Here is a 55,627-nt window from a genome sequence, read left to right as displayed (position 1 = left end):
TTTGCTGAGGCTAAGGGGCAAATAGTTTGTGCTGATTCTGGGTAACGGGCTGCAAATATAATGTGTCAGAGAGATTTTTTTTTTTTTCAAGTGTTCCATATCTTTTTTGGTATAAGCTGCCCCTATGCTTTAGTCTGTAAATATTTGTGCAGTTAATGTATGCTGGCAAATGTCTCAGGAGACATGCAGGCTTCATAATGCCAAGCGAAATCGTAATTAGCAACACAAAAGCAAAAGAATTTGTCTCTTTCATCTCAGTGCTTAAAAACTGTCAGCACTTAATACAGCTGGAAGCTTCAGAAGAGATAATTTGCAAAAGCTGATTTTCCTAAGTTTTTTAAGAGTTGGTCCTACACTCTGGTATAAAAAAACATTCACTTGAGAATTAATTTTTCCTCTTCTTACTTAACATTAACCTGGTTAACATTAATTATGAAAGATGTAGGAGAGAAAAGTTCCTTTTAAACTGTCAGTAATGTTGTTAAAGGCAGTATTTTTCACTGTGTACCTACGAGAAGTGAGAGGATAGGGAAAACATGAGTGGCCCCTCTTGCCTAGAAATGACTGCCTAAGTGATTTGAGAGGAAGAGGAAAGAGGTGTGCCTGCAGATACCAGCTGGAGAAGCCTATGCATCTGGACCCACTCACTGCAAACTCCCTCACACTTCCCAAGCTTCCTCCAAAAGTTACCCTGGGCTTGAAGTTCCTGTTCAGCCTCAGGAAGTACCTGGGCTTCAAGTATTCTCTAGTTCTGAGCACATTTGGTATTGGGATAGGATGGCTAGCTGGGTGTTATGGACTGAATATTTGTGCCCCTCCCCTAAATTCATATATTGAAATGTTAACCCCCTGAAATGTGACAGTGTTAGGAAGGGGGGCTTTTTTAAAAAGTTTATTCATTTTTTATTGAAGCATAATGGCTTTACAAAATGTTGTTTTCTGTCAAACCGAAACATGAATCAGCCATAGGTGTACATATATCCCCTCCCTTGTGAACCTCCCTCCCATTTCCCTCCCCATCCCATCCCTCTAGGTTGATACAGAGCCCGTGTTTGAGTTTCCTGAGCCATACAGCAAATTCCTGCTGGCTATCTATTTTACAGAAGGCAATGGCACCCCACTCCAGTACTCTTGCCTGGAAAATCCCATGGACAGAGGAGCCTGAAAGGCTGCAGTCCATGGGGTCACTGAGGGTTGGACACGACTGAGCGACCTCACTTTCACTTTTCACTTTCATGCACTGGAGAAGGAAATGGCAACCCACTCCAGTGTTCTTGCCTGGAGAATCCCAGGGACGGGGGAGCCTGGTGGGCTGCCATCTATGGGGTCGCACAGAGTCGGACAGGGCATATGGTAATGTAAGTTTCCAAGTTCCTCTTCCATCCATCTCACCCTCTCCTCCCCTCTCCCCATGTCCATAAGTCTGTTCTCTATGTCTGTTTCTCCATTGCTGCCCTGTAAATAAATTCTTCAGTACCATTTTTCTAGATTCCATATATATGCGTTAGAATACGATATTTATCTTTCTCTTTCTGACTTAACTTCACTCTGTATAATAGGTTCTAGGTTCATCCACCTCATTAGAACTGACTCAAATGCATTCCTTTTTATGGCTGAGTAATATTCCACTGTGTGTATGTACCACAACTTCTTTATTTGTACATCTGTCAATGGACATCTAGGTTGCTTCCATGCTCTAGCTATTGCAAATAGTGCTGCAGTGAACAATGGGATACATGTATCTTTTTCAATTTTTGTTTCCTCAGGGCATATGCCTAGAAGTGGGATTACGGGTCAAATGGTGCTTTTATTCCTAGTTTTTAAAGGAATCTCCATACCATCTTCCATAGTGGCTGTATCAATTTACATTCCCACCACCAGCGCAAAAGCGTTCCCTTTTCTCCACACCCTCTCCAGGATTTATTGTTTGTAGACTTTTTGATGATAGCCATTCTGACCGGTACAAAGTGATATCTCATTGTACTTTTGATTTGCATTTCTCTAATAATGAGCAATGTTGAGCATCTTTTCATGTGTTTGTTAACCATCTGCATGCCTCTTTGGAGAAATGCCTGTTCAGGTCTTATTCCCACTTTTTGATTGGGTTGTTTGTTTTTCTGGTACTGAGTTGTATAAGCTGCTTGTATATTTTGGAAATTAATCCTTTGTCAGCTGTTTCATTTGCTATTATTTTCTCCCATTCTGAGGGTTGCCTTTTCACCTTGCTTATAGTTTCCTTTGGTGTGCAAAAGTTTTTAAGCTTAATCAGGTCCCACTTGTTTACTTTTATTTTTATTTCCACTACTCTAGGAGGTGGGTCATAGAGGATCTTGCTTTGATTTGTCATTGAGTGTTCTGCCTATGTTTTCCTCTAAGAGTTTTATAGTTTCTGATTTTACATTTAGGTCTTTAATCCATTTTGAGTTTATCTCCATGTTCAAGGTCAGGAGGGGTGGCTGTGAGGAGATACCCCTCATCCAAGGTAAGGAGCAGCAGCTGTGCTTTGCTGGAGCAGCAGCGAAGAGATACCCCACGTCCAAGGTAAGAGAAACCCAAGTAAGACTATAGGTGTTGCGAGAGGGCATCAGAGGGTAGACACACTGAAACCATAATCACAGAAAACTAGTCAATCTGACCACATGGACCACAGCCTTGTCTAACTCAATGAAACTAAGCCATGCCGTGTACAGCCAACTAAGATGGGCAAGTCATGGTGGAGAGGTCTGACAGAATGTGATCCACTGGAGAAGGAAATGGCAAACCACTTCAGTATTCTTGCCTTGAGAACCCCATGAACAGTATGAAATGGCAAAATGATAGGATACTGAAAGAGGAACTCCCCAGGTTGGTAGGTACCCAATATGCTACTGGAGATCAGTGGAGAAATAACTCCAGAAGGAATGAAGGGATGGAGCCAAAGCAAAAAGAATACCCAGCTGTGCATGTGACTGGTGACAGAAGCAAGGTCCAATGCTGTAAAGAGAAATATTGCATAGGAACCTGGAATGTTAGGTCCACGAACCAAGGCAAATTGGAAGTGGTCAAACAGGAGATGGCAAGAGTGAACATTGACATTCTAGAAATCAGCCAACTAAAATGGACTGGAATGGGTGAATTTAACTCAGATGACCATTATATCTACTACTGCAGACAGGAATCCCTAAGAAGAAATGGAGTGGCCATCATAGTCAACAAAAAAAAAGAGTCTGAAAGCAGTACTTGGATGCAATTTCAAAAAAGACAGAATGATCTCTGTTCATTTCCAAGGCAAACCATTCAATATCACAGTAATCCAAGCCTATGCACCAACCAGTAATGCTGAAGAAGCTGAAGTTGAATGATTGTATGAAGATCTACAAGACCTTTTAGAACTAACACCCCAAAAAGATGTCCTTTTCAATATAGGGGACTGGAATGCAAAAGTAGGAAGTCAAGAAACACCTAGGGTAACAGGCAAATTTGGGCTTGGAATACGGAATGAAGCAGGGAAAAGACTAATAGAGTTTTGCCAAGAGAACGCACTGGTCATAGCAAACACCCTCTTCCAACAACACAAGAGAAGACTCTACACATGGACATCACCAGATGGTCAACATCAAAATCAGATTGATTATATTCTTTGCAGCCAAAGATGGAGAAGCTCTATACAGTCAGCAAAAACAAGACCAGGAGCTGACTGTGGCTCAGATCATGAACTCCTTATTGCCAAATTCAGACTTAAATTGAAGAAAGTGGGGAAAACCACTAGACCATTCAGGTATGACCTAAATCAAACCCCTTTTGATTATACAGTGGAAGTGAGATATAGATTTAAGGGACTAGATCTGATAGATAGAGTGCCTGATGAACTATGGACAGAGGTTTGTGACATTGTACAGGAGACAGGGATCAAGACCATCCCCATGGAAAAGAAATGCAAAAAAGCAAAATGGCTGTCTAGGGAGGCCTTACAAATAGCTGTGAAAACAAGAGAAGCGAAAAGCAAAGGAGAAAAGGAAAGATATAAGCATCTGAATGCAGAGTTCAAGGAAGCCTTCCTCAGTGATTACTGCAAAGAAATAGAGGAAAACAACAGAATGGGAAAGACTAGAGATCTCTTCAAGAAAATTAGAGATACCAAGGGAACATTTCATGCAAAGATGGGCTTGATAAAGGACAGAAATGGTATGGACCTTACAGAAGCAGAAGATATTAAGAAGAGGTGGCAAGACTAGACAGAAGAACTGTACAAAAAAGATCTTCACGGCCAAGATAACCATGATGGTGTGATCACTCACCTAGATCACTCACATTCCACATCCTGGAATGTGAAGTCAAGTGGGCCTTAGAAAGCATCACTATGAACAAAGCCAGTGGAAGCGATGGAATTCCAGTGGAGCTATTTCAAATCCTGGAAGATGATGCTGTGAAAGTGCTGCACTCAATATGCCAGCAAATTTGGAAAACTCACCAGTGGCCACAGGACTGGGAAAGGTCAGTTTTCATTCCAACCCCAAAGAAAGGCAATGCCAAAGAATGCTCAAACTACTGCACAATTACACTCATCTCACATGCTAGCAAAGTAATGCTCAAAATTCTCCAAGCCAGGCTTGAACAGTATGTGAACTGTGAACGTCCAGATGTTCAAGCTGTATTTAGAAAAAGCAGAGGAACCATAGATCAAATTGCCAACATCTACTGGATCACTGAAAAAGCAAGAGAGTTCCAGAAAAACATCTACTTCTGCTTTATTGACTACACTAAAGTCTTTGACTCTGTGGATCACAAGAAAATGTGGAAAAATTTAAAGAAATTGGAATGCCAGACCACCTTACCTGCCTCCTGAGAAATCTGTATGCAGGTCAAGAAGCAACAGTTAGAACTAGACATGGAACAACAGACTGGTTCCAAATTGGGAAAGGAGTATGTCAAGGCTGTATTTTGTCACCTTACTTATTTAACTTATACGCAGAGTACATCATGCGAAATGCTGGGCTGGATGAAGCACAAGCTGGAATCAAGATTGCTGGGAGAAATATCAACAACCTCAAGTATGCAGATGACATCACCCTTATGGCAGAAAGTGGAGAAGAACTAAAAAGCCTCTTGATGAAAGTGAAAGAGGAGAATGAAAAAGCTGTCTTAAAACTCAACATTCAGAAAACTAAGATCATAGCATTTGGTCCCATCCCTTCATGGCAAATAGATGGGGAAACAGTGGAAATAGTGACAGACTTTATGTTTCTCGGCTCCAAAATCACTGCAGATGATGACTGCAGCCATGAAATTAAAAGATGCTTGCTCCTTGGAAGAAAAGTTATGACCAACCTAGATAGCATATTCAAAAGCAGAGACATTACTTTGTGAACAAAGGTCTGTCTACTCAAAGCTATGGTTTTTCCAATAGTCATGGATGGATGTGACAGTTGGGCTATAAAGAAAGCTGAGAGCCAAAGAATTGATGCTTTTGAAATCTGGTGTTGGAGAAGACTCTTGAAAGTCCCTTGAACAGTCCATCCTAAAGGAAATCAGTCCTGAATATTCATTGGAAGGACTGATCCTGAAGCTGAAACTCCAATACTTTGGCCACCTGATGTGAAAAACTGACTCATTTGAAAAGACCTTGATGCTGGGAAAGATTGAAGGCAGGAGAGGAAGGGGACAATAGAGGATGCAACGGCTGGATGGCATCACTGACTCAATGGACATGAGTTTGAGTAAACTCCAGGAGTTGGTGATGGACAGGAAAGCCTGGTGTGCTGCAGTCCATGGGGTCACAAAGAGTCGGACACAACTGAGTGACTGAACTGAATTCTTCGTATTTCTGCATTGTCTGTTGTAACCTCTCATTTTTCATTTCTAATTTTGTTGATTTGATCCTTCTCTAGGAAGGGGGCTTTGAGGGAGGTGATTAGGTCATGAGGGTGAAGCCCTCATGAATAGGATTAGTGCCCTTATAAGAGAGACTCCCAGAGAATTCTCTTGCCCATTCTGCCATGTGACGATACAGTGAGAAGATAGCCATCTTTGAACTAGAAAGCAGGTTTACACCAGACATCAAATCTACTGGTGCCTTGATCTTGGACTTTATAGACCCCAGATTTGTGAGAAATAAATGCTGTTTAAGCCTCTCATTCTATAGAAATTTGTCAGCAGTCCCAAGTGACTAAGTCACCAGATATGATTATAGCCCATGAATGGCTGAACCTTTCATGGTTTTTCCTAGATGTTTAATTGAGGTTTTACTGCCACTCATGCTGATCTGCAAGGGAATCTTTTAATATCAGTATAAAGCACACTGTCCTCAGACCACCTACATCAGAATCTCCAGGCACTTTTGTTAAATGTGCACATTCTTGGTCTCCAACCCAGAAATACTGAATTACAATGGAAGTGAAGTGGGGTGCAAGAAACTGCTTCAAACACAGATCCTCCAGGGTTCTCAGGCACCTAATACTTGAGAATCGCTACAGTAAAGAAAGCTGAGCACTGAAGAATTGATGCTTTTGAACTGTGGTGTTGGAGAAGACCCTTGAGAGTCTCTTGGACTGCAAGGAGATCCAACCAGTCCATCCTAAAGGAAATCAGTCCTGAATATTCATTGGAAGGACTGATACTGAAGCTGAAACTCCAATACTTATGCCACCTGATGCGAAGAAACAACTCATTGGAAAAGACCCTGATGCTGCAAAGATTGAAGGCGGGAGGAGAAGGGGAAGACAGAGGATGAGAAGGTTGGATGGCATCACTGACTCAATGAACATGAGTTTGAGTGAACTCTGGGAGTTGGTGATGGACAGGGAAGCCTAGAGTGCTGCAGTCCGTGTTGTTGCAAAGAGTCGGACACGACTGAGCAACTGAACTGAACTGAAGTGAAAGTAAACATTTTCTACCTGCTGACCTTTGTTTCCTGTGTCTGCTGCCTCCTCTCAGCCTTGTTGGGAGGATAAAGTGGAAGAGAGTTATATATATCCTCCGGGAACCCCTCTGAATCCCTAGGCAGAGGGACACCTCTTCACCTATACTCCAGAGTAATGAATGCACAGCTCAGCTAATAAACAAAAATAAGTCACTATTTTACTGGAGTGATTTCTTGGCCTCCTCTGGGGTAAGTATCATTTCTTGGCCATCTTTTTATCTGCACCCCTAATAAAACATCTGGGATTTAGCTGCTGCTGCTGCTAAGTTGCTTCAGTTGTGTCTGACTCTGTGCGACCCATAGATGGGAGTGGGGTGCCATTGCCTTCTCCGCTGGGATTTAGCAGTGCTCTTTAAATGTTTGCTGTATAAATCAATGTTTGGTGTAATGCCTGTACTTGGGAGACCTCAGACAAACCTAGAGAGCACATTAAAAATCAGAGATATCACTTTGCCAATAATGGTTCATAAAATCAAAGCTATGGTTTTTCCAGTAGTCATGTATGGATATGAGAGTTGGACCATAAAGAAGGCTGAGCACCGAAGAATTGATGCTTTTGAACCGTGGTGCTGGAGAAGACTCTTGAGAGTCTGTTGGACAGCAAGGAGATCTAACCAGTCAATCCTAAAGGAAATCAACCCTGAATATTCATTGGAAAAACTAATGCTGAAGCTGAAGCTCCAATACACTGGCCACCTGATACGAAGAGCAGACTCATTGGAAAAGATTCTGACGCTGGGAAAGACTGAGGGCAGGAGGAGAAGGGGGCGACAGAGAATGAGATGGTTGGATGGTATCACCAATTCAATGGACAAGTGTTTGAGCAAACTCCAGGAGATATTGAAGGACAGGAAAGCCTGGAGTGCTGCAGTCCATGGGGTCACGCAGAGTCAGACACGACTGAGCAACTGAGTGACTGCTGCTGCACCGACATAAGCAAATCAAAATCTAAGCCTATAAACATCTCAAGTTCAGGAAAGAGAAAGCTAAGGGCAACCAATCACAGCCAACCTGGGTTTAAGCTACAGCCAATCAATAATTTCCTTACTTTGCTTCCACTTTTTCCCTGTAAAAGATTTTCCCCAACTCCCTTTAGGGAGCACTTCTAACCACTTCCCCTTTGGCTTAAATAAATTCCTAAAATTTTAGTTTGCCTCAGTTTATCTTTTAATGGGACTCAGAGCCAAGTTTCTTTCTTTATTTCAAAGGTCTATTTATTATTTATTTACCACCTTTTTTTTTTGCTGTGGTAGGTCTTTGTTGCAGCACACAAGTTTTCTCTGGAATGCAACTCTCGTTGCGGGGGCACGGACTTCTCACTGTGGTGGCTTCTCTTGTTTCAGAGCATGGACTCTAGGCATGTGGGGTTCAGTAGTTGGAGCATGTGGGCTTGGTAGTTGTGGCACACAGGCTTAGTTGCTCTGTGGCACATGGGGTACTCCTGGACCAGGGATGGATCTGGTGTCCCTTGCATTGCAAGGCAAATTCTCAACCACTGGACTACCAGGGAAGCATCCAGAGCCAAGTTTCTAAATACTGATGGTTAAAAGCACCTCTGCTAATGCTGGCTCATAAGAAAGAATTTGATGCTGTGAGCACTGATATGCCTCAAACAACTGAAGCTGGAACTAGCAACTTATTTTATTTTGTTTTTATTCTTTGGCTGTGCTGCACAGCTTGTGGGATCTCAGTTCCCCTGCCAGGGACTGAACTTAAGGCCACAGCAGTGAAAGCATGGAGTTGCAAACCACTAGGCCAGCTGGCAACTCCCTGGAACTAGCAGTTTAGGCCAAACCTATCAGACTGTTTCTACCTCCCTTTCTACCAAATTCCTTCTGAACCTCATGCCATCTACCTGGATCTGGCCATCAAAGCTCAAGAAATGCCTGGCTTGTATTCCTGCTTTTATAAGCCCAAGTGCCTTCCAAATGTAAATCCTTTGACACAGGTTGGCTTTAAATGCTTAAAACAAATTTATTAGAAAATTGTACTGTCATTAATATTTATATAAACCAAACTTCACGCTAAAGTCAACTCATCATATCTGGCTTTTGGCTTTTCAGGTGTTGATCATGTACTTTTAGACGGTTAGACAAGCATGAACTTGCAAGCTAATGGTGTTTCCATGTCCACACCAATACTGTGGCGCTGGCTGGGACCTTCCAAATGTGTGCTTGGTGTGTCTGTGCTAATGATTTATGAATCACAATTATTTACTATCTGACCCAAAACAAAGTACTGAAATATATCAAGGGTGATCTATGGCCTGAGGGCACACTGGCAGGGAGAGGCAATTATTCTCTCAACTGGGAGGACAGGTGGGAAGAGAAAGGATCTGTGGTTTCAGTGCACAACAATCTGTGCCTGTGACAAAACCATGCAAAGAATGGCTCCCTTAATCCCATTCAGTCTATGAAAGACATTTTAAAGCCTGCAATTCACATTCTCAAACATTTTGAGAACGTGTAAACAATCTTATTGTATCATTCAGCAGAAGGCTCACTTAAAATGGAGATGGGCATAGAAAGTATACCATGGAGATTAATGGCATCATATAATTTTACAAGAAGATTTTGCTGAAGATTAAAACATGCTTGAAACATGTCTTCTGTGAAAGCTCCAAAACATGTTATGTTCTTTCATGAATTCTTTTTAGGCATATGGTGCTAGAGAAGACTCTTGGGAGTCCCTTGGACTACAAGGAGACCAAACCAGTCAATCCTAAAAGAAATCATCTGTGAGCCATGACATTAAAATACACTTGCTCCTTGGAAGGAAAGCTATGACAAACCTAGACAGCATATTAAAAAGTAAAGACATCACTTTCCTGACAAATGTCTGTATACTCAAAGCTATGGTTTTTCCAATAGTCATGTATGGATGTAAGAGCTGGACTATGAAGAATGCTGAGCGCCACAGAATTGATGCTTTCAAATTGTGGTGCTGGAGAAGACTCTTGAGAGTCCCTTAGACAGCAAGGAGATCAAATCAGTCAATCCTAAAGGAAAGTGAAAGTGAAAGTGGCTCAGTCATGTCTGACTCTTTGTGACCCCATGGGGTTCTCCAGGCCACAATACTGGAGAGAGTAGCCGTTCCCTGAAATCAACCCTTAATATTCATTGGAAAGACTGATGCTGAAGCTGAAGTTCCAATACTTTGGCCACCTGATGCAAAGAGCCAACTCATTGGAAAAGTCCCTGATGCTGGGAAAGACTGAAGGCAAAAGGAGAAGTGGGCAGCAGAGGATGAGGCGGTTAGATAGCATCACTGACTCATTGGATGTGAATATGAGCAACCTCTGGGAGACAGTGGAGGACAGAGTAGCCTGGTGTGCTGCAGTCCATGGGGTCACAAAGAGCCAGACACGACTTAGTGACTGAACAACAGAAAAGTATTATGAAGCTCCAGCTTCAGTGCACAGGGGAAGCAAAACGTGTAAACAAGTGGTCCTTGCCGTCAAACCTGAGTTTCTCAAACTGCCACATGCATGTGGATCCCCTGGGGCTCTGGTTAAAATGCAGGTTCTTGCTGAACATGTCTGAAGCAGGGCCTGGGATTCTGCATTTCTGACAAGCCCCCAGGGCATGTGGATGTTGCGGGGCACAGACCTTGTATTTACAAGGCAAAAACATTTATAAGGCAAAACAGTGTAAAAGAACCTTTTGACTTTGCATATTTTTGCAAAGAGCTCTGAAGTTCTTTGCAGAACTCTGAAGGATAACTTTCCTTCGGACATGCGTGCTACTTGGGGCTACTGGTAGCCCCTTTGTGTCCCTGCCTAAAGACACAGATGCATTGCTGCTGCTTTAATTTGGTGACCACCACAGCTTCTCACCTGTCCAGACATCTGATGGAAAAGAACCTGCCAGATGGAAAGCCAGACAGAAGGGTGTGTTCCTAGGAAGTCAAGAGGCAATCCGTGGTGCCCAGAGTATCTAGTCCAAAGATTTCGGGTGATGCACTGCAAGGCTGGACAAGAGAAAGGATTTGTCAACCAGTGTCCATGTCCTTTCAGTGAACATTATCTTCTTTCTCGGTTTCCTTGAGGTCTTAAACCGTGCTGAATACACTGCATCCTAGTAGAGAGACCTATTTTGGGCAATTTACAAATATAATCAGCTTATGATGGTTTATGGAAGTTTGCTCAGAGGAAAAAGCTCAGGGCAGAGCCTAAAGCTGGTACTTAAAATAGGCCAGTGGCATCTTGAGAAAAAGCAAACAGAAACCCAGACTTGAGCCCATGATGCCAAGGGAAGCATCTTCCTCATAGACGTCAGCACTCTGCTTGGTATTTTTGCAAGGAGGAAGCTTGGACTCTAAGTAACAATAACCAGGAATGTGTATTCACCAGGATTGAGTTCTCCTTTAGAGTAATTTTTCATCAGAATTTCAGATTATAAAAAGATCAAAAAGTTTAAGAACGGAGATGGGTATGAACACATAAACAACTTGGGATAGGATTTCTGATCTTGGTAAATGAGAGCATCTGCCCCATGATGTACTCCAAGACAAAGGCTATTTTCTAACAGTGATTTATATCTTGGGACTAAGGAGCATGAGGTAATATTCATAATTTATAAACTTAATACCTATGACTGCTCAGAGAACTAAAAAACAAAAAATTAATGCTGACATTAATGCTGATCACGTCTGCCTATTTAATGAAGATTACAAGGCAAATAACTAGAGTGCCATGATTTTTACTTCAAATTACAATGCACTTGGGCATATTCTAAGATAGGGAACTTTAATAGGATGGCCTATTTCCCAAAGAACAGCCAGTGAATTCTGAGAACAGTGGGGTAGATGCTTGTTGATTTTTTTGATTCATGATCACCACTTATGTTTTGAACATTTGGTATATTTTAGATGGCAGGAAACCAGGGGCAAGTCTAAGAAACTGGCCTTAAATTAGTTCTTTCGTTGAAAGAAGATACTTTTACACGATCTGATTTTGTTGCCAAATTAATAAATGCCGGTCCATCACAAATAGCTTTACAGGTTCATTAACCGTTTATGTGAAAATTTTCAGCTTCCTAAGTGATGATTTACTTGTTGTTTTATTAGTGTCCTAGCTTCAAAAGAAATCATGAATTACGTTCTGTGTTGAGGTCAAGTCATAGAGTCAGTTCTTATCCTGTTTTCTCATTTTCCAACTGCCATAAAAAACAAAACAAAACTTCAAAAGGAAAGCAAATGAGCAGATTAGGAATTAACCACATTTTAATCAATAAATATAAACACTTGTTAACAAGTTACTAGGCAAAATAAAACAGTAATTTATCAAGAATTCAAAAGAGAACACCACCTTGAAAACACAGGGCAAACATTTTCACCATAAACCTTTCTCCATTTAGAGAATTAGAGGTCACAAAAATTTACTCTGAATAAAGCTTGGAATAACCTAAAAAGTTCCAGGTAGATTATAAAGCTAAAACAGATGATTTTGCACATAGTAGGTAACGCACAGATTGTCTGACAACTCAATGAATAAATTACTGAATGGATGAATCGCTGAACACAGGGAATAGAATTCCTTCTGTTCACATTGTGAACCAGGCCCATAACCATTTCTCGTTCCTTCTCTGCCTCACTATGCCTGGCTATGCTCTGTATTGCAGGGAATCACATTTCCAAGGACCCTTGCCAGATGGCTTCCAGGTAGAGCTGGAAGGGTAAGGTGTTGAAGGAAGATTACAGGGCAGGAGGAGAGGTGGAAAAAATGAGGAATTCTTCCAGGTCTGACTCATCTGGTGTTGTTTCATGGTGGGCAGTGGCTTTGTCCCTGCCATTGCTTCATTTCCTGCAACTCCTGGGCGGTCTAGCTCCCACCAGGCAGCCCCACCATGGTTCCAGCTCCTGTGCAGGATCCCAGTTTCTGGACTTAAGGAACCGCACCTCCTCATAAGCCTATGTGACAACGCACGTGCATGTTAGGTCACCTCTGTCGTGTCTGACTCTGTGACTCTATGGCCTATAGCCCACCAGGCTCCTCTGTTCATGGGATTCTCCAGGCAAGAGTACTGGAGTGGGTTGCCATGCCCTCCTCCAGGGGATCTTCCTGACTCAGGGATTGAACCCGAGTCTCTTACCTTTCCTGCGTTGGCAGGCGCATTCTTCATCACTAGTGCCACCTGGGTTACAGCTTCCTTTCATTTATCTTCTCTTTCATCATCTACGTATGTCAATTTCCTCTATTAAATTCTCTCTACTGAAATACCTAGAATGGTTTCCGTTTTCTTGACTGGATCCCGACTGCTACATATTAGAATCATTTTATTTTTTCCTGCCTCTTAACATATCTGGGAATTTTTGCACAAGAATCTTCCCTAAGTCAATGAAAAATTCACTCAAACTGCATTTGATATTCCACTTTCTGCAATATAGGCGAATGAATATCCCTTTGGCTGTTTTTTGTCAAGACTCTCTTTGCCACTACGAATATGACTCTGACAGTCTTCCAAAGTCACCACCAGTTATGGTGGACACAGTCAAAAGTCACTTGCAGAGGTCATTTTTGTTGTATGTACTAAGTGCGACAACAAGGAGAAAGACAGACAAAATGAATCTTAAGAGAAAAAGTCATCAAATGGATAACAATGTAAAAAAAAAAAAGTCTCTGAAAATTCAGAGACCGTCAGACAGCACCAGAGAGTTTCTTTCCCATTGAATCAATAATTTTCCTGAAATTAAAATCTTTTAGAATTTCTGGATCTTTTAAGAGCATTACAAAAAAAATTTCTGATTCATCAACAAATGATCCATAGTTTCTCAGCTGGAATGCACCCCTGGAATGAATTATCTTCAGAAGTAGAGTTCCTTGGTGAGCATGGAGACCACACATGGAATCTGCTTCTTCTCGTGGAAGCGTGGGTCATCAGACTGGGATTCAAAGTGCCTGGCCACCCTGTCATTCACCCGGGTGAGGATCTGCAAGATCTCCAGGCTCTTCCCATGCTCATTCAGGATGGAGCAGAGGGCCTGCACAAACCAGGAGCCACTCCCTGGGTTCCTCCATGAATAATAGCCTTCAATGGGAGAAGAGAAAGGAGATGAAGTCAGCTGACCTGGCTGCTGCTTTGCTCACTACCCAGAAGGAGCTGTCTGTGATTGGGGCCTTCACATGCGCTCTTCTGAAATAACATCAGTGCCCACTTACCCATACTGGATATGTGTTCTCCAAACTCTGTACTCCAGGGAATCATTCTAAAACACAAATCTCATGTTGTCCCTGAGAAATGGAATATTTCCTGCCATATCAGTAAACGAGGATGTCACAGCCATCAGTGACTGCAGCTCTCCAATGTGAGCTGGTGAGCCCAAAGGGCACTCAGGAAGGAGAAGAATACCTGTGATCCGGCAGCCGGCAGACTGCAGCCACTCCCGATGGTGAGCCTCAAGGGAGCTCAGGTTGTGAAAAACACAGGATACTGGCCCCAGTAGTTGATGCATATGAAAGCAGTGATTTCAGGCAGTTCAGACTCTTGCCTCTTCCCATACATAGAGAAGCACTACATTAATTTGGGTTATCTGGTTTTCTTTAATTAACAATAACCTTTTGATGTTCAAACTACCTGCCCTTTTGTTGCAAAACTTCTATATAACCTGGCTCCTTCCCTTGTCTCCTTGGAGTTCTCCCAAGATTACTTGAGATGCTATCTCCTGGGCTTAAGTCCTAAAAATTTCCATGTAATAAAACATAACTCTCAAGTTTTAGGTTGTGAATATTTTTTAAGTCAACATCCCTCTCTTACCTAAAACAGCTCCTTCTATATAAGGGTGAAATTTAGGCTGCTTAGCCCTATCTAGGTTTGAACCTTGTTCATGCCCAGTCCTGCAGTCCATGGGGTCGTGAACAGTTGGACACAACTTGGCTAATGAACAACAACAACAGCATGCCAGTCATATCCTGTGCTATGGCCTCTCTCCCCTCCCTGGGCCACGTCAGTGAAGAGGCAGTGGTCTACAAGCTAGGGTAGCAGCTCTCATCAGAAGCCACAATGCCTGGCACCTTGATCTCAACCTCCAGAACTGTGAAAAATGAACTTCTGCTCCTCAGCCTGTGGACTTACATTAGAGCTGCCTGAAAAGACTAACACACCCTGTGGTCCGGCTCTTGAGTTTTACCAATGCACTGAGCCACCTGCCCCTGGGCACTCTGTCTGATAAGCCATTTCAACCTTCCTCCTGTTATTTGATTTTTTAAGACTCGGTTACAGAATTTCTTTCTTCGGAAGCCTCTCTCACCTGCCTCCCTAGAATTCACCCTTAGATCCACCCTTCTTCCTTCAGTTCTGCCAGGACCTGGCTTAGGGCCCCTCCAACTCGACTGACAGGTTGGATTGCACAACTACATGCTCCCATGACTCTGCCTTCCTCTCAAGGGCAGGAACCAAATTTCTTTTTTACAGGATTCTTAAAACTTGTGAAGTTTCCATTCTCACAAAATCCCATTTGTACATCTTTCCAGAGCTGGTTTTCCAAACACAACAGCCAACTTACTGTAACCAGTACTTCTATACCAAGCACTTGACAAACTACTACCGCAGATGGGAGAATTCTGAGTGATGGTTTTTAACCCCAAACAATGGAACTTCACTGAACTTGCTCAGGCAAACCCAAGCAAGAGGGAGGCTTGGTTGCTGCTGACATTTCTGGTGCTTGTTTACAGGCTACTGTATAAAGGAATCCTGGTCTGAGCTAAATGACTCTATTATGTATGAAAATCTCTATATGACCCTGGGCAGGTCACTTAAACTTACTCAAGCTCAATTTTTTTTTTTTTTTCTATCTGTAAAATGAGGACAGAAGTAACACCCCTCCTAACTACTACAGAATTATTTCAGGGTAAAAGACATGAAAAACACTCAGTAAATAGGTGCCATAGACACGCTTGTTCTTACAATTACCAATAATAATAACAATCATAAATGAGAGAATTCAGCTTTCTTTTGGAGAGAAAAGTGACAATATCCCCATGGTAAGCAGAACAGTGGCCCTCAGAAATGCTCATGGCATAAAGCAGGGGTCCTCAGGATCTAATGCCTGATGACCTGAGGTGGAGCTGATGTAATAATAATAGAAATAAAGTGCACAATACATGCAATGTGCTTGAATCATCTGGAAACTGTCCATCCCCACCCTGGTCCATGGAAAACCTATTTTCCATGAATCATGTCCCTGGTGCCGAAAAGGCTGGGAACTGCTGCCCTAGAGCACTTCACAGATGGGGCTGAGGTCAAGGAAACAAGATAGAGAAATTACCCTGGGATTATCCAGACAGGACTAATCTAACCACAGGAGCCCTTATAAGAGGGTCAGAAAGAACGTTAAGGATGGAAGGAGAGTCAGGTATGAGGCTGCTGGCTTTGAAGCTGGAGGAAGGGGGCCACAGGCCAAGGGATGCAGGCAGTTCTAAACATGCTGGGAAAGCAAGGCTGTGGATTTGCGCCCCCTACAGTCTCTAGAAGGAACTGCTGCCCATTCTGGAATTCTGACCAGTGGAACTGTAAGGTAATACATTTGTGTGTGTTCAGCCACCATGTTCGCCGCAATTTATCACTGCAGCAATAGGAAACTAACAGAGCTCCAAGTCTCCATTTCAAAGGTGGGATGCATGGTGTGGTTAGCAGACAAGGGACTTGATACCTGGAACTGTGGAATAGGCAAAGAGAAAGTCGGCTTCAACTGGGATCTTATAACGGGGATTAGCATCAGTGTCATTGATAGGTCCCGAGTCGGCCTGGATCCCGTCATCGAGCTCTGTTCCCCGGCAAGCCTAAAATCAAAGCAGAGATGGCTGCATGAAGCTGAAAATAGGAACATGTGTGCTATTCACAGCTGTATCCCACTGCAGTCTTAGAACTGTGCTTGGCATGTACCAGCAACACAACGATGTCCAAGATAATCTGAAGATGTGTTGAATTAGCAAGCAGAGCAACTAAAAAGACTATAATGTCTTAAACTAAGATAATTTGTGATCTAATGCAAATACAGATGCCAAGCATTAGAGGTAGAAAAATACAACCTAAATGTGCATACCCCAATGGAAACAGCATGTAGATTTGTAAAAAATGATACAAGCCAAGTCACTCTGTAATCTTTTTTCATTTCTATTGACTTCGTTTTTTTAAATTATTTTAATACTTAAAGAAAATTAATGTATTTGTCTGTGCTGGGTCTTAATTGCAGCTTAGTTGCACTTAATTATGACACGTGGGATCCAGTTCCCCGACCAGGGATTGAACCTGGGCCCCCGGCACTGGGAGAGCAGAGTCTTAGCCACTGGACTACCAGGGAAGTCTCTCTATAGACTCTGAAAAGGGATTACCTGAATGAAGAAGAGTTTGGGTTTCTCTAACAGGGTTTTGCATCGATCCCCCCTAAAATGGGCTGTCAAGTCCTTTATTGCTGTCTTGCCATCTGTTCCATAAATTAAATTTTCTTCTCCATGGCTTAATAAGATGCAGGCGAAGCAGGCTGAATTTCTGTGGTCTTCTTCAGAAGCTGCAAGCCATCGATACATTGAAAAGTTAAAATATGACTCCTGGGTGTGGGACCTCAGACGTTCTATTCCCTTCCAGTCTGGCAGCTGCCACTGACGAAGAGGGACAGGCAGAGGGTGGAGGAGCACCCTGTATGACACTGAGGAGAGGTTAGAGGGAGAATTCTAGAATTCCCACTGAGTCTGAAACCAGAACAAGGCTGCCTCATGTGGAAGAGAATCCCACAGGCAAGCGGGCTTCAGGAAGCTTCTGGGACAGCATATTGGGCTGCTGAAGGCTGGGGCCTTGGTTAGGTCTGTGACACTGGGCAAGCTGCTTAACCATTTTGTGTCTTGGTTTTCTTGTCTGTAAAATGGAGCTACCCATTAAATGGGTTGGTATTTGCAAAGCAGACCACATGAGTATCAAGCAAGTATTTGTTAAAGAAAATAAAACACACTAAGTGAAACAAGACTCTGACTAAAGAAGAGAGGCCCTATGATTTCACGTATATGAGGTTCCTAGGGTAATCAGGTTCACAAGGCAGAAAGCAGAATGGTGGTTACCAGGGGCTGAGGGGAGGGGAAACAGGGCCTTAGGGTTTAATGGGGACAGAGTTTCAGTTGTGCAAGATGAAAAGAGTTCTTCTGGAGGTAGGTGGTGGTGGTTGCCAAACAAGGTGAATGCATTACTTTTACTGAAAAGAAAAGAAAGAGTTAGTCGCTCAGTCGTGCCCGACTCTTTGAGATCCCATGAACTGTAGCCCACCAGGTTCCTCTGTCCATGGGATTCTCCAGGCAAGAATACTGGAGTGGGTTGCCATGCCCTCCTCCAGGGGATCTTCCTGACCGGGATCAAATGTGGATCTCTTACATCTCTCCTGCATTGGCAGGCGGGTTCTTTACGACTAGCGCCACCGGGGAAGGCCCAGTAAGTTGGCTTAGCTTGATCTCATCTACGGTTCTATGGTTCTAACTAACTAGCTAGCTAGAAACTATGCACTATAACCTTTCTTCTGCTCTTCATCCGTGATGAGAGAAGAGTAAGATTCAGAATTTCTTAATTCCATGGCAGTCAAGTGGTTAGGACTCCATGCTCTCACTGCTGAGGGCCTGAGTTTGATTCCTGGTTGGGGAGCTAAAATTCCACAAGCTGCGATGTGGCCAAAAAAATAATAGTAGTAAAAGAATTTCCTGAACACCTACTGCAGCAGTGATCTAGGTACTTTGCCCAAGTTACCTTACTTAATCTCTACAAGAGCCCCTTGAAGTAGGCCTCATTCATTTTTATTTCACTGATAAAAAATGGCATCTCAGAGACATCCTAGAACTTTGCCCTGTCAAGAAAAATCACCACATTGCTATTTTGATAGGACGATAAACGAGAATTCTGTGATCCTGATGTGACCTGGGCTCAGGTGGAATAATCTGCTTTTTAAAAAATATTTATTTTTATTTGCTGATTTGGCTGAGTGGAATCCTAGTAGCAGCATATGGGAGCTTCGACCTCCCTTGTGGAGTGTGGAAGCTTTCTAGTTGTGGCATAAGAAGTCTTAGTTGTGCCATGTAAATTCTCTGACCAGGGATCGAACCTGGGCCCCCTGCATTGGGAGCATGCGGTCTTAGCCACCTGGCCTCCAGGGAAGTCCCAGTATAACTCACTTTTCATAAGAACAGAAACCACCATTGGGAAAAGTCCTTACATCTGTATAGGGCATTACCCTTCTCAAATCATGCTCACAAGCTTTCCCTCAGCTAATGCTAATTGCAACCCCAAGAAGTAGGACTTACTGTATCATGATCCACATTTCAGGAAAGCAAAAAACCAGGAGGGCACAGATACCCTGCCTTGCTCACCCTTGGACTGCTCAAACTTGGACTAGACCCCAAATGTGTACTCGTGATTTCCAGTCTGCTCTACCACGTGGCCTACTAGGGTACCGAAGGTCGGCTCGTAAGATCCTTGTTTGAAGAAGTAAGGAAAAGATGCCTGGTTTTTAAAAATGTAAGAGATGGGTACTTAAGAGAGAGTGTTATAAAGTGGGGAGAGGGACCTTTTTCTTGTTTAGCTGCGCATCTGAGAAAAGCATCAGTAGTTGAAACTTTCTACCCTCTGCCCATGGGTCACTGTCTAACAGGTTGGGAGGGTGTTACTTTCAATTATTTGCCCTAAATGTGAGAATATCATAGGTAGCTTCCACTAGATAGGTGTGGGATAATAGAAAACATAATTGTTCTGGAATTAGTTAATGCTTGAGTTTTGGTCCTGCTCCTCCTAACTGTGCCTTCAGTATGACCCTTATTCTCTCTCTAAACCTCTGTCCCTACATTTATAAAATGGGCACGATGATGTTGTTGGCCAACACGGCAGGGGTTCCATTAAAGATCTAAAGAAACAATTCTGTGAACATGTTGTGTAAGAATTAAGGTAGTTCTGAAGTGTATGGGGATTATTATTCTCTATCTGCCACCAGTGAAAATTTATACTTAAACTCTGTTCTGGACAGAAAGGTAAGATTTGCTACTTTATTAGCCTTTTGAAATTGAGACTGTTGTGTAGCTACAGAACCTATTGCTGTGAGGTAAGCTGCTTTCCTCCTTTGAGGGGGAAATCTAAGTTTACCAAGAGAGACAGGTGTCCTGGAGACAGGTATGCAGTCGCCTGGAGGAAGGAAAGGCCTCCCATGCTGAGATCCCTCCCCCCGTCACGTGAAGGCAGCTTCTCAGACCAGGTGGGGCTGGCTCCACTGGGGAGCAGGAAGATGAATGAAGGAGCAGGGGCAGGAGTGTACCTTTTTTCAGCAGATCTTGCATCTTGGCACAAGAGCAGTCATTATAGACACTCACATCGAAACCCAGGCTCCGGAAGCACTTGAAAAGAGCCTCTGCATCTTTGTCTGTGCCGTTGCGGACACCCATTCCTGTGGGAATCGAGCACCGAGTTCACCAATGGGCGCCACATGCACAGAAGGTGAGTACCACCGCCCCCCTCCCCACCAAAAGGTAAGCCCCTTCATGAGGCTTGTACTCGTGCTCAGTCATGTCCGACTCTTTGCTACCCCATGGTCTGCAGCCCACCAGGCTCCTCTGTCCATGAGGACTCTCCAGGCAAGAATACTGGAGTGGATTGCCGTTTCCTCCTCCAGGGGATCTTCCCCACCCAGGGATCAAAGCTGCGTCTCCTGTGGCTCCTGCATTGGCAGGCGGATTCTTTAGCGCTAGCACCACCTGGGAAGCCCATCACCTGGCTCAGCCGACGCCAAGCAGCCCGCCCCCACCTTCATCCTCTGAGTCCTTTGGTCCAAGCCCCACATCTGCTAACCCACATGATGGGAATCTCAGACTGAAAGTTCCCAGTTTCCCCTCATCCCTCTCTCCTGGACACGTGCCACCGCCTGTGCAGGGGCTGTCTGCCATAGCAGGTAGACACAGAGGCCTTCTGACGAACATCTGATACCAGTCTGAATGAAGCTGAAGGAACTGGAAGGGAACAGGAGAGCTGAGCCCATACCCCCAGCACCCACCTGTTATTCTGTCGAAGTTCTTGTTGTTTATGATGATGCATTTGCCCACCTTCTCAAAATTCATGTTATACTGATACGTAGGCACTCGGTCCCGGGGGATGTTGACTGATTTCCCTGAGTCATTTTTCTTCTTCTTACTGGGAAAATATAAAGCCAGTCAAGGGCTATCGAAGATGTCAAGACAGTAATGACCTCTTGATTTTACTACTAGCATAAAAGGCATGCCTAAGAACGCTGCAATGTCTGTGGGGAAAAAAAAGACCTGGGGTGGACAGATTGTTCTGTTTAACTGTCGTATTTAAAGTGAGCAGGATCTCCTGCTTAATTTCATTAGATGCTACAGAAATGCCAACTAAAATCATAATGTGATACCAGTACGCTCCTTACAAGTGCTACAGGGTATCGGTGACTATGCCTTAGAGTACGACAGGGTGTTCAGCACCTGGAGTTACTATTCGATGCTGGGGGAGCCCACTTTGTACATCCCTCTGTGGAAACTGGCAGAATCTACCAAAACTGAACTTAAACATATCCTTTGAGAGACCCAGTCCACTGCTGGGTATCCAGCCCAAAGGAGAGCAGATGTTTACCTAAGGACAGAGCCACGCGTGTGCACAGCAGTACTGTTTAGTAACAGCCCCAAACAGGGAGTAATCCAAATGTCCATTTACAGTAGAATGGATTAACTGTGGAATATTCGTACAGCGCAACACTACAGATATGGAGATGTGGGCTCAGACCACTGCAATCAAGCAAATATTACAATAAAGTGAGTCAGATTTTTCTTTTTTTGGTTTCCCAGTGTATATAAAAGTTATGTTTACACTACACTGTAGTCTACTGTGTGCAACAGCATTATTTCTTAAAAAAAAAATGTAGGTGTACCTTTATTAAAAATACTTTATTGCTGACTTCCCTGGTGGTCTAATGGCTAAGACTCTCCCAAATGCTGGGGGCCTGGGTCTGATCCCTGGTCAGGGAAGTAGATCCCACATGCCACAACAGAAGATCCTGCATGCCACCATGAAGACTGAAGACACCACATGCTGCAGCTAACACTTGGCACCGCCAAATAAACTAATACATAATTTAAAAAACTGCTAAAAAATTCTAACCATCATCTGACAACATAGGGTTTGTCACAAGCCTTCAATATGTAAAAAAAAAATTCATGATCTGTGATGCATGATGAATAGAGTGCATTAAAACACATGCCTACAATAATGAGATGAATAAACTATGACAACACAGAGCCATGCGGATGCATCTCAGATAACACTGAGTGAAAGAACCTAGACACAAAAGGGTACGTAAGTGTGTGCACTTCTCCATATGGATCTTATCATTCAATCAACATTTCCATGAAAGGGGGAAAAAGGAATAGTAACTTAAAATGGAAAGTAGGCCCCTTCCAATCTCCAGACCCTGACCGTCCAGTTTCTAAGAGTCAGGCACACAGGCACTGAAGCTGGAACCTGGGGCATTGTTGAGAGGGTAGAGGGAAAAAACATCAGATTGAGTGGGGAGCTGCATCGCTAGTCACCCACCTGAATGTAAATTCCATGAGAGAGAAAAAATATATATATATATATATTCTGAAAATAAAATCTCTTCTGAAAAATTGCAGAATTCCCAATACCTAGAACAATGCCTGGCTTGTAAGTTGCTCAATAAATATTTTGCTGTAAGCTACAGATCAATATTCTTCATGAATACAGATGCAAAAATCCTTGATGAAATCTTAGAAGCCAATTCTGCAAATCTATAAATAGGATTATACACCATGACCAAGTATGATTGATCCCATGAACACAAGGTTCATGGGATCCAATTTAACATCCAAAAATCAATCTATATAATCCATCATATTAACAGAATAAAGGACAAAACCTATGTGATAGACTCAGTTGGTGCAAAAAAGCATTTGACAAAACCCAATACCCTGCTGAGTTAAATTCACCCACTCCAGTCCATTTTAGTTCGCTGATTCTTAAAATGTCAGTGTTCACTCTTGCCGTTTCCTGTTTGGCCACTTCCAATTGACCTTGATTCATATCCTGAACATTCTAGGTTCCTATGCAATATTGCTCTTTACAGCATCAGACTTTACTTCCATCATCAGTCACATCTACAACTGGGTATTGTTTTTGCTTTGGCTCCGTCTCTTCATTCTGGAGTTATTTCTCCACTGATCTCAAGTAGCATATTGGGCACCTGCCAACCTGGGGAGTTCATCTTTCAGTGTCCTATCTTTTTGCCTTTTCATACTGTTCATGGAGTTCTCAAGGCAAGAATACTGAAGTGGTTTGCCATTCCCTTCTCCAGTGGACCATGTTTTGTCAGAACTCTCCACCATGACCTGTCTATCTTCGGTGGCCCTAAATGGCATGGCTCATAGTTTCATTGAGTTAGACAAGGCTGTGGTCCATGTGATCAGTTTGATTAGTTTTCTGTGACTGTGGTTTTCATTCTGTCTGCCCTCTGATGGAGAAGGATAAGAGGCTTATGGAAGCTTCGTAATGGGAGAGACTAACTGAGGGGGAAACTGGGTCTTATTTTGATGCAGGATCATGCACAGCAAATCTTTAATCCAATTTTCTGTTGATGGGTGGAGCTGTGTTAGGTAAGAATCCTTTAGAAGAAATGGAGTAGCCCTCATAATCAACAAAAGAGTACAAAATGCAGTACTTGGATGCAATGTCAAAAATGACAGAATGATCTCTGTTCCTTTCTAAGGCAAACCATTCAATATCACAGTAATCCAAGTCTATGCCCCGACCAGTAATGCTGAAGAAGCTGAAGTTAAACAGTTCTATGAAGACCTACAAGACCTTCTAGGGCTAATACCCAAAGAAGATGTCCTTTTCATTGTAGGGGACTGGAACACAAAAGTAGGAAGTCAAGAAACACCTGGAGTAACAGGCAAATTTGGCTTTGGAGTACAAAATGAAGCAGGGCAAAGCTAATAGACTTTTGCCAAGAGAACACACTGGTCATAGCAAACACCCTCTTCCAACAACACAAGAGAAGACTTTACACATGGACATCACCAGGTAGTCAATAAACAAATCAGACTGATTATATTCTTTGCAGCCAAAGATGGAGAAGCTCTATATAGTCAGCAAAAACAAGACTGGAAGCCGACAGTGGCTCAGATCATGAACTCCTTATTGCCAAATTTAGACTTATATTGAATAAAGTAGGGAAAACCACTAGACCATTCAGGTATGATCTAAATCAAATCCCTTATGATTATACAGTGGAAGTGAGAAATAGATTTAAGGGCCTAGATCTGATAGACAGAGTGCCAGAAGAACTATGGATGGAAGTTTGTGACACTGTACAGGAGACAGTGATCAAGACCATCCCCAAGAAAAAGAAATGCAAAAAGACAAAATGGTTGTTTGAGGAGGCCTTACAAATAGCTGAGAAAAGAAGAGAAGTGAAAGGCAAAGGAGAAAAGGAAAGATATACCCATTTGAATGCACAGTTCCAAAGAAGAGCAAGGAGAGATAAGAAAGTCTTCCTCAGTGATCAATGCAAAGAAATAGAGGAAAACAATAGAGTGGGAAAGACTAGAGATCTCTTCAAGATAATTAGAGATACTAAGGGAACATTTCATGCAAAGATGGGCTCGATAAAGGACAGAAATGGTATGAACTTAACAGAAACAGAAGACATTAAGGTGAGGTGGCAAGAATACACAGAAGAACTGTACAAAAAAGATGTTCATGAACCAGATAACCACGATGGTGTGATCACTCACCTAGAACCAGACATCCTGGAATGAGAAGTCAAATGGGCCTTAGGAAGCATCACTACGAACAAAGCTGAAGGTGATGGAATTCCAATTGAGCTATTTAAAATCCCAGAAGATGATGCTGTGCAATTGCTGCACTCAATATGCCAGCAAATCTGGAAAACTCAGCAGTGACCACAGGACTGGAAAAGGTCAGTTTTCTTTCCAATCCCAAAGAAAGTCAACAAAGAATGCTCAAACTACTGTACAATTGCACTCATCTCACATGCTAGCAAAGTAATGCTCAAAATTCTCCAAGCCAGGCTTCAACAGTACGTGAACTGTGAAATTCCAGATGTTCAAGTTGGATTTAGAAAAGGCAGAGGAACCAGAGATCAAATTGCCAACATCCTCTGGATCATCGAAAAAGCCAAAGAGTTACAGAAAAACATCTACTTCTGCTTTATTGACTACATTAACGTCTTTGACTCTGTGGATCACAACAAACTGGAAAACTCTTAAAGATATGGGAATACCAGATCACTCTACCTGCCTCCTAAGAAATCTGTATGCAGGTCAAGAAGCAACAGTTAGAACTAGACATGGAACAAGAGACTGGTATGTCAAGGCTGTATGTTGTCACCCTGCTTATTTAATTTATATGCAGAGTACATCATGAGAAATGCCAGGCTGGATGAAGCACAAGCTGGAATCAAGACTGCCAGGAGAAATATCAATAACCTCAGATACGCAGATGACATCACCTTATGGCAGAAAACAAAGAAGAACTAAAGAGCCTCTCAATGAAAGTGAAAGAGGAGAGTGAAAATGTTGGCTTAAAACTCAACATTCAGAAAACTAAGATCATGGCATCTGGTCCCATCACTTCATGGTAAATAGATGCAGAAACAATGGAAACAGTGACAGACTTCCAACCAGTCAATCCCAAAGGAAATTAGTCCTGAATGTTCATTGGAAGGACTGATACTGAAGCTGAAACTTCAATGCTTTTGCCACCTGATGTGAAGAGCTGACTCACTGGAAAAGACCCTGATGCTGGAAAGATTGAAGGCGGGAGGAGAAGGGGATGACAGAGGATGAGATGGTTGGATGGCATCACCGACTCAATGGATATGAGTTTGAGCAAGCTCTGGTAGATGGTGATAGACAGGGAAGCCTGGCTTGCTGCAGTCCATGGGGTCTCAAAAGAGTTGGACATGACTGAGAGACTAAACTAAACCAAACACCCTGCTATGAGAAAAATCATAATTAGACTAGGATTACAATGGCACTAACTCAGCCTGCAAAGGGCATCTATGAAAAACCCACTGCTAATATCATATTTGATGAAATAAAATTTATATTTTTAGGCAGGGCAAGAAAAAATTAAACACAAACTCTGTTTGTTTGGGCTTCCCCTCCCTTCCTAATGTGCAGTAAGCCTCTGCATTATACATTAACCAGGGCTCTTCTAGGATGCGGAGAAGGCAATGGCACCCTGTACTCCAGTACTCCTGCCTGGAAAATCCCATGGACGGAGGAGCCTGGTAGGCTGCAGTCCATAGGGTCGGTAAGAGTCGAACACGACTGAGTGACTTCGCTTTTACGCATTGGAGAAGGAAATGGCAACCCACTCCAGTATTCTTGCCTGGAGAATCCCAGGGGCGATGGAGCCTGGTGGGCTGCCGTCTATGGGGTCGCACAGAGTTGGACACGACTGAAGCGACTTAGCAGCAGCAGCGGCAGCTTCTAGGATGGGACTGCCTGCTCAGCTGCAAAGATCAGTACTTCTTTTTTCTTCTGATGCTAGCAATGTATATAATATTCTCTCCTGATTCTGCAGGGGGTCATGGTGACTTGCTGCTGGCTTGCTTTGTGCTTACCTGGGACTGTGTGTCTTTGGTGAACTTCATGTGAAATACCAGTGTGTCATTTTTTTTTTTTTAATTAAGTTATTTATGTGGCTGCTTTGGGTCTTAGTCGTGGCACGTGGAATCTTTGTTGAGGCAGGTGGGCTCAGTATTTGTAGGGTAAGGGTTTAGATGCTCCACGGCATACGGGACTTTAGTTCCTCAACTAGGGATTGAACTCGTGTCCTCTGAATCGCAAGGTGAATTCTTCACCGCTGGACCACCAAAATCCCCAGTATGCAATTTTGATGTATGATCCTATGTCTCAAAAATGTTTATAATTATGCCTTTCACTTCTAACAGGTGGAGCAGTTCTCAGAGCTTTCTGTGAATCTGCTTCCTAGAGTACAATTCTCAAGTTTCAAAACTCCTGTTTTTTCTGACTTGATAGTTAACTGAATTTTCATGACATACTTAATGATAAAAGGCTGAAAGCTTCCCGCTTGAGATCAGGAAAAAGTCAAATGTATCCACTCCTGCCACTTCTACTAAATATGGCAAGAAAGGTTTTAGTTGGGACAGTCAGGATTAAAAAAGTGTCATATGAATGAATGAATCAGGTTTTGTTTGCTCATTTGGCAGACATGGAAACTGAGGTCCACAGAGAGGAAGGGAGTTGTCCAAGGTCACCCAGTTAGTGATCGGCAGAGTGGGACCATCCCAGGTCTCCTCCTTCATGTCAGAGTTCCAGAGCCCTATGCCCTTGAGTATTTGTTAGAGTGATGTATCCACCACCCTCCCAAAGCTCTGATCAAAAGTTGGAAGAAGGAGCTTCTTTGGTGGTTAAGTGGTTAAGACATCACCTTTAATGCAGGGGGTGAGGTTTCGATTCCTGGTCAGGGATCTAAGCTCCCACATGCCTTGCAGCCAAAACCCCAGACATAAAACAGAAGCAATGCTGTAGCAAATGCAATAAAGACTTTAAAAATGGTTCATATTAAAACCAATTTTTTTTAAAAAGTTGGGATAAGTAAAATGAAAGTGAAAGCTGAGCTTGTTTCCTGGTCCAAGGGTCCTTTACTCTGGGTCTTCACTCAATGTTACCCGAGTTTATCAGAATCTGAAAGGAGGTGGCCTTTCCCCTCCTACCTTGGCCCACATTACAGATGAGCTGTGTAAGTTCAACATTCAGATTCCTTATTGCTGTTTTCAGCTTCAGCGTGACTTTATCTTCTACTTTTATAAGGTCAAATTTCTTCTGTCATATCATTTTATTTCTAAAAGAGAAATGTCCTCGGTCTGGTCTCCTACCTTCTAAGACTCCCCTTCTCCTTTGTTTCCTGTCTGTTTACAGGGGTGACGCCAATCTTCCTTCATCCTGCTTCCCCCAGGGCTTTCCTGGTGGCTCAGTGGTAAAGAATCTGTCTTCAATGCAGGAGACGTGCCTTCAATACCTCGGTCGGGAAGATTCTCCGGAGAAGGAAATGGCAATCCACTCCAGTAATCTTGCCTGGAGAATCCCATGAACAGAGGGGCGTGGTGGGCTAGAGTCCATAGCGTCGCAAAGAGTTGGACACGACTGAACGACTAAACAATTTCCCCCAGAAAGGCAGCACAAAAGAGCCCTGGACTTGGGGTCAGACAGAGGTCTGCACTGTCCCGTGTGCCCTGGGTCGGTGAGTCTCTGCTTTCACAGAGCATCAGCTTCCTCTCTTGAATTCCCTGGGGCCTCTGTGACTGTCACAAAACAGTGGGGAGTTTCGGTGACAGCAGGTCTTCCCGTGGCGTCTTCTCCCGCTCTAAGGCCTCCATAAAAGCTCAGAGATGAGTGTCAGCAAAAGTGTTTCTGTCCTGGTCAAGGACACCCCGTTTGGGGAGGAGCAGCATTGGTTTCCTTATTGCCACTGTGTCAATGACCTCCACAGATGGTGTTCTCTGTGCAAGTTAAAATATCTACACCGTATTTCACACGTTTACAGAATCTCTGGTCTTCAACTGACACCTCTGAGGTAGAAGGATGGGGTATAATCACACCCATTTTATACATAATAATAACAATAATTGGCATCTGTCAGTATTTCTCATGGGCTGCTATTTTGATAAAATTCTCATATCTGCATTTTCTCACTGACTCCTGACAGGTCTTTAGCTAATTTATGGCCCCAGTCCATGGGGTCGCAAAACAGTTGGACACAACCTAGCAACTAAACAACAAAGACCCTAACAAGAGGAGCATTAAGTCTGACATGCTGGAGGTCAAGTTTAAGACCTTTAAGAGATAAAATTTTACTTTTGTTTTCTAAAATATAGATTATTTTCAAGCAATCTGTACAATGATATCCAAATAATAAACAAGCTGTGATATCTTTAGGCTGCCATTAACCCAACCTCAGGGGTGATAAATCAAACTACACCAGCAAGTATCTTTTATAAGAAAAACAGGCTCTGGGGATTCCCTGGCCATCCAGGGGTTAGGACTCTGCACTATCCATGCTGAAGGTGAGGGGTTTGATCCCTGGTCAGACAACTGAGATCCTGTAAGCCACAGCACAGCCAAAGAGGTAAAAACAAAGAAAAACAAGTTCAGCTAAAAATTACATAAAGAAAAGGACTCAGTTTCTATCAGAACAGAATTTGGAAAATAAACTGCTTTAAAAATAGGAACACAAAAGTATGCATGTAAAGATATACAACTTAAAGAAAATACTTTCCATGGTTCTAAAAAGTACCTTAAAAATGAATATGAATGTGATTCTGATCCTGATTAAATATCTTAAGGGAGGTTAAGGACAACTTCCCTTTCTTACTCTTTCCCCAAAAAGAAGGCTGAGCGCCAAAGAATTGTTGCTTTCCAATTGTGGTGCTAGAGAAGACTCTTGGACTTGGAGAGTCCCTTGGACTGCAAGGAGATCAAACCAGTCAATCCTAAAGGAAATAACCCTGAATACTCATTGGAAGGACTGATGCTGAGGCCGAAGCTCCAATAATCTGGCTACCTAATGCAAACAGCTGACTCATTGGAAAAGACCCTGATGCTGGGAAATATTGAAGGCAAAAGGAGAAGAGGGAAGCAGAGGATGAAATGATTGGATAGCATCACTGATTCAATGGACATGAACTTGGGCAAACTCCAGGAGACAGTGAGGGCCAGGGAGTGCTGCAGTCCACGGGGTCACAAAGAGTCAGAGACGACTTAGCGACTGAACAAGAACAACAACATTCTTCCCCTAAACTGAAATCTCATTTTCAAAATGAACTTCATATCTGCTTCCTCCTTCTGGATTTGAGCGTCCGTATTCATTTTTCCTTCTAACCTAAATAGGTTTTTGTTAAAAAACCTATTTTGAAACCCAGGTCTTTCTCTACCAAAGATGTGGATCAAAGAGTGATAATCAACTTAATCCCATCGAGTTCATCTTGCTAAGAGGCACCAGGGAAGTCCCGCTAAGAGGCACAGGTTTTGAGAAAACTCCACCTGTAGCTTAAGTCTGGGGAAGCAAACCCTGATGATTAGACTATGTAACAAGAGACAAGTAAGAGGAAGAACCGATAGTCGAGAAGTCACCAGGGGAAAAGAGCCAGGAAGAAACCAATTGGACCTGACTTTCCTGGTGGTCCAGTGGCTAAGAATCCACCTGCCAATGCAAAGGACATGGGTTCGATCCCTCCTCGGGGAAGATTTCACATGCCGCCTTGGAGAAACTAAGCCCGTGTGCCATGACTACTGAGCCTGCACACCTAGAGCCTGTGCTCTGCAACAAGAGAAGCCATGCAGTGAGAAGCCCTTGCCCTGCAACTAGAGAGAAGCCCTCACTTGACACAATCAGAGAAAGTCTTCATATAGCAATGAAGACCCAGCCCAGCCAAAAGCAACAAAAAGCAAAAACCAAAATAATAAAAAACAAAACCCAAGTGGACTGAAGACTGTTGCCTGTGGATGTATTCTGCAAGAAAGAGTCCAAGAGACTAGAGTCCACCACGTACTAGTTGGGAGGCTTCAGGCTCCCTCTTCCTAGGGATTATCTAGCTCCCTTCCACCCCATTGTCCTTCTTGTGCCATCTCTCCCACTCTGTCAGTTACTGCTGCTAGGCTGCGGCAGAGACATGAATTGAGCACAGCCTCACACGTAGGAAGGGGACTGACTCTTGAGAGGGGCTTATGTTCGGAAGCCCCAGTCGCTGATTCCGCAGGACACAGGACAATCATTGTGCTTAAGTCTTTCTTTTGTGTCTGACACCTAACATTGTTTGGAAATACTTTTGGACAAGTTCTCTTCCATTTTTTTTTCCCCTCCACTGTTCCCATTTCCAATTTTGAAACTTAATAATAGCAAGCCGCCTTGAAAAGACCTGGCTGGCAGACCTAAGTTTATTCACTTAGCCACTCCCTCTTATAATAACCATCAGGGCAAGTATCAAGATCCAATTCGGTCTCTACTTCCTGGATGGACTCTAAAAGAGAGGGTCTTGAATCCAAATCAAACAGTATTGTTAAAAAATAATGGGGAGGCTCTCCCTGTCTTGCTGTGGCATAATTGCCAATAAGTAGCGTTAAGCGAAGAGCAAAACAAAGCAGTAGAGGAGTGGGAACACTGTGCCACCTGCCAGGAAAAATGAGTACCTCGCTTGGATTTGCATAAAGAGACTCCTGCAGGATGATACAAAGGACAAATCCACAAATTCTGGGACTGGACTGCTTGGGTTTGAAACTCTGCTCCAGCACATTGCTGAATGATAGTGGGCAAGTTACTTAACCTAACCTCTCTGTGCTTCAGTTTCCTCATTTGTAAAAAGAACAATAACAGCCTCTGCCCCAAAGCTAGTAAACAAGTTAATACCCACAAAGCACTTAGAACTGTGTTTGGCATGTAGTAAGCTGTAAATAAATGTCATTATTATTACTCATGTTTCCCCATCTATTTCCCATGAAGTGATGGGACCATATGCCATGATCTTAGTTTTCTGAATGTTGAGCTTTAAGCCAACTTTTTGGATGGGGAAACAGTGGAAACAGTGTCAGACTTTATTTTTGGGGGCTCCAAAATCCCTGCAGATGGTGACTGCAGCCATGAAATTAAAAGATGCTTACTCCTTGGAAGGAAAGTTATGATCAACCTAGATAGCATATTAAAAAGCAGAGAGATTACTTTGCCAACAAATGTCCATCTAGTCAAAGCTATGGGTTTTCCAGTGGTCATGTATGGATGTGAGAGTTGGACTGTGAAGAAAGCTGAGTGCCAAAGAACTGATGCTTCTGAACTGTGGTGTTGGAGAAGACTCTTGAGAGTCTCTTGGACTGCAAGGAGGTCCAACCAGTCCATCCTAAAGGAGATCAGTCCTGGGTGTTCATTGGAAGGAATGATGCTAAAGCTGAAGCTCCAGTACTTTGGTCACCTCATGTGAAGAGTTGACTCATTGGAAAAGACCCTGATGCTGGGAGGGATTGGGGGCAGGAGGAGAAGGGGATGACAGAGGATGAGATGGCTGGATGGCATTACCAACTCAATGGACATGAGTTTGAGTGAACTCCAGGAGTTGGTGATGGACAGGGAGGCCTGGGGTGCTGCGATTCACGGGGTCGCAAAGAGTCAGACACGACTGAGCAACTGAACTGAACTGAACTGATTACTCATGTTATTTATCACATGCATGCCTGTCAAGTCTCTTTAGTCATATCTGACTCTTTGCGACCCTATGGACCAGAGCCTGCCAGGCTCCTCTGTCAATGGGATTCTCCAAGCAGAAGTATGGAGTCGGTTGCCACGCCCTCCTCCAGGGGATCTTCCCGATCCAGGGATGCAAACTGAGTCTCTTATCTCTCCGTCTCCTGCAATGGCAGGTGGGCTCTTTACCACTAGTGCCACCTGGGAAGTCCATGTTATTTATTAAGTAGCATCAAAAGTGATTACCTGTGTTCTAGAGGCCAAGGGTAAGATAGTAGGAAGGAGGAAGAATTTTGACTGTATATCTCTTTTTGTATCTATGAATAAGTTACCTATTCAAAGATTTTTAAAAGTTATTACTTAATAGTTAAAAATCACTTGCTGCAAATGAATTTTAAGATTGGGTCTGTTTTGAACATTACTTTTTTGAAACTTTTGGATTCATACTTTTTTTGTGCAATTGTTGAGAGATGTCCCTGAATACCCCATTTTTCTGTTTTCTACTGCAATTTCACCTCTTTCCCTAACTTTTAAAACTTCTTCCTCCTCTATGTGTCAATAGTAACAATAATAATAAATACAGTTCTACTAAGTACCACTTTTTGAACACTTGCTGCTTTACATATTATATCTCATGTAATCTTTACAATAACTCTTTGAGGCATTAACCCCATAACTCATAGAACAGATTGCATTAACTTGTCCAAGATCACAAAGCTAGACAGTGGCAGTGCCCATATTTATTCTGCGGTCTAACACCTTATTCCAGCGTTTCTCTGTTAAAACAGATTCCCAGGCTTCGCCCTAGATCCAGGCTCTGATCCCCAGGCCTGGGTGTTTTCTTGGAGACACTCACACCCTCAGAAGCCTGAGGGCCTCAGCACTAGTCTGGGCCCTTTTGACCCTGACCTTTCACTCCTGTCTCTGCTCTTGCTTTAAGACACCTGGTTACTTCCAGAGCCAGTGGAAGCAGATGTCCCAGTCCTGAGGGGTAGACCAGTCCCTCTCCCTCCTAAACAAGGTAGGAAGCACCAGCTCGTCCACCCTATCAAATGCCACTCTTCACAGGGCTGCAGCCTTTGGGCCCCTTAGCTCTGGGCCAGATCACACGAGATATGCCTTGGGGAGCACGGCCTTGTGGAAGGCACCCTGGGTCAGCAGCATGGCTACATTTAGGGTCACGTGTGGGATTTATGGCTCTCCACGAAATCTGCAAGGTAACAGAGGTGACAGCTGAGCTGAACATTAAACCGAAATTAACAGCAACAACCAAGACACTTTCAGGAAACGCCTCTTTGCAAGCAAGGTCATCCTGATGTGCCCTTGTTTGCACAACGTTTGAGCGAGTCTCCAGCACTGCCTTGGTGGCCCCATAACTCATATCAGCACAGTGTAGGGAGGGGAGTTCTGCCATCCCAGCGTTAGCAGCTCATAAAGTTACTGTCTGGAGATCAATGGCCAGAGCCAAGCAGATTGTTAGATAAACAACTGCTGTTGGACAGAATCATAAGACCCTCAAAAGCTCCAAAGAGATGGTACTAATCCATCAGCCAAGTGCACAGAGATGAAGGTGGTCTGGTCCACACCTCAGCACTGCAGGGTCTCCAAAGCTGAGGGGCCGGGGAGGGAACAAACAGGGTGATAAGAAGCTTTCAAGGATCCAGATTAAAAACTTCAGCTGATGATCCTCCCCCGAAGATGAGATTTTCTAAAAGTGGCTGTTCTTGTCCTCTCAGGTTTATCTAGCTTTTCTGCAGGAGCTGCTACCATATGTGAAAACTGCTATTACAGAGACCCCAAGAGGTGGACACGACGCGCACTTTGTTCCAGTCCAGGTCAATGGAAACCAGCCCTTCTCTTGAATCTGACAAATGGCATAAATGGTGGAGGAACCACTTCAGATATCCCCCAAGTCACCAGGAACAAGGATCACTGATATATTTTTAAATTTTATTTTTTTGAACTATAGTCGATTTACAATGTTGTGCAGCAAAGTGATTCAGATACACATATCTGAATATACATATATTTTTCACATGTTCTTCCATCATGGTTTACCACACGATACTGAATACAGTCCCCTGTGCTCTACAGTAGGGCCTTGTTGTTCCATTAATATTCTTTAATAGTGTTTAATGCTTTAACGAAGTCTGTTAATAATCATTACCAACATTTGTTCTACAAAGTACAATGAGAGGTATGGAAGGATCTAACAAATAAAGACCAGCCATGGTACTTTTAAAGCCAGATTCTATGCCTTCCCATTCTACCCTCCCCAGGCCCCATTCTGTCCCCTCCCTTTGCTGATTTTGTGCTGATAAACTTAGTCTCTAACTTGACCTTTCTACATTCTGAACACACTGGCCAAGATTACTGCGCTGAGGAGAAACACCGGATTCTGGTTTTGAACCCTGCTGTTAAGTTCAAGGCTCTGATAAACCATTGAATTAAAAGTTCCAAAATCCTCTTAAAAGCTCATGTGTTACACAATTGGCTGCAGATTTAAAAAAAAAACAAATCTGACCACAAAATCACCATGCTTAATTGTGGCCAGACAAGCAAGATCACAAGAGCCACGAAGGCCTAGCAGAAGGACTGACTTAGGAAGTGCGTTCAAGTGTGCACTCAGATACAATGAGCAGCTAATTTACAGAAGCTGGCTGGCTGACTATGGTGCTTCCCCACCATCCTTCATGTTGCCTGCTGTTGTAGTTCCTCGCTCATATGAGGAAGGACCACTATCTTCAACTCCCAGATGCATTCCGGTAAGCTCAAATCTCTGCTAGAACACAGCTAATGCCAGCACTGATTATCAGGAAGGAACTAGATAATTCTAACCTCTTAGATTGAGAGCCATTTTTCAGAACCTCAAATTTCACAGTGCACAGCCAACTCAGTCATTTCAGCAACATCAAGAGGCAAAGAATTACAACCAAGCTCCGATGGTTATTTATACAAAAAGACTTCCTTGAAGAATCCACAGTCACTCGTACCAGAAAACATTATAGGATAAAAATACTGTGCCTACTTTACAAAGAAGTAAAAAACCTCAGAAGGCGCACAATAAATTTTTATAATACACTCGGCACAAGTATTATTTTCCCCATCACCAGAGTGAATAAATACAGGTTTTATCTTCTTACAGATCCCCTAGGCTGCTCAAAATGTGAATTATACCTTTCTATATTTGGAAGGGAATATATAAGCACCCAAACCCGCTCCTATTTATTTTCTAAAGTGTCTCCATGAATAGGATTCCCAGTAGCTCTGTTTGCAGACATTCATCAGCACCAAAGTAAACACACCACCAGGCACACAATTCCCAAGGGCTGCTTCGATCGGAACCAGAGCTCTGGTTTTCATAGCTGCTTTGTCTAAATATTTTTGCGATGATTCATTCATGGTTTCAAGATTTAAGGAGAGGGCATCCCCAGGTTGGGACACACCAAGGCACAGAACAAGACCAACAGGAAGGAAAAGAGTGAAGGTGGTACCTCATGTCTCCATCCGAAAGCACCCCCCTCTGCATCAGAACTACACTTCGCCCTGCGATGACCGGCAGCGAGTTTCCTTCTTCCCTGAAATAATAAAAACTCAACATGCTCGGAGCTCAGCAGGGGCAGGAGACTGGCACAGTCCGCCCGGCCCTGAAGGCCTGTGACTGAATCAGCAGTGAACTGCACGCTGGACTTTTCCATAGGACCATTCACACTGGGGCTGGGAACATCACACTGGCCTCCCCCTTCTCTGCTGACCGGCAGAAATGCCCAGGCTCCACGTGGCTGCCTCCTCCCCATTCCCGGACGGCTCCCTAGAGAAAAAGTGACTTTCTAGGAACTTGGGGTCCCAAGGGAAAACCCACACACTTCCACGAAGATGCAGCCAGCAGCACCATTTTTAAGAGTGAAAAACTAGAAACGATGGGACAATGGCCGAGCAGGGGACAGAGGATAGGGAGAATAAAATACTACACAGCTATTTAAAGTGATGAGCATGCAGATGCAGGCAACCCACCGAAGTGTCAAATGCACAAAAAGGTGGCAAAACAGCACACACAGGAACTGCGAAAAGGTGTAAAATTTTATGTAAGTGAACGAAAGTAGGAAGTGAGTGTGTGTTCAGTCAGAGTTCAAATTCATTAAGGTTATTTTTTTTCCTTATCAAGATACTCAAGATAGTACTGTAAGTAATAAAACAAAAGACCACAGATGTATACCAAGCCCCTTAATTTTCAATTAAGGCATATAATCATTTTTCAAGGGTCCTGAAAAAAGCAAATGGTTCAGGAAATGACTATAATTTTCCCCTTTCACTCCTCCAAATGCAATGAGGAAGAGGCGAACACATAAAAACCCAGATTATTAAGCAAACAGCTCAGCAGTGCTGTTCTCAATTTCCTGGTTCAAGGTCACAGTCAATGAAAGGTGTGAAGCTGATGAAGTCGAGTTACAACATCTGCTCTCCTGGGCAAACCTCCTAATCACTTGCCATCCTCAGATTTGTGAAGGAGAGGAAACTGGCTCCATTCCTTCTCAGAAACTACATTTGCAAAAATACACTTCCATTGGGAAACAAAGTCAGTTTAAAGTCAGGCTAAGGAGAAGAATTACCAGCCTCCATATTTCCAACTTCCTCCTTGAAAAAAGAATAGAGACCTCTGGCAATACAAACTGATAAATGACTTAATCATTCAGGGGAAATAAAGGACTGAATTCTCTTTAAATAGCCTAGAACAAAGTGGGAGACACAATGGTATCTGTATTGTGGCTGCAGGCTCCAGAACTGAGAACAGCTCAGACACTTCGTTTTGATTCTCTTACAAGCACTTCATCTACCTCTTCCACTTTCAGCCGCGGAGTTTACAGAGTCATCTTAACAGCTGTAGGCCAGACAGAAAGCCCTAAGCACCAGCGAGCTGGGGTTTGATCATGCTAGGCCATAATGCACATTTCTTACTGTGACTACAAGCTCCCTTGAGAAACAATGGGTCTTATTCTCATAGTATTTTTCTATTACTGGACTTCTATGCTAACGGCGTTTGAAAAGTTCTATTACTATTTACCTGCCTTTCTCACCTTTTAAAAAACCTTTTATTTTGTATTGGGGTATAGCCAATGAACAACGCTGTTCAGGTGACCAGCGAAGGGGCTTGGCCACACATATACATGTATCCATTCTCTCCCAAACTCCTTTCTCACTTTCTCTGTTAACTTTATAGCTTCATTATTTCTCTTCTAGAAGAGCAATCATCTATACATGTAGAAGTTATGGCTTCAGAGTTTTAGACTGCCTGATCATGTTTCAGAGGTGTGGCTCGCTGCTCCTGAAACGGTCACGTGGCCCCCTTTATCAGAAAGCCCATCGCTAGCCCTGTTGAAATGCTGTCTGTATACCATCCCTCAGCTGAAGTGAAGCAGAAAGGGAGCAGTTTCAATGAAGAATTAAATTTGCTGACCCACTTGGGTGGAAGAAAAAAACCGCCCCGCTGGTGGATTAATATGGTTGAATAGCTCGATGTCACTGCACTTGTGGACGGTACTTGATGCAGTGCCCCCAAGTCAGACCCGGGTCTTGGTCTTACTGGGTGACTGTGAACAGAGGACTTAACCTCTCTGGTCTTCACTTTCTTTGATCATTACAGAAGGGGACCTGGATAAATTACCTTTCAAGGAGTTCTCTGGTTTGAAATTACGGTTCTAAGATTTCTCCCTCATCATGTCCTTTAATTCTCATAAACAACCCAGTGGGTGGTATTGATATTTCTCCCACACAGATGAGGAAACTGAGGCTCAAGAAAGCCAAAACATTTGCTCTAGTTGCTCAACTAGAGTGGGACTCAGGGCCAGGATCTGAACCTGAGTTGTCCAACTCTACACCAGCACGGCTGTCATTTTAAGCAATACCATCACTGCTTCAACTACATCATTAAACCATGATTACTCTTTATATAAAAAATGGGGAGACAGGCCTCCAGGATTCCAGGGTCTGAACTTGAAGGCTACCTTTACTGAAAATGTAAACTGCCTGGCTATATTTTAAAGTTCTTTTTCTCTTAGGGTGCTTGGACCTGGTCTCTTTCAATCAATGAGTATGACTGAATGACTTTTGCTTAATTAGGGACACAGTCTTTGGAATGAGTTAATGTCTGCTTTGTCCCTTCTTTTCTCCAATTCGCACACCCCCCCTCCAAATGAACAGGCAGGCCACCTGGATCTTTCTTATAACCACACAAATAACACTTTTTTAAAACAAAATAGGGACCTGTTTACATATAACACTTACTGGTGGAGCAACTCAAGCTGCAGCCCAGGAGAAAGAAGAATTACAACCAAGTGCTATTTATGAAACACACTCCAGGAAGGACAAAAGTTGGACCACAGAGATGACACAAAGGGGAAAGCCCATGGGATCTGAGCCAGAGCCTCAAAGTAGGGAATTTATCAAGCTTCGAAAACAAGCCTTTTCTCCTGCCCTCCTCACTCAGGAACTGGAAGGATAAACACACCCCTTGGCAGGGACACCCCTGGCTCCACCAAGGCCCCGGGGAAATTTGAGAGCCTGTGCAATCTGTTTTCTGCGTTTTTTATTTCCTTTAATAGTGACCTTGGGCAGAGCTCAGAAAGGAGTCTCTGATTTCTCAGCTGCAGTGTTGCTGGGAGGGGGTATCTTCCAGGCTACTGGACAGGGCTTGGTTTTGTATCTGCCATGGCTTCCAGTGGTGCCACTGGGACAAAACTCACCCTGTTCAAGGGCCTCCACTGAGACCTGTGCTGCGTGGCCTGGCCTGACCATCACTCCCCTGTGGCTTTGTGCCCCACCCCCACTCCCCACCAGGCAGGCTCTTCCCGTCCCCTGATAACCCACTGTCTATTCTGACAAGTCCATCCTCCTCCAGCTTGCCCCCATCCTTCCTCTCCCAGCCTCATGCAGCTCCCAATACTCTACAATTCTGTGAACAGCTATTCCCGGTTACCAACTATTTTAGCTGGGCCTAGATATTCATTAAGAACTTGAGTTTATACCCAGAGCAGGGACCACATCATTAACACGGATGGCAGGTAACCTGGGCTAGGACCTAGGGTTACTGTTAATATCAAGAGAGATCCTTCTTCCAGTGCTCAGATGACACGAAGTCTTGTTCAAAAATGATGGCTCATAATGAACATAGATGGCACACACACAGTTGTCCCTTCGTATCTGAGGGCGATTGGTTCTGGAATCCCTGAGGATACCAAAGTCCTTGGATGCTCAAGTACGGTGTTTAAAATGGGGTAGTATTTGCATATAGGGCTTCCCAGGTGGCAACAGTGGTAAAGAACCTGCCTGCCAAAGCAAGAGACCTAAGAGATGGGGATTCAGTCCCCGGTTGGGAAGATCCCCTGGAGAAGGGAATAGCAACCCACTCCAGTATTCTTGCCTGGAGAATCCTATGGACGGAGGAACCTGATGGGCTACAGTCCAGGAGGTTGCAAAGAGTCCAACATGACTGAAGCGACTTAGCACCGTGTGCATATAATATAGGCATATCCTCCCTTATACTTTAAATTATCCTTAGATTACTTACATAATACTTGAAACAATGTAAATGCTGTGTGAATAGTTGCTGGTACTCTGCAAATCCATTTTGCTTTTTGAACCTTTCTGAAACCCCCTCTCCCAAATTTTTAATCCACAGTTGGTTAGATTCACAGGTACAGAACAGAGAGCACACAGCACTTACTTCTTCTAACTCATTTAAAACAATTTTTAATGGAACTTTTTCTATTTTTATTTAAAAAAATTATTGGAATATAGTTACTAAGTCCAAGCATTTTACTAATTTAAATTTTACATTCTAAATATTTTTACTTTGAGGTTCTCTGTCTTTTCCAAGTGTACTTCAGTAATCAGATAAGTAGAAGACATTTTAATAAAGTTTTGTGTTTTAAGAAATACGAAATAAGGAACAGTCTGGTTTACTCTGGAAAAAGAAATGGCAACCTACTCCAGTACTCTTGCCTGGAAAATGCCATGGACAGAGGAACCTGGTAGGCTACCGTCCATGGTGCTGCAAAGAATCGAATACAATTGAGGGACTTCACTTACTCAGGGCCCAAAGAAATGGGCTTCCCTGATGGTTCAAGAGACCTGGGTTCGATCCCTGGGTCGGGAAGATTCCCCTGGAGAAGGAAATGGCAACCCACTCCAGTGCTCTTGCCTGGAAAATCCCATGGACAGAGGAGCCTGGCAGGCTGTAGTCCATAGGGTTGCAAAGAGTCAGACATGACAGAGCATGAATGCAATGAAATGGAAATAAAACGATGCTGTCATGCCATCTAGTGGCAGTGAGACAAAAAACCAAGACAAGTCTAAGGGCCTGGGACCACCTAGATCACTGCGTCCATCCCACCCAGACTTCTGGGGAGAAAAGAGAGGTCTTTTTGTTTCCCGGAGTCCTTGGGGTTTCCAGTGGAGGGTGAGGGTCCTCAATCAGAGACAGATGGGGTGCTACTGCCCCTGCCACTGCCTTCAGCTCAGTTCAGTCACTCAGTCGTGTCCGACTCTGTGACTCCATGGACTGCAGAACGCCAGTCTTCCCTGTACATCACCAACTCCTGGAGCTTGCTCAAACTCATGTCCATCCAGTCCACTGCTTTACCTTCCTGCAATTCTGACACCTAGAGAAGGGAGCTGGGGATGGGCCAGGAGGGAAGATGCCTGCCATCAGCTGCAGGGAGCACCCAGGGCAGCAGCAACACTCCCACACCACAGGCTGCACCCACCCCTCTGGCGTGAGGGATGCAAAGTTCCCCACACTCTGCAGAGGGAACCACGGAGGGGCTGCCACACACCTGCCAGACTTGCAGGAAACAACCAGTATCTAGGGCTGCGTTCACCCCAGTTACCGAATTACAACCCCAGTCAGAATCCATAAAGCACAGACGGTAAGTGTGGGTGTCCATGGGCCAGGTGTGGTAAGGGACACTCCCTCTTTGCTTCATATTATCCTGTCTTAATCACACTTGGAGTTTCACCCCATCATATACGAGGTCTCTGACACCATCCAAGTTTCTCACGAGGTTTTGGTCAGCAAAGCCACAGGCAGCAGGCACGGTCTGAAGCAGGAAGCACTGAAAGGCAGCAAATGCTGCCTCGGTGCTATCACCGTGACACTGGAGATAGAAAGGGCTTTACCCCTTTGCTGAGCTAGAGGGCTCAGTGGGCACGAGCCACCTTCAACACTCCCTGGGATCCAGGTTCACTTTCCTCTTGTCAATCTCTTCTCTGGCTTCTCCTTCCATTCGGTCAAAGTTTGACAACTTCTATCTCTCAGAAGCTCTGGAGGCCTCCGTCCCGCTCCATCTACACCATCCACTCTGCCTGGGGAACTCCTAACCTGCTTCCTCTCCCCACAAACCCCTCTTCAGAGCATCCCCCTCCGTGCTGCAGCTTGGGTGATCTTGTGGGTTTCTGTAGGTATTATCGATCAAGTCACTCTATGGCTTAAACCCTTTAGTGACCTCCCCATCCTTAGAACCAATTCCAGATCCTTTCTGTGACCTGTAGACAAGTCCTTCTAAAATCCGGCTCGGCCAATCTCTCCCCATCTCTGCTCTGCCCACTCCTGACACCATCACACTTCAGTTACTGGTTCCATGTGTGGTTTCCCTACCAGAGTGTGAGTGTCTGAGGCAGAGACCACACTGATCATGTTGGTCTGCTTGCCAGCTGCAAACCCAGGGCCAAACACAGGACCTGGCACGTAAAGGCGGCGACTGAGAGTGGTGGTCAGAGTGTGAATGTCTGAGGCAGAGACCACACTAGCATGTGGGTCTGCTTGCCCGCTGCAAACCCAGGGCCAAACACAGGACCTGGCACAAACAGGTGGCAACTGAGAGTGGTGGTTGAGAGCTCATGAGTAAAGGTTGAGAGGCAGGTGAGTAAAGGTTCAAATCCTGGCTCTGCCACTAGTCAACTATGGGACTTGCTGCAAGGGACTTACGTTCTCTCAGTCACTCTGCAAATATTTACTGAATGGGACTTCCCTGGTGGCTCGGTGGATAAGAATCTGTCTGCCAATGCAGGGGACACTGGTTCGATCCCTGGTCCAGGAAGATTCCACATGTGGTGGAGTAACAGAGCTCATGTGCCACAACTACTGGAGCCCACGCGCCTAGAGTCTGCGCTCCACAACAGCAGAAGCCACTGCAATGAGAAACCCACACACTGCAACCAGAACTACCTCCCAATGGAGACCCAGCACAGCCAAAAGTAAGTAATACATTTTAAAAAAATGAATGAACAAATGAAATAATCAATTACTGACCGAAATGATATCTCAAGTGGTTAATTTTAAAGATACTTTACTAGATGAAAGAAACTTCTATCCTATTAAAGTTAAATAACAAAAAAAAATCAAACAAAAAAAGGGAGGAAAAATCTAAATTTTAAGCGTTTGTCACACATTTTACTTGAATTTTAACTGACTCTTTGGTAGGTGACTGGTGTTTATCTAACATGGGTACAGGTCAGATCTGACTGAAGGCAGAGAAAATAAACAATATTTCACAACCTGGATGAAGACAACATTAAATTGACATTTAATGTAGCTTGAATACTGTTTAGTAAGTCAACAATTATGGATGCAATTCATATAACTAAAATAGGCAGTTCAGAAGATGGAATTTAATTTAAATATTTTTCAAGGGTACTTACTGTTTATTTTGATAATATGAAGGCTGACGTTAATATCAGCCACACTATAAAAAAGGTAAGATCCCCTGGAGTAAGGGAATGGCTACCCACTCCAGTATTCTTGCCTGGAGAACTCCATGGATAGAGGAGCCTGGTGGGCTACAGTCCATGGGGTTGCAAAAAGTCTGACCACGACTGAGAAACTAATACATAAAAAAGGTGTAGTGGGCCAGAATATAGGTTATATCCAGGCTTATTTACCTTTCCAAAGAATTTAGGGGGGTAAAAAACCCCAGCATCAAAGACCACACCTATTTTGTGCCAGATGATGGGTCTTCTAGGCAGTGGTCTCCAACCAGGATGCTCGAAGACTTTCCGAGGGATGCAGACAAGACATTTTTAAGTGAATGAATTGCCAGATCCGCAGTTTCCATTTGTATTTTTCCTAAAACTGGTCTGCTTGAGTATGCTACCACCTCCCCTTTACGAACTCCCATCTTGCCAACAGAAGAAAAGGGTGGACTTCTCACCTACCCTGAATCTTAGATGACCTAGAAACTGCCACATGATCTGACAAAGGGCCAAACATCAGTGTCCATGTGTCTCCCTGGCTCGCATTGAGGTGTGCTGAAGTAGGAGGCAGGGGCTCGTTATTAATACTTATACAAGAGTCTGATCAGGGTGAAGGATGGCATTAGAAATAGGGCTGTTTGGGGCCACACTGGACTGTTTAGATCCAATTATATATCAAAAAATATTTAAAAATACACATGATAAGATGAAATGAGAGTGGGTGACTCTCATTTAAGGATTTTAACACCCTGATTATTCCCAAAGACGCTATCACTTCTGAGCTAGAGTCCTGGGAGAACAAAGTAAACACTTAATCACAAATAAGTGAATAAATAAAGCCCAGCACCGGGCTTTGTGCCTTTTCCTTCCTTCCTTATTTCCATTTGGTTTTGGGTGACTGTTGGAGAACAATGTCAACAACTCAGGTGGAGAATAGAGAAGGAGAGCAGTTCATGAGGAGAAAGGACCAGTTTTCAAAAATAAATAAACAGCATCCAGGGTAAAAGCATCTCACCAAAACGATACTGACTAATATTTATTAATGCAATTTTAATTATCTTCTATCTATTGGAGCATTTTGGGTTAAACAAGTTGCCTTTAAGTAAAAAAGAAACAGGTTGAATTAATAGTTATTTGAGGAGTTTTGATCAAGTCTTTTTGGTGTACTTCCCAGAAACTGAAAAAAATTAAAGGTCTCAAGGGTTGAATAACAATTTATTTTGTAAGTCAGATACTTTCCAATTCTTTATTTTCAATACAACTGAAGAAAGAGCTAATTGAGCTGTCGTGTTCGGCACAGAACTCAGAAAGAACTGAAAGAATTAAGTGACATTATCACAAAACTGCTGCCATCCCATGTACTTATTCACAGTTTCTCAGCATGTCTATCTCTAAAAATGAAAAACAGGAAAAAATGATGATACGAAACTCTTTCTTATTCTAGCAAAAAGTATTATTTGTCCATTTAATCACAAACTAGCTTTTCAAATGCCCTCCCCTCCCATATTTGATCATTATTTCTATGAAAAATTATTTAACAGCACTAACAATTTATCAACATTTATTTGTTCTGATCAACTGTCAATAAAAAACAATAACTTAGTTTAGGAGAAATTTCTTTCAATACTCATAAAACCTGGAAAAATGTCTCATACTCATAAATACTCATAAAACTCATAAATACTCATAAAACATACTCAATACTCATAAAACCTGAAAAAATATATATGTTAAAGAAATGTATGATGAGGTGATACTCATAAAATCATAAATCATAAAATCATAAAATCATAAATCATAAAATCACAAATCATAAAATCATAAATCATAAAATCATAAAAATACTCAAATACTCATAAAACTCATAAATACTCATAAAACATACTCAATACTCATAAAACCTGAAAAAATATATATGTTAAAGAAATGTATGATGAGGTGATCAATAAAAGACTTTCAAGCAACTAAATCTATTACATCAGAATAAAATACTGTGGACAGAGACAATAAAAAAAAGGGTTCGAGGGGAAAAAAAAGAAATATAAAAATTCTAGATGTTACAGGACAGCTTGTTCACGAACCTTTCTAATGGGTTAAATTACTAAAGAATTAGACTCCATACACTCAAAGGGATGATTTTTAAATGTTAGTCTTGAGAACACCCTTTTCATTTTCATAATTTCTGGGAAGTATAACAAAAGGCTTTACTAAGACTTCTGAAATGACTATTACATGATTCCAGTTTCTCTTTTACTTAGAGGCAATCTACTTAACCTGAATACTCGAGAGAGACGGGAAAACAGAAATACTATTACATCCTTTGCAAATATTTTGACAAGAAATTTATATGTCACCTTAAAGTGTATGGGGAGGTGTGTGTCTTAGTTTTACATTATTTGGGGGGGGTATGTGAGCAGAAACATTTGAAGGCCACTGCATTGGGGAATGGTTCAGCCTGGACCACCTGACCTCATGACTTTGAAAAGTTTTTAGCAATCGGAGCTGTATTTTCTGGTCGTCTCATGGGATACCTTTGGCCCTAAATGGCAACCAGTGCCAATGGAATGCAGATCTAGGATGCTGAGGTCTTCCCACTTTTCTGAGCCTTGTTTGGGATGATGTGACCCAAGGCTCTCTGTGGGATGTTGCAGGGAGCTAGAATGCCCCTTGTCACCAGCAATTCCCTTCTGGAGCACTGCTGGGGAGCACTCCCTAACCTCAGACTTTATCCCCCTCACTGTCTCTCCAACGTGGGGCTTGGTTTAGGAGCTAGCAAGAAGGCTGATGCTTCTGACCACAGACCATCCCTGCCTCTTGCCAGGGAGCCCCACTCACTGCCCTTCCACGACCAATGTTAAGGAGGGCAGGTAAGGGGCTCCTCCACTTCCCTGCAGCCCTACTTTTAAGTAGAAAGCACAGCAGAGGTGCTAAGTGAGCAGTGCTGGTGCTACTTGGATTCTAATCTCAGCTCTACCAGTTATTCACTGCCATCGCAAAGGCAGGCTACTAAACCTCATAATGTCTCAGTTTACTTACCTGTTAAGTGATGCTAACAACAAAACCATCTCCTGGGGTTGTGAGGATTACATGCAATACTAAGCTGGCATACAAAAGCTTAATAAAGAAAGCTGTTATTATTAAATGTAAAGCTCAGGATTTAAGAAGTGAAAAAAGGAAAAGGAAACGGTAGGAATCAGCAGGGTGCAACCCTAAAATCGCCTATCCCATGGTCCCCAGTTCGGCCTTTCAGCCAAGCCTGGTCCCAACTGGCAGCAGTAATAATCCATGCTTTTTCTCAAAGGAGGCTGGCTGTAATTTACCTCTGATGGGGAGCTGGTGTCCCCCACACCTGGGCCTACCCTGGAGATAGGGGAGTGCACAGGGGGACCCCAGTGTTGTCATACACAGCAGCAGGATTCTGCACAAATCTCCCATGCACAGCACAGGCTTCCTCCCCGAAGGCCCCCCTTCTGCCTGGGTGAGTGGAGATGACAGAGGCGTGACAGGCTGAAGTGACCCAGGGTTCCTCTTTAACTCAGCGAGAAAGGAAACTTACCTGAAGATCGATGAGACAAAAGAGGACCGGTCTGGCTTTGCATCAACTGTATCATTGTTTGCGGGATCCTCAGCCCCCTGCTCCACAATATGGCCTTGTTCGTCTGCCATCTGGAAGGAAAAAAAAACAACCAGAAAATTGGTACCCAGTGGCATCACTGGCCTCATGATGTTTTAAATAACACTCATTCAGTGACACAGTTTTTATTTAAGCCTAGAGATGATCAGTATTGCCTATCTGGGCTCCAGGGCTGCCATACCAATAACTCATTCAAGTGCTCGAGTGCCAGCTCTACTTCAGGCTTCCCTCCAGAGTCTGGATACACAGCTGCAAAGAAAGCAAAGTCCTTGTCCCTCTGGGAGCTTCTAATCCAGCATCCATGATTTTGTTAAATGTTCACTGTGTAGGAGAAACTGTGGAAGGTTCATCAAGGTCTGTAATAACAAGAAACTCCTCCTGAATTCCTGACAGGTTGTAAGATGTTCATCCTTTGCCTGGCATCCCTCAAGCCCAGTTCAAAAAACAGGGACTTCACTGGTGGCTCCTTGGTTAAGAATCCGCCTTCCAATGCAGGGGACACGGGTTTGATCCCTGGTCCAGGAAGATACCACATGCTGCAGAGCAGCTAAGCCTGTGCCCCACAACTATTGAGCCTGTGCTCTAGAGCCTGGAGAGCCTAGGTGCCGAAAATACTTTAGCTCACATGCCCTAGAACCTGTGCTCTGCAACAAAAGAAGCCATTGCAATCAGAAGCCTGCTGCCACAACTAGACAAGACCTGTGAGCAGCAATGAAGACCCAGTTCAGCCAAAAAATAAATAAATAAAACAGCGGCAACCTGGAGTATAAAGCTCTCTGTTTCAGATGATTTTACATAGTTCTACCAAACAAATTTTCACCAACTTATTTTTCTGCTCAAGAATCTTCACAAGATCCCTACAATCTAAAAGTACAAATCTTAAACTGAACTCCTTGGCTCTTCAATATCTAGTACTGGTTTACTAGTTGCTCAGTCGTGTCTCACTCCTTGGGATCATATGGACTGTAGCCCGCCAGACTCCTCTGTCCATGGAATTTTCCAGGCAAGAATACTGGAGTGGCTTGCCATTTCCTTCTCCAGGGGATTTTCCTGACCCAGGAATCAAACCCAAGCCTCTTGTGTCTCCTGCACGGGCAGGCAGACTCTACCACTGAGCCACCTGGGAAGCTCATCTCTTACTAGAGTAGATGACAAACTATGGCCTACCATCTGTTTTCTTCATTTGGGGATTCTCTAAGTTTTATTTGTTCTTCCTTTTTCTAATTTTGTAAGGTTGAAGCTAAAGTTACTGATTTGTGACCTTCTTTCCTACATACACGTGTTCAGTGCTAAAAATCTCACACTACATACTCACCACCTGTTTTTGTAAATAAAGTTTAATTGGAACACAGTCACATCCATTCATTTACATATTGTCGGTAGCTATTTTCCCACCACAACCACAATTGAATGAATGTGACAGACATCATGTGGCCTGAAGTGCCTAAAATATTACCACCTGGCCCTTTAAAAAAAGATTCACTAACCCCTGATGTAGGATAATTACTAGCCAACAGGATCCCCTGGGACTTCCTAGGTGGCTCAAGAGGTAAATAATCCACCTGCCAAAGCAGGAGACAAGGGGCTTGATCCCTGGGTTGGGAAAATTCCCTGGAGGAGGAAATGGAAACCCATTCCAGTATCCTTGCCTGGGAAATCCCAGGGACCGAGGAGCCTGGTGAGCTATAGTCCCTGGACTGGCATAGAGTCAGACACAACTAAGCAACCAGACAATAGAATCTCCTACTCACCTACTACTTCCCTTACTTTAAGTAGCAAAATTAACAATAATAAAAATTAAAACTCACATTTATTATTTGCCGAGCTAATCGCTTTCTAAGTATTATCTTATTTAATACTTTCCCAAATGATGTCGGGATGTCCCTGGTGATGCCAGTGGTAAAGAACCTGCCTACCAATGCAGGAGACATAAGAGATGGGGGTTGGATCCCTGGATTGAGAAGATCCCCTAGAGGAGGGCATGGCAACCTACCCCAGTACTCCTGCCTGGAAAATTCCATGGACAGAGGAGCCTGGTGGGGCTACAGTCCATAGGGTCATAAAGTGTCAGATACGACAGAAGCAACTTAGCACACGTGCATACAAATACTATTAGATCAGCCCTAGGATCACTGCCTTTGACATATGAGGAACAAGAGGTTAGAAAAAGTCAGTAACTGGCCCCAGGCTAAGTAACTAGTAAACCAAACTCGGAACTGAAGCCAGCAACAACACTCAGAGCCCAGCCCTCACCAACATATCATTCAGCCTCCCAGGCTCTGAGCATCCCTGGGCCCATCATGTTCCATCAGGGCTTATGGTTCTTTCAGTCTGGAAGTCATCACCCAAACCTTTGCTGGACAAGCCATCTTTGGCCAGATGGCTAGTTGTCCATCTTCAGAATTCGGTTCAATGGTACCTCTGCTGGGAGGTCCTCCCTGATTACATCTACCTCCCCAGCTCCTTCCCTTCCCCAGTCCCTTTACAGTCCTTGTATTTGTCTTGATTATCAGCACTCTACTTATTGCTTGACATTGTCAAACATGACAATGTAAGTTCATCCTGATAGAGGCAGCTGGCACTCATAAAGTATTTGCTAAACAAATATTAATTGAATGGGAAGTTGGAAGAAACAAACACCCCAAAGGAAGAGAATTAGCTAAAAGTGACACAGCTGGTCAGAAACAGAGCCTGTACTAGAGTTCTTTCTCCTAAACCAAATCCTGGGTCCTTTCCTGTAAAGGGCGTGGCCTTTTGTAACAAAGCGAAACCTCCCCAGACTCTGGTTTCAGTCTCAGCGATCGTGGGGTCACAGGTGGCAGCTGCAGGTCTGTACTCCTATCAGCCTCACCCCCAGAAATTTTCACCCAGTTGGAAAATAAGAAGGTATCTATCTGACTGTGCCCCAGAGCACAAGCAATGACTTTTGGAGGGGGCAGAAGGAATCTAGATGGGGGGAGGCGTCCAAGATGGCAAAGCGCTGACCCTGTAGCCCTGAGTGGTATTATCCTGTCACCTTGCAGCTTATTTAGGGGTCAGCTGGACAGTGAGAAGTGACAGGGAGAGTGAGTTCCGTGACCAGATCTCTACAAGGACAGTGAGAAGTCTGATGGCCATCTTGTTTCTCAACACATAATGAACACCCAACCATAGACAGCAAGCTGTTTCCGATTGGGAGGCAGTTAAGATTTTTCAGATTAGGACCCAAACCGTTTCTCAAAAACAGAGATAACCCATATCAAGAGGAAATGGATGTTAAGTATCAGCTCAGTTCAGTTCAGTTCAGTCGCTCAGTTGTGTCCGACTCTTTGTGACCCCATGAATCGCACCAGGCCAGGCCTCCCTGTCCATCACCAACTCCTGGAGTTCACTCAGACTCATGTCCATCGAGTTGGTGATGCCATCCAACCATCTCATCCTTTGTTGTCCCCTTCTCCTAATGCCCCCAATCCCTCCCAGCATCAGAGTCTTTTCCAATGAGTCAACTCTTCGCATGAGGTGGCCAAAGTACTGGAGTTTCAGCTTTAGCATCATTCCTTCCAAAGAAATCCCAGGGCTGATCTCCTTCAGAATGGACTGGTTGGATCTCCTTGCAGTCCAAGGGACTCTCAAGAGTCTTCTCCAACACCACAATTCAAAAGCATGTTAAGTATGCTGCTGCTGCTGCTAAGTCGCTTCAGTCGTGTCTGACTCTGTGCGACCCCATGGACTGCAGCCTACCAGACTCCTCCATCCATGGGATTTTCCAGGCAACAGTACTGGAGTGGGGTGTCATTGCCTTCTCCGATGTTAAGTATAGACATGTAGAAAACACAATCATTTTTATTTCATCTCCTTCACACAGACTTAGTTACTTGTGGATCATTATTAGTAAAGCAAGGAGATATTTTCGAAATTAACAAGTTAATGTTATACAAAATCCACCAGAAAAAGATAACTTTGACATGTGGTGTTGAAGCCTTAAGTCTTTTGTCCTAGAGATTGTCAAACAGAGTGAAGTAAGTCAGAAAGAATCACATATTAATGCTAAGGCTAATCTTAAAGAATGAACCTAGGATATATGATTGATGATAAAACAACGCGACCATTATATAGACCATTATATCTATGTATCAATATATGGATACAAGTTCCCGGAAGTTCAATGCACCAGGTGCGTACTAGGAGTCCAGGAGGCACCTGACCTGGCCCTGCCTTGCTGAGAGACAGGCATCGACGCATTGCATGAACGTTGACAACCATGATCAGGGCCACTTGTGGTCAGAGCAAGGACCTGACCAAGCCCCAAAGGAATTAGGGAAGCTTCTCTTGACCTGGTATTCCTGGTGGTTCAGATGGTGAAGAGTCGGCCTGCAGTGCAGGAGACCCGGGTTCATTCCCTGGGTCGGGAAGATCCCCTGGAGAAGGAAATGGCAACCCACTGCAGTATTCTCGCCTGAAGAATCCCATGGACAGAAGAGCCTGGCGGACTATAGCTCATGGGGTCGCCAAGAGTTGGACACGACTGAACGAATAACACTTTCACACTTTTACTCTTGACCTGAGGTCTGAAAAGCGGAAGCAGAGAGGGTGGAAGTGAGGGAGGCAGCGAAATGCATGCCTATCAAGCATCCAACACGCTCCATCGACAGAGGGGAGCAACGTAGACCCCTCATCCCTCCCTGACACTTGAAAGGGGCTTTGGATGTAAGTGACAGGCTGATTTCCACAGCTCAGAGGGAGGAAGATCTCCAGAGCTTTCTTTGCAAACAGTAAGCCAGAAGCGTCTTCTGTTTGACACCTATAGCATTTTTCTGGCCTGAGGCTGAACACTGTCTAGGGGGGCACTGAGAGACCCTTCTAAACGTTTAGAACATGTGTCTAAAATGAGGCAGTGAGCTGGAGCTTCATTCTTGTATCTGTAAGGCTAAACATTCAGTGACTGTCTTATTCCTCTGAGGCTGGCCTTAATTTCTGGTGGATGCAAAGTTCACCCAGAGTGAACTGGGTGACCGAGTGGGGTGCCTGCTCTTGGTCCCATCATTTCAGTTAAGCCAAGGCTTGGTGTTGACCTTTTATTTACTCTTCTCTTTGAATCCCAAGATAATCCAGGCCTATCTCGGTCTGCTAACTGGAGAGAGCATGTCTGGCGTCGTTTTCTTGTATTCATTCCTGCTATAAGGCTAAGGCTGCAAAGACTAGTCAGTCATTTGGGGGAATATATAGCTTATTCAATTGTCAAACATATCTATCTTCTTTTTAATAAATTAATATTTAATACACATACAGCATTAGCAATGCCAGGCACTCAGTTATTATTATTACTCTTACTATTATCCACTAGGACTCTTATTTGTCATTTGAGAAGTTATCTTAATCATTTTTTTTCTTTTTTTTTTTGTCTCGGTCATAGAAAAGTGCCAGGTATACAACAGGCACTCAATAAATATTTCTTTATTAACATCACAACTGAAATGTACTTAAACATTTTAAATCCTTCAGGGCCCTGACTAAATTGTTGACATGGGACAGACAACGGAATCAAAGGGACTCAGGAAGGTGGCTGAGAGCCTAGTCATGGTGAACTGCAGGCCAGGGGTGTAAATCAGCACCTCCACCTATATTAGCCACGGGACCTTGAACAAAGCCCTGGAGGAGGGCATGGCAACCCACTCCAGTATTCTTGCCTAAAGAATCCCATGGACAGAAAAGCCTGGTGGGCTACGGTCCATAGGATTGCAAAGAGTCAGACACGACTGAAGCCACTTAGCACACATGCACACGCTTGAACAAAGTACTCAATGTCTTCAAGCCTCAGTTTCCTCATCTGTAAAATGGGAAAACAGTGATGCCTAAGTCACACATGGCTGTGAGGATGAATGGAACAATGCATGTAAGATGCTAAATGTTCTAATTTCACCGTGTCTAAATGTTCAATAAATACTCCCTATTATCACCACTGTCTGGAGAACTCAAGACTAAGACAACACTCTCCTGTCAACTCTCACTGGTATATAAAAAGAATAGAAACATGTATATGCATGGCTGAGTCTGTTTACTGTTCACCTGAATCTATCACAACATTGTTAATTGGCTATACCCCAATACAAAATGTTTTGGTGTTAAAAAAATTTTTTTTAATTAAAAAAGAAAGAATGCTACAAAGCATGAAAAAAAATCACATTAATATTTTAAACAGCTTTTGTGAAGACTGAAAAAAAAGTTACCCTAGTGATTATTTCTACACAGGTTTAAGTGACTCATACATATGTAGTAAGAAATCCACATATGATAAGAATTTCCAGCTATTATCTGGGAATAGCTGGTAAGAATTCCCAGCTATTATCTGAATTTTATTGCAGCTGTTTCCCATGAAAAGTGACATAATACAACTTGTGCCTCACCCTAGCCCCAATGAAGACAATTTTTCTAAAAGGCTCAAAGAGAAGGCACCTAGAGTACCTCCACCGCTCACCTCCAGCACCTGTGCGGGGAGAAGGGGGTGGTTTCTGCTGGGCCCTGAAGTACTCTACTGTCCCCTGATGCTCACAGCACTGCCAGGAAGCTGGAGCCTATTACAGAAGAAACTTCGGTTTTTTCAGAGAGGTTAAATAACCTGCCCAAAGCCACACAGCTAACAGGAGGCGGAAGTCGACTATGAAACCAGGCAGTGGCTGGCGACCTAGATGGCCATCAGGCTCCAAGACCCTGAAGGAATAAAATGGCCTGTAAGTAAACAAAGGTTAGGGCCACGTCCTTGGCCAGCCCAGGAGTTCAAGGGAAAAGGCCCAGCGATTACTCAAAATCACTCGCAAGTAATTTTACTGCCCCATAAAAGGCAAACTTGCATACAAGGGTTAAAGGTTGCAGACGGAGAGTCCTGCCTTTCTCCACTTCCTCAAGGAATCAAGAGCCCCGCAGGATGACAGCGGCTTAAGTTTACCTGTAGTGTGCTAAGCCCAGACAGAGGCACTGCTGTGCACTGCAATCACCTCATTCAGCCTCTCGGCCCACGACCATACCCATTTCACAGACAGGCACAGAGAGGGTCAAGGCCCCACAGCTGACAGGCGGGACGCTGGGACTGGAACCCTGGGCTGTCAGACACGGGAAGCCCCCTGTGTTAGCCAGACGAGAGAACAAACCCCTCCCGCCCTCCCAGGTACCACCACCCCACTTCTCGCCCTCCCAGGTCCATCCCTCCTTCTTTTCCGAAGCCCGAATAGCACCGAGTGTCCCGAGCCCGGGGGCTAGAAGGAAAGAGAGGACTGAGCAAAGTAGGTGATGCTGGGGGTGGGGAGAGCCTTCTTTCCCAAGTTTTACTGCTGTGCCCGAAGGGACCCAACCCCCGACGACCGCGCTCGGAACAACACCGAGAGGGCAGCCGGGCGGGAAGGGAGGAAAGCGGGAGAAGGAAGGGCGGCGGCCCACGGGAGATACGCCCGGCGGAGACGGGGGCCGAAGTTACCTTTCCCACGGCGACCGGACGGCTGGAGATGGCGTACGTCTCCGTCGCTCCGCTGCAAGGGTCTGAGGCGGCTTGAACGAAATCGAAACTAAAAGCTCCAGCGTAACCGGGGGAGGAGTCGCCCGGGGCTGGACCCGGACCGGGCGGGGCTGCGTGCGCCGCCTCCGACTCCGGACCCCGCGGTCCGTACCGTCGGCCGCGCGCAGGATCCCCGCGCCTCCGCGCGCCCTATCCGGGAGAGCGCACCCAGCCGCGCTGGCCCAGCGTCGCGCGCGCAGTCCCCGGAGAGCGCCCGGGGCACAGCTGGCGAGCATGCGGGGCAAAGTTTGCAGAGCTCTATAGGGATCCCGCCGCCGCGCGCGCAGTTCCTCCGAGAAATTTTTGCAGAATCGATCGCGCTCCCAGTGACCCGAAGAGCGCGCTCTGCAAATCCGCCGCACGCAGTGTCCCCAGCTGTGCTGAACTCAGAGCACGCCCGGCCGACTTCCCAGGGGCGCCGGATCATGGGGCGCTCGTCAGAGTCCCCGCTTCTGCCCTTTCGCTGCTGCCCTCGGTTTACAGCTCGACTTCGGCCTCCGCATCAGCTCCGGGACCCAGTCCCCAAAGCCCGAAGGCTGCTGCCCAGCCAGATCCTGACCCCACTGTGTGCGGGTCGGGCCCCTTGGGGGGCTGGGCGCCCGCATGTGCACGAGTTTACCAAGGGCAGGCGGTGGGAGCCGCCGTGGTCTCCAGCTGCCATAACTTGGTTACACTCCGCGGCGCGCCTTTCTGCAGAGCGCGTTCCCACAGCCCAACACCTCCTGCTGGCCTGGATGTAGCTCCAGAATCATTCCTGGACTGTCTATTGAGCGCCACCACGTGTCAGCCACTGGGTGCGTGCGTGCCTGCTGAGTCGCTCAGTTGTGTCCGACTCTTTGCGACCGCATGAACTGTAACCTGCCAGGCTCCTGTGTCTATGGTATTCTGCAGGCAAAGATCCTGGTTCGGGTTCCCGTTCCCTCCTCTAGGGGGGGATCTTCCCGACCCAGGGATCTAACCCCCGTGTCTTTGGTCTTCGGCATTGGTAGCCATGTTGTTTACCGCTAGTGCCACCTGGGAAGCCCAGCCACCGGGTGTGTGGCCGTAAGTTAGTCTAAAACGGGAGAGACATTGTAGTTGCCCCAATACCACTTCACCCCTCACCCACGCGTGCCCCCACATTTGTCTTTCTTCAACCTGGAGACCAGCGGAGGTCTCCAAGGCCTCGCTCTCCGAGACTTCTCACCGGACTGGCTAATGAACACAGGCGCGCTGAGGTGTAAATAGCTGAGGAGAAATTACAGTTTTCTTCACACCAGAGACATTTGCTATGAAACTATAAACGCCTTGAGTGAAAGGAGTGAACCTTGAGGATGTGACGTCAGGCAAGAACGGGCATCTCCTCTTTGCTCTCCTCTGGGCCTGAGACTTCAATATGCTCCATAAAATCTCACCAGGTAAGGACACTTTATTGGTTTAAGAAACACTGGCCCCAGGCAAGTGTAAGTGAATAATTATAATTTAATAAGTTCTGCCAGAATCCTGAATTCATGAATATTTTAAACAGGCCATTATACTATTTATACTATGGCTGTGCTATACTGAACGTCTGTGCACTGGTCCGC

General features: G+C 44.2%; 1 protein-coding gene across 3 annotated transcripts; it reads right to left on the bottom strand.

Annotated features, from left to right (window-relative positions):
* Window positions 1-12,103: 12,103 nt before the first annotated feature.
* CASP7 (caspase 7) lies at window positions 12,104-54,048 on the bottom strand. 3 transcript variants are annotated; one of them, XM_086377062.1, is made up of 8 exons: window positions 53,985-54,048; window positions 53,460-53,613; window positions 46,460-46,569; window positions 20,906-21,042; window positions 20,174-20,302; window positions 17,229-17,404; window positions 16,547-16,676; window positions 12,104-13,926 (listed from the first exon to the last, which is right to left on the bottom strand). In XM_086377062.1, exons 3-8 carry the CDS (start codon window positions 46,567-46,569, stop codon window positions 13,703-13,705), a joined length of 906 nt encoding a protein of 301 aa, XP_086233188.1. In that variant the 5' UTR covers window positions 53,460-53,613; window positions 53,985-54,048; the 3' UTR covers window positions 12,104-13,702. The 3 variants fall into 3 exon arrangements, with proteins under 3 accessions (XP_086233188.1, XP_086233186.1, XP_086233189.1); XM_086377060.1 differs by lacking the exon at window positions 53,460-53,613; XM_086377063.1 differs by lacking the exons at window positions 46,460-46,569; window positions 53,460-53,613; window positions 53,985-54,048 and adding an exon at window positions 35,652-35,701.
* Between the last annotated feature and the right edge of the window lie 1,579 nt (window positions 54,049-55,627).

Source organism: Bos grunniens, chromosome 26 (genome assembly GCF_055505025.1).
Source record: "Bos grunniens cultivar Pamir isolate PY7600 chromosome 26, Bosgru_T2T1.0, whole genome shotgun sequence".
Classification (NCBI taxonomy): Eukaryota; Metazoa; Chordata; class Mammalia; order Artiodactyla; family Bovidae; genus Bos; species Bos grunniens.
The sequence above is the reverse complement of the archived record's forward strand: the minus strand, read 5'-3'. Positions and strand labels throughout refer to the sequence as shown.

Coding starts and splice junctions, on each gene's coding strand:
- CASP7 (XM_086377062.1), bottom strand. CDS start 46,569: ATGGCAGACGAACAAGGCCATATTGTGGAGCAGGGGGCTGAGGATCCC. Junction 21,043..46,459: donor TTTGTCTCATCGATCTTCAG/GTAAGTTTCCTT, acceptor ATATTTTCCCAG/TAAGAAGAAGAAAAATGACT. Junction 20,303..20,905: donor GAACTTCGACAGAATAACAG/GTGGGTGCTGGG, acceptor CGATTCCCACAG/GAATGGGTGTCCGCAACGGC.